The sequence below is a fragment of the Buteo buteo genome, chromosome 1 (genome assembly GCF_964188355.1).
Source record: "Buteo buteo chromosome 1, bButBut1.hap1.1, whole genome shotgun sequence".
Lineage (NCBI taxonomy): Eukaryota > Metazoa > Chordata > Aves > Accipitriformes > Accipitridae > Buteo > Buteo buteo.
In genome coordinates, this window is record NC_134171.1 from 9034933 (window position 1) to 9105719 (window position 70787).

The following is a 70787-nucleotide window of genomic DNA, read 5'->3' on the forward strand; positions in this document are numbered from 1 at the left end:
TGCTGCTATTGCTGCTTTTATTTTTATCGATTTTCTGGCACCTCCAGCACAGCAGTCGTGAGAGCAAGCGTCGTGCAGTTTGACACGCTGCCAAGCCATCCCTGTGACGGTGAAATAACCGCATTTTATTTCTACGTCTGCTTTTCCCCCCATTGTTTTCGTTTAAACTGACGGTGTCACCAGCGAGGGTCTCCGCTGACATGTAGGATTTCCTTGCCGCAGCCTCGTCTCAATGCTTCCCCACACAATGCGACAGTATTGAGATGTCAGAGTCGCTGTGCCTGATAAAGGTGTCAAGACAGAACCCGGCTGCAGCGACAACGGCGCGAACTCCGAGCCCTCCCCGGCGGCCGTACGCCCTCGCTGGAAGCCAAACCTCCACGCTGCCCCGGCTTTTTGCCCAATTTCTCTGACCCGAACAGCCTCGGCTTGACCGTTCCGCAGGTTGGGGTTTTTTGGGTCCCCTATGCAGAGCGGTTTTGGCGCTGATAGTATTTGGATCTATTTTTGGTGAATGAGCTGCTACGTCAAGGGGGATTAAAGCAGAGCTGTGACTTCTCTGTACGAAGCAGCTCGGATCGCTTGTCAGCAATAACTGATGCGTGTCACTTGGGCAACTCGGTCTAGTCGGGGGTCTCTGAGATGACCACGGTATCCCAAACCCTAACTATGATAGCGACTCGATCATCGTAATCATAACTAGACACAAGTGACCTTTAATCAGATCTCATTAAAGTAGCCGGTCCAGTTAGCGGCAGCAAACGTGCCGAGCCCGTGGAGGCTGTGACCGCTCCCGTCAGTAACACGCGGCGATTCTGGGCGTTCGGTGGGTGAAGCCAGGGTGCCCGAAGCCGGTTGCACGCTCGCGGCTTCGTTTTGGGGTACAGCGTGGCAACCCTGCCGGGGGAGCAGGCACGGCACCCACTTGCCGTGGGAGTCCTCGGGCTGAGCCCCGAACCGGGGTTTTCGCTCCAACTTTCCCCTCATCTATCCCGGCAACTCGGCGGGAGAGCGCCGCGGCAGAACGGCCGCCCGCCCCCTTCCCCCTCCGGACGGGGTCCTTCCCCCCCCCCCCCCTCCCCGTCCCCCCGCAGCCCCGGGGGCCGGGCGCGGAGCGGAGCGGGCGGCGGGCGCGGCCCCCCGCGGCGGACGGCGGCGGCGGCGGGGCGGGGCGGGGCGGCTGGGGCGGGCGGCCCGGCCCGGCGGGCGGGGACATCGCGGCCGCCCCGCTCCGCGCCCGCGCCGCGCCGAGCAGACGCAGGAGCGCCGCGGCGGCGGCGGGCGGGCGGGCGGCGGCGGCGGCTCCTGCGGGCTCGCTCGCTCCCTCTCTCCATGCGCGGTGCGCGGCCGGCCGCGGGGCTTGCGCAGGTAGGCGCCGCGGGCTGCGCGCGTCCCCTTGCGCTTTTTTTGCCTCCCCCTCCCCAACTTTTTCCCCCCCCTCCCTTTTTACTATTATTTTTCCTTTTTTTTTTTTTTTTTTTCCCCCCCTCCTCCGGGTCCCTCCTCCCCCCTGAGCGCCTCTTCTCCCTCTCCCCCGGCAGCGCGGCGGCGGAGCGGAGCGGTGAGCGGCGGCAGCATGCGACCGGGGGATGTCTGAGGCGGGCGGTGCGGCGGCCGCGCTGCCCCGGCGCCGCGCCGGAGGCATGAGGGCGGCCTGGGGTTCCGTCTGGTGCCTGTGCCTGGCGGCGGCCGTCGGCGGGATGCCGGCGGGGCGGCGGGGCGGCGGGACGGCGGCGGAGAGGAGCGGCGGGCAGCCGGCAGGTAAGGCTGCGCGGCCGCGCACATGGGCTGGGGGCCCGGGGCGGGGGGATGTCGGTCGCGGCGGGGTAGCCGGGTTTAGGAGACATCCCCCCCCCCCCCCCGTCCTCCTCCCTTCTCTCGGAGCGGGAGTTACAAACGGCGGGGCCGGGGAGGTGGTGGCAGGCGGGCCGGGGTGGTCTTACTCTCACCGCGGCTCGGGCAAGCGGCAGAGGAGCCCGGGAGGGGGGAAAAAAAACCCAACCTGCTTTTAAGACGATCCCCGTCTCGCAGGAGTCCCCTCCCAGCGGTAGCAGTACATGCAACACGCCGGGTTTGACCCGCGGCTGCCTCTATAACTGCAGTCGGGGAAGGGAAGATGCCCCCGCAGATGGGTAGCGCGCATCTTCGGCGCGCATCCGAAGGGCTCTGGCTGTGTGCGTTCGGGTGGGAAAAAGTACGGAAGGGTCGTTTGTATCCACATCTCGGGAGCAAAACCGGAGTTGCGACAGCCCCGGTAAGGCACAGGCTGGATCGCAGCTGAATAACTGCGGTCATGCTGAGAAGGGAACGGCGTTTCGGGGAAGCCAGTACAGATCTCCCCTCGAGTTGGAAGGGAAGAAAAGTTAACACGTCGGACAAAAGCTGTTGGGGTTTTTGTTTTTTTTTTTTGTTTTTTTTTTTTTCCCCCCCAAATAATATCTGGCGAGTTTGAAACGTCGTGTCTCTCTGATACGCCTCAGCTGCTACCTGAGTCCCTGTTTATTTTTCAAAGCTCTTTAATGGAAGGGAGCCCCCTCACAGCCCCCCGGCTTCGGGATTGCATGTACCCGGCAGAAAGTTTCCATTGTTCAGGAAAGGGTTTGAAGCCTGTTTGCCAAAAAAGTGACAGGGGAATAAATGGGCTTCGTGGAGGCTGGGGGGTGGGGGCATTACTTTCATACCCCTTTTGGTTACAGCTATAAATCACACCGGGGGTTGGTTTTGTTTTCGAGAAAGTCCTAATAAAACACCAGATTCTTGGTGTAACTCGTTTGGCTCATTTTTCACAGCCAAAAGAATTGATTTATGGGGCAACATCTCAGGGACTTGGTCAGAGCAGATGAGGTCGGTGCGCGGGAGCAAGCGAGCAGCCTGGGCTGGGCGCAGGGGTGGGAAGCGGCAGAAGCAAAGCGTCCCCAGCTTTCCCAGTTTCAGCCTGAAGTACGTATTGGCGCTGTCACTTCGGGCACAGTTGAACCCACGGGCGTTGGGAGCAACCTCGGTGGCTGCCACGGTGGTCCCCGGGGTTTCCACCCGCACCTTCAGCCGGTAGCTTGGGGTTGATGATGTGTTCGAGTAGTGCTAAACCTTTCCCTTGCTCTAAGACTTCTTTGCAAGTTAAGGCTTTGGGATGCTGTTTGAATCGTAACAAGTGGCGCACTCAGAGGTCACGCTGAGGGAAACATCCCTCCGGTGATGTCTGGGAGCTGAGCCGTAGGTTGGGATTTCCAGGGCCAATCCTCAGGACAGGCTCTCCAACCTCTCCGTCAGCTTTCTCCAAAGCAAAGATGTTGCTGTCAACGCCCCCCTCCGCAGCCCCGTGCTCCCTGGGAGCAGGATTCGGCCCTGAGCGAAGGGCTCCCGTTAACCCCGACCCCCAGCGATGTCTCCCAGGGTTGCCCCATCCCTGTGAGGTGCTGGAGGCTCCGATGTCTCCAAGGGTTGCCCCATCGCTGTGAGGTGCTGGAGGCTCAGGCGGACGGGGGGCTGCGAGGACGGGGGGAGCTTTGCCGTGCCGGTGGTTCTCCCACCACCGACCACGTGCGCGGGGAAGCGTGAAGCCGGAGCCGCTCGCCCAGCTCCGCGCCGAAGCCAGCGGCCCCACCAGTGCGGGGGCACCCGCTGCCCGTCCGACCTGGGGGGGAAAAGGTTGTGCAAAAGCAACTGTAAAGAATATAAACCTTCAGAGCCAAGTAAAAACACATTTTACTTTTTCAGTCTTTTTGAATTGAATGGTAAAAAGCAAATTCTTTCTCCTAGTCAAATGGGCCATGGGGTATTGGCTCATTACTGAGGGTTGTTGTTCGCTGGGCTTTGCATTTACAGTCTAAGGCCTTATTTTCCATAAAGGGGCTTGGAAGGATTTTTCCCCAGTGATCTAATTCTCCACACGGGGCTGTGAAGGCTATAACAGCTACTGCTTTGTGCCTATACTCAGCTACATAAAACACACATTGAAGGGAGGCATTCTCGAGGTATGTGTATGTTTGCTAATATGAATACTCGCTATTAGCGGAGGTGGAGGGGGTGCAGGTTTTAACATCTCCGCAGGGAGGTGTTCGGCTGTTGGCAGGAAGGAGGCAGATGGCGGGGCTGTTGCTGAATAGAAGCTAAACTAAAAACACCAGGGGCCTCATCTGGGCTGAGTTTCTCTTCTCTCCCTTTCGCGGGGCTGCTGGAGGAAGAACAATGTCAAATTTCCCCCCCTCTCTCTTTTTTTTTTTTTTTTTTTTTTATGAATGAAAGTAGAGAGGCGAGGCAGGATTGAATGTGTATGTCATTCAGGGGCTATGACAGAGATGATTAGGGAGGTCAGTGAACTCCTTTGCAGCCTTGAGCATGCGGTCACTCTATTCAGCAGCCACAGAATAGACATCAATATAAAAAAGCCCGTCCAATTTGCATTAGTATTCAGATAAAGATATTACTTCGTACGATTTGTGAATGTCAAGTAACGCTGGCTGTTTTCTTAGAGAGCAGACCCACTGAAACGGCAGAGTTTTGCTTTAAAAACTTCTGATAACTGGCCTGTCTCCTGTAGCTGGTGTGTATGTGTCTGTCTGCATAGGGTATACATGTAAAAGGGGATTTCTGGGCTTCTTAGGATTTGTGTTGCAGTAGTTAGCTGCTAAAGCTGTCTGTGTGCATTGAAAGAGTTGTATAGAGGGTTGCTAACATTTGAGCAGGTTTGTGCAGGGAGGGGAGAGTTCTCCCAATCTGTCAGGAGCAAGAACCGAAGTTTCCTTGTGCAGCAGCGGAGTCAAATTGTCATCCAGTTACCGCACAGGCGGTTTTCAAGGCAAAAGCGTGGAAAAGGGGCCGTTTCAGGATTTTGCTTAAGTTGAATGGGAGAGCATGTACCGATTCCTGTGACTTTTCTGCTTGGAAAGAACTGGTGATGCACTGGTTGAGATATTTTTCTTCATGCAGCTGATGGCAACAGGGCTCTTGTAGCCTTTCAGCATGCACCCAGTGAAGGGTCCAAGGCGTAGGGTGCAGCGATCCGTGTTGCTTTGCTTTGTGTATCTGAGCGTTTCAAAGTTCACCCTGAAATTATAAGGGTATTGAAGTGAGTGCCAAATGGCACTGACCATTCCTGGAGCTGGCCTCGGGCTTTACGTGTTAAAACCCTCTAAAAAGAGTCTCTTCTATATTGATGGTGCTTCCTACTTTGTGCCTGAGACCACAAACGCTTTAGATTCAGTGGGCAGCTCTGAGCGATACAGTTTTCAGATTAAAAGTTGATCCATTTGTTCTTATTAACAGCAACAGCTTAAAAAGCTAATTAAGTCTTTAATGTTGAGATGAGCATATTTCGCCGAGCAATAAAATAAGAGGACATGAGTAAAGGATGATGAAATATGGCTTCTTTTTTTTTTTTAAAATCTATTTCTTACCTAGCAAATAGTGAACTAGGAAGTTTGTTCCAGTGCAGAGACGGACTCATTAACGTATTCGATACTAGCTGTATAACATCACATCTTCTATGCATATTGACAAGGGTCACTCCAATTAAATCTGAGGGGTTTTTTTCTTTTAATTAAGACTTTATTAACAACCACTGAGTAGGGAACGTGATGAAAGTAAATCTGAAAATTGTGTAGTGAAGTGTTGATCTGCTAATTAAATCATGCAATTAAAGTAAGCCACTCTGACCAGCATGTTAACTTTTACGACTCCCTCCAACAAATCTTCAGTGCTGTTTGGGAAAGTGTACCTGTCCCGAAGCCTGCCTAAGCATGGTTTTTGGAGTTAGGTGAGCACTAAAGAAGTCTTGATCCCTGCTGCACCTGGACTGTTTCCGTCCAGTGGGACCCAGTCTGCTGCCTGGACAAAGCTGAAATTTTGCATGAAGCTGGAGGAGGGCTTTTTCCCCCCCATAAGGCTGGGAAACAAAATTTTTCCTCTTAAAATATGGTCGATGAAAGTGCACTATCATATCCAACTATATGCTTAGAAAGCTGTCGTCCCTGAAAACTTAATGTGTACGCCTGCTATTTCACTTAGAGACCCCAGAAAATAGGGAATCACCCCAGTTTCTCAGCAGTTAATAAAATGTCCAGTTTACAAAAGCATTTGACCAAGATGTTTCTGACAGTGATCTGTCAGCTGGCAAACAGAGCTGTGACTGAAAGCATTAACTGAACCTTAATTTCAGCTAAGGTTAGGGCATGGCCTGCTGCTAAGTTTTTCTGGCTGGTCATTGAAGTGTGCGGGATCCAGTGCAGGAGCCTGGGCACAAGCCCTCAGGCTTCAGAGTAGGTGGAGAAGTGGCTGTGTTTTCCTCACAGTTCAGCTTTTGGCAATTTTTAGTATATGTGGAGCAGAACTAACAGGAGTGTTACAAATTCATGTATTTCTACTAAAAATACAGGTGAAATTCCCTCCCCAGTTAGAAGACTTTTTCCCAGCTAGGCTGGACCTGGTACGCAGACGATCAATTAAACTGCCTTTATTCCGTTTCCCTGTTTGAACAGACTTTTCTCTTTTTCCTAGTGTGCTATATGCTTGTAGCTTTTCCTATGTCCTGGAGGTTTGTCTGGCTCTACATACCTGTTTTGTCTTTTTTCTGACCCTTCAAAAAAAAAAAGCAGCTTGAAGTCGCGAGGCTGACTCAGCACCCTCCAAGCCATTCAATAGTGTGGTTTGATGAAGCTGTTTCAGTGTTTGCCGTTTCGTCTCTTTTAATACTGGTTAGTTAATAAACTTTATTCTCCTCCATGTACCAGGCTGGATGCCAGAGAGGATGGTGGCTTGGTAAAAATTTGCCATACATCCTTTTTTTTGCAGCAAACGGGTCTGTGGTTCAGCAAAGCCATTCGTGGTATGTGAAAGCGGGCGGTCTGGGCTGTTAGGAGGAGTAAATCCGATAGCACCCCCTCTGCAAACTTTGGGCTAAAACCATGTCTGAAGACACGTACAATGCCAAAAGTGCCTTAAAATACCTTGTTACACCCTGACTTATTTTCCTGGGCCTCCTACATAGCTTATCGGTTTACTGTTTGCCCCTCTTTTGGCTGTTTATCTGGTGATCTTGTGAAAAAAAAAGTACTTTTTCTCTGAAGTGGAGCTGACTGTCCCCGTGCCCCCTTTCCAATATGCTCACAGCTCAGGTTGCCAAGTGCCGTAGGTATGATTTAAAGCCCTGGATGTGTGAAGAAGAGCTTTTATTCCTGCGGTGAATGCGGTATTCCTGGTGTGCTTAGTCCTAAAGTATCTGCTCCTTGGCTTGAATGACCAGGAAGTTTCTGTAATATCAAAAGCAAACAAAAACTGTGAGATATGAGAGGAGTAAAACCTTTGGTAAACTTAGTAGTTAAAATGTGAAAGGTAATCAGATGTAAACCTGCTCTATTATTGTGACAGGCTATCTGGGGGGTTGTCGTGTTCAGGTGGATAAGGACTAGCCAGGTAGTTACACCATTTTTTTTTTTCTGTGACACTCAGGTTACACAATGTAGCAAAGCTTTTTTTTTTTTTTTTTTTTTTTTTTAAGAATAGCAGCACAGTCAAGTAAGAAAACATTTCTCCAGTAACTTTCAGTTTCAGATGTATTCATCGAAAAAAAGGTGTGGTATTTATTGTGGAGGGGGAGGTAGGTCTTGTGTGCTGGCCTTGCTTTCTCAAATCCAAAAAGCAGGGGAAGATAAAGAGTTGGTTAAATAAAACGGTTATATTAAAACTTGGAAGGAGATTTCTTTATCACGCAGAAGTGTATGCAAAACAATTACCATGTGCTTACACGTTCAGCATCTGTGAGATTTTGGGGCTGTGCCATTTCTGCAGGTTGTGAGGGGTTAAAAGTATTAATGACTCAGAAGTGAGAAGGGTTCCAAGTTTTTGGGTGAGGAAAGGACGCAGTCTAGGATCGCTCTCTGCGAGCGAGCGAAGCTCCGCAGGCTGTGGTGCGTGCTGAAGGCACTCTTCCCCGGGAACGCCGCGGCACAAGGACCGCAGCATCGGTGCTTGCACCCAGGGGTTGTACTGGGAGCTATTGAACTACCTCCAGATGTCAAGCTGACACATGGCAGCACGTTGATTTGGTGGGGTTTTTTTTTCCCTCTTTTCCTTGTCACCCAAGGAGCCAAGCCATCGCTACGTCCCTTGCTTTGAGTATGAGGTTTTGGGGGGAAAGGAAATAACAGGCGATCGTGGTGCACCGTGGCATGTCAGAGACCCGCAAGGCTGGCTTCCCGACTCCTGCTGTTTGATAACTGATGAGCGTATTTGTCGGCTTAACTTCATTTAATGCTTTTGCCCTGGAAAGTGGAGTGTTTTGCAGTTGTGCCTTTATTGCACCAAACTGCCTTGTGCCATTCAGAAGGAATCTCGCCGAAGTATTTCAGCTGATGCAGTGAAATCAGTAAGGCTTTGGAGAGCAGATTGTGGGTAGGTTTCAAGGATTGGGCTAGTACCCAGTGATAAGGGAGTAAAGGGAGTTGAAGCATTTTGGAGTTGACCTGGGGCAAGTTGGGTGTAAGGGAGTCAGCAAAATAGCTGGGTATTGCTTAGGGGCCAAACCTTGTGGTTAGGCAGTGCGTAGGTGAGTTCTCACTGATGCCAAGAGAGAGGAGCGATGCGAAGTAACAGGCAAGAGGTGGAGAACTTGACTGTCACGGAGCTCCGAAGAGGGTGCCAAAGATCAGAGCGTCTCTGAGGCTCCTCTCACGAAATGCAGGTGGCACCTGGCCTCTGCTGAGACGGGGTGCGGACCTGGTCCCCGTAGCAGGACCCACGTCCCAGGAGCCATCTGGTCCCCTGCGTTGCTGGTGGTGGCTCTGTAGAGGGACTCACTGGGGGGGTTTCATCGTGGTGTGGTGCAGAGGAGATCGTGCGAAGTCCTGAAGGTGTTTCTGCTCTGGGCTCCACGGGGTACTGCAGAGTCACATGCATCACCCTGGACTGACAACTCATCCTCTCTTACTCAGTCCCCGTGAGGAAGGCAAAATATGCGTCTATGAAGGCTTTTCTTTTGAGGAAAAGGAAGCTACGGGAGATGTTCCTGGATCCAAATGATGAGACCACTCTTTATCAACCTTGCTCTTTCCCTGTCAAAAAACTGAAAAGCTCCCAAGAACTGGATTTTTAATTTTACTTTGATGCTTGGCAGAGCTTGTAAAGATCCTTCATGGCAAGTTTGCCTCCCGGTTCAGAGGGCTGTTGCTTTGTTTGGGGGTTTCGCCATTCTCTGCTGCTTGTAGTCCTGTAAAAATAATAATGAGGTCCTGATCTTGCGCCTATTGAATCCTAAGCAAAAAAGCCCCCATTGATTTCCAAGGGAGCAGGCTGAAGCCCTTCACAGATCATGGTGGGAGCAGCTATTTAGCATAAGCAGGGATTGTTTGGAAAGTTTTCTAATGACCCAAACATTTTAACAAGCAGAGGAAACTCCGGCTAGTAAAAGGGCTCCCCGGTTTGGGGGTGGGGAGATGCCTGGTGCCGCTTCGTCCCCGGAGCCAGCTCTCCGTGACCTCCCGTTCCTCTAAACCTGCTGCAATGCAGACCTTCGCTTCCCATCTTGGTTTTTGTAACTCCAGCTTTGACGGAAGCCGGCGGCAGCGTCGCAGCCCGAACGCGAGTGCCGGAGGCGACGGTGACGGCCACCGGCCAGGACCCCCGTGACTCTGGCGCGAGTCCCGCGTGGAGCCGAGCCCCGGCACCGGCCGCCATCGCCTCATGCCCCATCCTCGTCGCCATCGTATCAGTGTCAGCCGGCATTAGCCCCCAGCGCCGTGATCTTCGAGCTGCACAATGTGCTGGGGAAAGTGTTAATAATCCCCCGCGGGGGTCCGCAGGCGAGCCCGGGACCGAGGGCACGCTGGGGCTGCCGAGCTCCGTGGACCGCTCCAACGGAGACAGGAGCCAGCGAAGGAGATTTCCCGGCACTTCATGGGCAGGCAGAGCTAGGGGGAAAAAGAAAAAAGAGTTTTCTCAGAGGGTTTGTTGTTTTTTTTTTTTTGTATCCCCTCCTTTCATGTGCAAGACTCAAGCACAAGAAATTCCCTCCCAGCAAAATATTTCAGCAGCTTGTTTGGAGACTGTAGGTCTTGGAGTAGCTGGTGATTTGATTTTTGTTTAAAATTTTTTAACTTCTCTATATAGATTCCCCCAGGCAAGCATTTTGTTTCTAGCCGGTAGCAGGATCTGTGCGAGATGAGCGTGCCGATTCCCTGAGATGTGCTTTGGGAGATGGGGGTATCGGAGCTAAAAGTGAAGAGGAAAAACCAGTTGCAATGGGAAGATTAGGGAGTTAAGAGTGTGCCCTGACAACTAGCATGTGCAACCAAAGATAAATCCTCCATGAGCCTGTCTTTAATTAAAAGAATGATTGGAATTAGGCAGAGTACCATCTCTCCTGATCTGTATCATGTGTATCTGTACGAATAAAGCATTTTTGAGGAGGGAGAAGAGAAAAACACCAGATTTTAATCTTCCTTTGGTAGCCGATATGTCTGCCTTTTGAAAGGGCATATTTCTCCCTGTCTTAGAGTACCCAGGCTTGTTGACAGTAAACAACTGTCACTTGGCAGTTTATGAAAGAAGAAGAATGTTTGAGAAAACATGTCCAGTTTAAATAGTTATGTTAATAGGCTGGGGATTCATGCAGAAGTGGTGGTGGGGGCTGGTAAATGGAGGTGCATAAATTAGCTGGTATTTACTGCGTAAGAGATGAACTGTGAGTAAATGCAGTTGGGAAAAAAAAAAAAAAAAGAAAAAACCCCAACATTCATTTTTACAGCCGGTGTGTTATGCCTGATTTCGCAGCTTTCTGTGAAAGCATTATTTTATTTTTTTTTTTTTCCAGGGAAACCTCAGAAAGCCTCTCTCTTGCGGCGCGGTGCGGTGGGTTGAGCCCCGGGAGGCCCCTGGGTGGGACGAGCCGCAGGGCTGGGAGCCCAGCATTCCCCCTGCCCGGCCCTAATGCTGCTCCACGCTCCGCAGGCAGCGCTCAGACCTTGCAGCCGCCCTGACGTGTCCTCAGCCTCTGCTTCACGGGGGCGATCGGAAGAGGAGACTGCAAGGAAACTCTGCCTCCCCAGTTGCAAATTGATTAATTACAGAAAGGAAGGAAAATAAGAAAGGGCAGATGGTGTCCTCTCTGCATCCCTGCCCAAAGTTGCTACAAATCTATCACCCACCTTCTTCTGAGTTAAACACGGAGTGAGTGATGAGCAAGTGTAAAGCATTTATTCCGGCTCGGCCCAAAGGCATCGGTGTCAAAAGCGTAATGAGCGAGGGCCTGGTGTCAGGCACTTGGAATCTGTAATTAAGCATAAAACTAAGTTTCAGGCTTTCCAGGCTTCTGATTGCTCTGGCTTGGGAACAAGGGTATAAGCAGCTATTGGGGTATGCTGACATTAGTCTTGAAGGTACTGGGGAGAGGTTCTGCACCCCCAGCTCCCATCCTGGCTGGGACACAATGTGAATACTGTGGAGTTTAAATAAATACAGTGTAGATACTATGTTACAGATACTCCGCCTCTCTTTCAGCCCTGGGTATCTCGGAGGGGGCACCTTGGCAGCGGCACCTTCTCTTGCCCTCATTTCTGGCAGCGGAGAGAGCTGCAGGAGCAAATGGAACCCCCAAAGTATGGACAAAAGGTTCACACTTAATTTTCTTTTGGCCAGTGGTTGAATTAGTATTGCCATTATCTGGGCAAGGAGGCAAAGGAAACCCAAACCTGAAGCCTCCTGCTGCAGAAATGCTTTGAGGTCTGCCCAGACAAAAAGGAAAATAACTTTCAGAAAGTGTTCATTGAGTCATACTGGGACTCCAACCTGTGTATTATTTAGTGAAGGAATGACATTTCTGCCTCATTTTTATGCGTAGGCGTGCTGGCATCTTGGGATTTGAGAAGGCAGTGGGTTTCTCCATTGGGAAAATCTGTGGAGAGATGGGAACCACGGAGGTGGCTGGGGGGGACAGCGGGGTTTCTCCATTGCCCCGACTCCCGCAGTGCAGCGGCAAAAAGGGGCAGGTTTGTACCCGCTGCTCTGGTTTCGGTGGTGGGTCGCTGCCTGAGAAGCTGGGCTGCCTGCCTGGTCCTGGTGCCCCCATGCAATGTAAATCCTTTCTGCGAGGAGCCATCTGCACGCTCCAAACAAGGTCATCTTGTGGGTGGAATGTGTTAGTCCTGGCAAAAAGGACCTGAAACCTCCTCAGGTGCTTTTAAAATACGTGTAAATGCTTGATGTGGAGGTTTTCTCCCCCTCTGCCCCCCTCCTCCCAGTGCATAGCAAATGAGGTGCGGACAAGCAGGGCAGTCTTTGCAGGAATAAATTCACCCAGTGCTCAAGCCTGGCTGTTTTGGAGGTGAGAAGGAGCAAATGGAGGAGCAACATGTTGTGTCTCAGGGCAGGGAGGAAGAGGAGATGACCCTGAATTAGCCAGCCCCCCTCAAAAAGGGAGCAGAGGGGCCAGAATGCAGTGGGCAGCTCTTGCTCCATTTATAGGTGTATACGTCAACATGGATAAACAGGTATAAATATGTGGGGAGGTTGTCCAACATCACGTCTTCACTAGTGATACGAGGTGGTTGTTCATCCACCCGTCCCACGTAAGGAAGCACGGCAGGAGTTTAGCTTCGGTGCCTGACTTTGAGACAAATCCAGCCCTTGGGTGGCTACTGGGCTCAGTTTTGATCATCCCCATTTTCCATGTGCCAGAGAGAAGTGACCATTTTCTTTCTCCCTTGGCTTGCCTGTTGCAACGACCATCCCTGCTGTTGCAACGGCATCAATCTCACTTGGACACTTGTGTGCTCGTTCGCAGAGAGAAAGAGGTTTTAGAAGTGCTTCTGGTGGGGGAAGGAAGGGAAAACCTGGGAAAATCAGGCTGTGGAGGATGGGGCAGGTGTCCCAAAGTGCCTGTGGAAGGTCCCTGGCTCGTGTGGGTAGGATCAGCCGTGTTCTGCTGCAGGATACTGGAAACGGCCCTCGGCAGAGCGTTTCCTTACAGCAGCATTAAAATAGCTGTGTCTAGAGGTGTCTAACCTGCTTCTGGCATTACTGGAGCCTAACGGAGTACAGTCTGTACAAGATGATTATTTGGGGGCATTAGAACTGCTTGAAGGGAGTGGGAACCGAGACACGCATGACTTCCTTGAACTCTCTCTTAATTTATTACGTGCAGTCCAAAACCCGCCGTAATAGATACGGTTGCAGGAGACCATTAAAAGGTCCGTTCTGGTGAACCTGATGCCCTGCTGTTGCTGCTGGAAATGATAAACTGCCACGTTTGGGTCGGATGGTATGTGATGCCCTGTGTGTGTGCGTGTATGCATGGAAGCTGGTAAGTCCTGCTAATTTAGGGGTTGTTTTCCAAGTCTGTTTTCTATAACTCCGTAGACTTAATACAAATAAAGAACTGACTTAGTTTCCTGTGAGAAGCACAGAACAAACGCTAAGCGTGGGATTTGAATGCAGAAAGGTGAAAACACAAATGTATACAGAAACAGCAAGTCAAACAAGCTGAAAAAATATTGTAAGGTTGATTTAACAGAGCAGTGAACTCAAAGCTGTCTAATCCCTTTAGCAGCCTTCTTTAAAGAGGAGAAATAAAAGAATTTTTGACATGTACTTTTCTTTTGCCATCTCTCCCAACTCTTTCTAATAATGCTGAAGGATAAGACTTGAGTTTAGCACAAGGACAAAGTGTTGCAGCTTTACTTAGATGTGCTTTCTAAATAACAAAATCTTCGTTTGTCATTTGCGACTTTAGATTAAAGTGGATCAGACTTCCCGAAAGGAGATTACTGTTAAACTTCTTCAACTTGGGTACCTGGCACCTAAATCTCGCTTGAGGCACTGAAATAACAGGCTTGGTTTTGAACGATGCTGAGCCAGGTCAGGCTCTGCATTTAAATCGCTTAAGCACTCTCAAAATCTGGCTATTCATTTTGATGCCTAGATATGGATTTCTGGGCTTAATCACCGACCTTTGCATTTCAAATGTTTGACCTTTGTTTTCTTTACTAAGTATGCAGACAGAGTGGCCCCCAAATTATTTTTTTTTCCTTTTACGCAGCTGAAAACAGCTAGCAAAGAAGGCTTGAAGTTCTGTATTTTATTACTGAGAAATAGGGATCTTTGAAAAATGCCATTTTATGTAACTCAAGGGAAACTTGCAAGAAGGGGAATATTTACTTATTTTCATTCACGTGAACATGATCCGTCATATATCTAAAACCCACAATCAGTTGGAAAAAAACCCACCCAAACTACCCTAAACCTTTGCCCTCTCTTAATCCATGTACAAGAGGTTTTTTTTTTTTTAAGATGTGCTTCCCCCCCCCCCACCTCCGAAATAGAGGCAATTGATAGGCTCATAAACAAATACCAAACATTAAGTCCTAATCTCCATATAGAGGAGCCTGACCCTTTTTATGGAGAGAGAGCGTAGAGGGAGGAAACGGGGCCAGGAGTTTGAGGTTTAATGCTTATTAAAGTTTTAGTGGGTGGGAAAATGCAATCAATAAATTTTGTTTAATGCCTCGAAACTGGTGTTAGTTTTCACTAGCTACACTGGAGAGTAGTTTTCATTTTGAAACTAGGACACTCGTAGTTGGAATGACAATTAATGTGGAGTGAATATGGTCCCAGTTGGAAGCCGATTTTTTGAATAGCATGAAAACTCCCCCCACCTCCCCGCCTTGGCTCCGGAGTGGGGTAGCTTCCGTTTTTAATTAGCGAACCAGGCAAAATTCAGCTCGTTGTGTCTTTCTGCTCCTTTGGCCCAGTGGATAGCTTGGATTTCTCCATCTTGCTGTCATGAGGCTGTTCTTTTTATTTTTTTTTTCCTTCAGTTTTGATGCGGGGAGGAAGGGGGGGCTTCAGGATACTTAGGATTAAAGTCATTGTTCGGGGGTATTTGCAGCCAGCTGCCTGCATTAAATGAAGATTAGAGGAGCGCACATTAAAAGTGCAAGGGAAATGCAGAGGAGCTGGGATTTGGGAGCTGCATAGCTGTGAACCGAAGGGGAAAGGTTGGGGCTTTATGGCAAATTTTTTCTGATGCCATGTGATCTCAAAGCCCACTTCAGAAAAGCATCACAAACACCAGAAAAGCATCACAAGTAACTGCCAGGGCCAGGCCTGCCCGGGAATTGTAAAGGGACCATGAGTCTTTGCATCCCTAAAAAAGTTTCTCTGAGGTAAACCTAAACTTCTGGTCCTGGTGAATTTAGGTATTGCTTAAAAATTGACCTGCAAGAGACACTTAAGAGGTGGTGAACGTTTTGCTGGAATTCACTAAATAGCTGAAAACCCACCCTGGAGGTCAAAACTCCAAAAGTAATGAATTTTTGAAGGATTTTAGGAAGGAGATGAAGGTGTAGAGGAGGAGCCCAGAAAAAATAACTCAAAAGAATTATTCAGCAATGCATGCTTGTTCTTTTAAGCATTTATAAGAAAGTTTAAAAAATATTTCCAAAGATTCCATTTCTCTCTTTATGCTTTGTGGAGCACTCAAGTTGTGTAATCTGTCATTCTTGTTGCAAACTTTGCTAATTGCTTGGTGCGTGTCACCCACAAAACCCCGCCTGGTAGCGTGGTCCAGCGAAGCGGGAGGGAAGGCATGGTGCGCTGATGCTGAAGAGCGTAGGTTTGCTCAGGGCTTCCACAGTTTAGCGGGACCCAATCCTGCTCCGATGGAGGCTGCGGACAAGCTTTGCCCAGTCCGTTGGGATGCTGGGAAGCCTCAGTCTGTGCCTCAGTTTCCATAGGTGCCTCCGCTGACTTTGGAAAGGGGTTGTGGCGGTTGCTTCCTCGCTGCAACGACATGTTTTTTTGGGACTTCCTCAGGGATGAGGAGCAGAAATGTAAACCATCAGCCATTCTGTGGTGGGATCTGTCTGTCAAGATCAAGCCAGGATGGCCCTGCTGTGCCGTGCAAAACCTGGGGCCAAGTCGGCCACCGTTCCTCAAGAGGCAAGAAGAAGCATACACCAAAAGGACGACGACTTATCGGCACGGCGTCTTGTGCTCCACCTTGGATCAGCCCGACGGGTGTCCCGTCACTCTGCCTTGAGTGGAAAACGGTCTGGGTTGACCACCTTTGGCCAGCTTTTGGGGGAGATGTGCTGTGTGACGTGTGGGCAAACCAGCTGCACCCATGGGGTGCTGGCCATGTGAGTGTGGGCCGCTGAGATCTGACAGAGCTCGTTGCTGCCCTCCTCTTGATTAAAGCACAAAGGCTTCGGCACCTGGGGGAGCAGGAACCATCTGCATGGGCATCCTTGAGGTGCTTCGGCACGAGCCAGGAGCTTTCGTGGGACACACGGAGCAGCACGGCCTGGGGACCTCAGCACCCCCACTGCTCCCTGTCTTTAGGGGCCTTGACGAAGTGGAGGACGTTTCATATCAGTTCTTTTATTCCTGTTTTAAAAACGAAGGAGTGCAAACCTGTGAGATAGATAGATATGGGTGGTGGTTGCTTCCCTCTTTTGTGTTTTGAGTGGGGAACCAAGGAAAGTGTTTGATTGCCCAGTCTGGCCAGATTTTAAGGAAAACTCCCCATCACTGCCTGTTCCTTTAAGCCAGCAAAGCCCCAGCTGAACGCTGTCCTTGGGACAGGCTCTGGGCTCTCAGCAGCAACCAAAGCTTTGTGTCTCTTGGGGTCTACATTCCCATTTTTGTTAGGTGTAGCCAGGAGACCCCTTTGATTTGTTCTCTGTTTTTTTTCCTCCTCAGGGCTTTCCAAGTGCCACAGGGAAATCCTCCCGGCCAAAGTGTTTTTGTAACTGTTTTAGCTTTGTGATGATTTATTTCTTCTTCTAACTCTCAGCATCTGAATTGGGTGATCTGAGAAAACAGTCCATTAAAAGGAGGATACTGTAGAGTCCTGATGAATCCTGTTTTCTACTTGGCCGGTGGAACAGAAAGCTAATTGCGAGTAGTAAATCCATTCAAAGGAGGGCTGGAGGGAGGGAGAAAAGCTAATATTCCTCCTTGAATGCCATTTAATCTCTGAAACCTTTCATGCAGATGTAAATTAGGATTTGCACAACAGAGTCAACAGTTGCTCCGTAGATAAGGCAGATTTGCAACATCTGCTTTTCCATTCTAGAAGCTCTTCCAAAGACGCTGTCGGGGATAGCCAAGCTAAACACTAGAGATTTTTTTTTTTCTTTCCATAATCTCTTGTTTATGAAGAAAGCTGCATATGACAGAACTAAACCTGGTTATTGTTCTGCTAATTCTCTAGGAAAAAAATTTACTTTCCTCCTAACACAGATGTAAAAAAAAAACCCCACTGGGTGGTAATACAGTGCAGCACACTTGTTAACATCTTTGGAAGAAACATTGTCTGGTAACAATTGCATAGGCCACTGTGGTGGTAATACAGTATAAACAGTTTACTCTGCATTATTATTAGGAAAGCTATTTTAAGCTTTTCCAGGAGAACTGCCCCCCCAAGCAAACGCATGCAATAGGTCAAAGATAAAGTGGCACCTTCAAATGACAGAGGCAAACCCTTTTCAGACGTGCTTTCCTAAAGGCACATTTCTCCTTCACGGTTTAGGCTTTTGCAGAAGCAACCAGATTTTTGTATTTTTGCTGAGGTGTGAGCCCCACTGAGCAGGAGAGGTAACCCAGCTGAACACCACTTTGGGAAATGATGTTGCTTCGGCAAAGCATCCCGTGCTGCTGTGATTGCCAGAGCGAGCCCCTTCCTCCCAGGCTGGCTGCAGCCTGCCACTGGGAAATGTGCTCCGAGAGGGGTCTTGACCTTGGAGGGGGAAGAAAGGGGGGAAAGAGGGAAGACAGGATATATATTTTATATAATACTTTTTACTTTATATAATATTATAGAGAATATCTTATACATAAAGCACTATATATAATATTATGTACTTATTTTAGAAACTTTATTTTGTCGTGCCAGGGTGGTGGTATGCCCTTTGGGGTGGCAGGGCCATAGCCAGGCAGCGATGCTCCGCCACTGGCACCAGAAAGGAGTGGAAGCTTTGCCTTGCATAAAGCACCGCCAAAAATACATATATAAAAAAATACCCCGTGGCTCCCTGCGGTGCAGCGAGGGTATGTGGTGACTTTAGGTGAGCTCTCTCTGCTGCGGGGGCCGCTCCCTCGATCTTATCTGCTCTGAGAAGGCAGGTACTCGGGTAAACAGGTGATCCCACGGTTAAACAGCTGATCCCACGATCTTATCGTGCCCACCTCTTACAGGGGCTGCTGCTCGGTGCAGGGCCTGGGGCTGGTTTGGTGGTTTTCCATATTCCCCGGGGGCCCGTCTGCCTCTTTGGGGAGACGGAGGGAGCAGGGAGATGGCAGGGTGCTCGCGGGGAGGTGGTACTGCAGCCGCTTGTCATCCCTCGTGACTGCTTTTTAAATTAAAGTAGGTCCCAAATGAACAGTGTTCAGCAAGAAAAGTGTTTTATTTCCTTTCTGAGCAACAGGGTTTGCTCTGCCCGGTGCAGAAGTCCTGAGGTGAGGTGGGGAAGTAGCTCCGTCCCATGAGCAGCCACGCAGGTATTGGGAAAAACACTGTTGTGGGGGGTGAATAATAATATGGGCCCCTATTAACACCGGTGGTACACTTACTTAGAGTAACCCAGGGCTAAGCGGGCATAGAGGACAGGGCGCTGGTCTGAGCCTGAGATACTCTACGTGTTCTTTGCCATCGCAGCCTTGTTCATCCCACCAACGCTGGCAGTTTCCATATCCTTCCAGTTCGGGGGCTGTGACCATGATCCCCCTGGGAACGGGATACCAAACTCAATAGGAGAAAGGTCTGGCATGGTTGTTGCTCTGTGATCCTATAATATATCCTGTCACGGTGGATTTGGTGCAGTGAAATACATAGAACGGGAAACGTTTTCAAATTAACCTGAAGAGAGAAATGCGTGGAGTCCTGCTATCTTGCTGCTTGTTAACATGCCAAATACAGCTTGTCCAGCTTGAAAAGGGGAAAATATGATCCACTTACTTAGAAATCTTAGTCCATTCCACCACCGGGCTGTGAAGCAATCCCGAAAAGCCTCTCTGGGCTTGCCAGGGTTCAAGGTAGGGTGAGGAATATCTTGCTGATGGTACTGAAGGTCGTGAGCCTCGAGCCCTCTGCGGTGTCCCAGTGGGGTTTCAGTTGTGTGGTGGATATGCCCCAAGTGCAGGATGCTCGCTGAAGGGGGAGGATGATGATGATGATGGGGGAGGCGTGCACCCCATGTAAGCAGTCCCTCGGGAGGCTCCCAGACACTTTGATGTTTGGAAAAGCAGAAATGTGGGAAGCTATTCCAGGAGAAAAAACACAGGTGAAAAGAAATAACTGGATGGAGTGCCTTGGAGCCAGGACCCAGCACCCTGCAAGGTAGTACGGGGCCCCGTGTCTTCCCCCACCCCAGCGAGCCTCCTGTGGGCCTTCGCCATCCGGGAAGAGCCCCCATAATTTCTGCCACAGCACCTGGAAATAGTCCCTGACACCAAGGAGGGCACCAGCTAGGCTCTAGGTTCGCTTGAAGTTTTTTGGGGGCCACAAGCAGCCCAGGAATAACCCACCAACCTCCACCTCCTCGTCCTTTTGTGCCTGAAAAATAAATAACTGCATATCCTTCTGCAGTTCTCAAGAGCTGCCTGCATTAAAACCAAAATAAAACATTTCCAGGCTCAGCCAGAAACAAGTATTGATGTCAAAGAGGAGCAGACATCTGATGGAAATACTGACACACTTAAGCACTTGGAGCTGTGAACCACACAGAAAGTGAATTATTGCTGAGATGAGCCAAGCAGCTACAGAGATGAAGTGTCTTATCCTTATAAGTGAATGCATACAAAAGCATTTTAGCATTGCTGGGCCAGCTGCTCCTCATTGTGGAAGGTGCTTCCCGGCAAGTTGCTGCCTTTTTGCTCCTCTGAACAGCTTAAAAATTGCCTCTTTCTCTGTAGCATGTTTGCTACTAGCAGCAGTGATGATGCTGCAAGCGCTGATCTCCATCAGAAGCATCTCTTGGTGATTCTTGACTCATTACTGCTTTGGCTAAACTAATAAATGGTTGAATTTTAGTCATATCTTGGGAGCCCACAACCTAGATTGCCTCCTCCTCTCTAAGAACCCAATAAACCTGCAAACGCATTAATCCCTGCTCTGCTGGCAAGTGACGGAGTGGGCTCCTGTAACCCCTGCACGAGTTAACTCCCCAGTAATTTATACCTGTGTCTACTGTGGATTTTAAAAAGATGCTGTTAATGTCAGTTAGATCCCAAATGGGAATTTCCTTTGGGAGCAGGGGGGACCTTTGCAACCTGACTTGCAATAGAAACGCTTTAAGAAAGTTTTAAAGGATGCGTGGGGATAGCTGTTTGCTAGCAGCGAGGATGGTTTTGTTGGGACCCAGGACTGAGATCCAGGAGATGTGTGTTCAGCCCCAGTAAATCCAAAAACCTGCCTCCCTGCAGCCCTGCTTTGCAGTGGCAAGTTTTCTGCCTGCCTCAGTCAAAGGTGTGGAACCAGATGGAAGAAGCAAACGTGTCGGGAGAGCTCAGCACCTGCTCCCCTATACTGTTCCCTTATGATTTAGCAATGGGAGATGCAGACTGAAGAAGGTGGCCAAACCCTTGCCCAGGTCCCCAGGAGGGCTCAGCCGGTCTGTGTTAAACCCCTCTCAAGCACAGGCTGCACACACAGCTCCTGCCACTTCGTTCACGCCACGTGGTTGGAGATGTAGACTTCTGCAAGTCAGTCTGATGGCTGGATGCTTGGCCTCAGAGGGGGCAACTTCACGCCTCATACATGTCTTGGTGTCTCTTGTTGAGAAGGTGCTGGAAACACCAGGCACTTGCAGCTGGAAGGCAGGAAGGAGGTGCTGGGCTCTGGAAACCCAGTGGGAGACATGAGCTCTGGTTCCTCGCTTTAAACTCCAGCTGTTCTCAGCATGGACATGAGACTGTCTCCTCTTTTGGATTTATCATTGTATTTGAAAGGTATACAAGGAATTATAAGAGTAAAATTTCATTCTGCAAGGTCACAGTTGGGCAAAGTGCTTAAGAACTTAAGTGCACATTTACGTACTTTGTGGAGGTCTCCAATTTGGGTCCTGTTTATTTTTTTAAGCCATAAGCATACGAACTGAAATTTGAAAATCTGTTTAAAGAAGTGAGATTAAAACCATTAGTAACATGCTCCTTCTAATTCACCACTCCATCTTTCCAGACAGTATTCCCAGTCAATAGGAATAAAGTCACTAAAACTGAACTTTGCATTTAAGAGGCATCACAGTATCTGCTGGGGACTGGCTGGGGAGGTTGAGGGCAGAGATGCCAAAATAAAGTTGTCAGAAACAAGAGATGATGCTTCTTTCTACAGAAGAAGCTTCAGACCCCAATTATTCTGCTCTGAGTTGAAAGTGAATTTCCTCTTTCATTTCAGCATTCCCTCCTAATTGTGTTTTAAAAAAATAGTTTGTTGCTTTGTCATTAACCCAGGTTCATTATGGCTTTCAAAAAAGAGTGATTTCTTTTTAAATGGCTGAACAGTACAGTTTGGCTCGTGCTTAGTCTGGGCTTGTTCCTGTTTGGTAGGTTTATGATACAAAAGCCAAAATATACAAGTCTTGATCATTTGGCAAACAGCTTGGGTAAAACTGTGTATTTTGTATGGAGTGATTGTGCAGCTGCATGGAGTTTGTTTTCCAGTAGATTAAATTAGCAAGAGCTTCCATCAGAGTCAACAAACAAAGATCAGTATCCAGTCCTGCAAGTGCAAAGCTGTATAGAGGGCTTTTTAATTGGAAGCCAGAGTTGGTACCATTGAAAAAATCCTTACAGTCTAAAAGAAGGAAGAAAAAACCCTGAAAGGAACAGTTAAACCAGAATATTTCTCAACCGTATTTTCCCCAAGTATATATCCCAGTTGGGAAGAGACCATGGGTGAATACTCAATGTCACAACAGGTGCTGGTCTGATAGGAAGGAGATGCTGGAGTTCTGTCTTCTTTTTCTTCTTACTAAAAGTACATGCTTTCAGGGAAAATCTTTTCATTAAAAGAAAAAAAAAAACAAAACACCCTAAACCTTTGACTGTATGAATACCACAAAATTCTGGCCAAAACCTAAACTATTTGAGTCGAAATTGCTGCCAGGGTATCAGAGGAAAGGTTCTTTGTAACCCGAATGAGTGTGGGCTTTGCCTCCTGCAAGACGATACCTCCCATGAAATACCACATTTTCAGGCCCCCAGGATTCTATAGTTCTACGCTGCAAGGTTATTGACTGAAACATTTTTATATTTTTATTTTTTACATCTCCACAAGAATAAAAACTTGCATGACAAGAAGAGAAAAGCAATACATCTTTCTCTTATAACCTGCTCCAACTTTTTTGCTCAATGGCAAAAGAGCAGCTTGAAGCCAATGCCACATCCTCAGGTATTCAGAGCTGCTGTAATTGCATTGGTTTCACAGTCAAATTGTAATCTAGGAATATGCTTAAGATGCAAAATTAGGATCTCTGTCCCTATCTGATTACTATTGGAGATCAGCTCAAGCCACCTGGGTTTGCATCATAGGATTAGGTTCAGACTAATCTGTTTTGAATTACTTTTTACTTGCTAATTATGTAATCATAGCTCTGAAGTGTCTTCATCGTAGAATAGGATCCCCCATGATACATACTGTACAAACCCAAGAAGACTCTTTTGCCTGGTGGAGTGTACAGTCTCAGAGCCGGTGTAAGCCAGAAGATGGGGCAATGCCAAGGGAAAACGTTGGTTAGAGTAGACAAGGTGGGCAGAATAGTAGTGTTGCTGTTGATCTAACTGGGTTGAGGGCAGCTGTAGAGGGCCAATTCTTTATTGAACTGGTGTAAAAGATGGATAAACCATTCAGTGTCAAGAGTGAGTTTATATGTTACTAGCCTGAGGACCATCAGACCCAGGAACCACACTTTAAACATGCCCCACGTTCCTCCACGGGGGGACTTCTGAGCTTGAATCTTTCCTTGTGTCATTATCCCATGGTAAAACAAAATTCTCCAGCTTGTAGCAGGGTTCACTGCCATCACTCATGGAACAAACTGCTGCAGCTGGTAGAGACTGAAGAAATTGGGATTTCAGCTTTCATGCTCAGTCTTTGGTTCTGCACTTCTTTGTCGCACAGAGAGTAACTCCAGCAAGGACCTAGTGCTGGGTTCATTTATTTTAGGTATTCCAGCCTGTGTCTTCCCACCTGTTTCCTTCAGCCCGCAGAGGTTGCCTTTGGGCCACCCAGAGCCACTGGAGAACTTGGGTTTATCCCCATTTCTGCTCCATGTATCCTCTCCTTGCTGGGTCTCGCAGGGGTTGTGGACAGACTCACAGGAATAAAGAAACTGAGATCCAGAGACTGAACTGTGAACTTTTCAGCACACACTTATTTCTGCCAGATCACCCCCCCACGACACTGGGTGTTGCGATGACCCTACACAGAGGTCTCTGCTGTTTGTTAGGATGCATCTGGTGGGGTGGCTGTGTTTTGGTCGCTACAGGGTTGAAGCCGTCCTTGTAGATAAGCCAGAGACCTGACTGTAGTGTGCACAGCTGTCTTTCTGCATTGCTACCTGCCTGGGGCAGGCAAGGCTTACCCTTGGCAAGGAGGAGTTCTGGGTACATGGAAGCATCAGTAGGGAAAATATAAGATACGTTTCTTTTTTAAATGCTCTTTCGTTCTCCAACACCTGCTCTTGTTTACTCATTTCCATTTCTTTCTCCCTTTGCAGAATACTTGAGGAGCGAGACCGCCTTTCTGGAAGAGTTGGTGTTTGGAAGTGGAGATACCATTGAACTTTCCTGTAACACCCAAGGCTCTTCTGTGTCTGTTTTCTGGTTTAAAGATGGTATCGGGATTGCACCTACGAACAGAACTCATATTGGACAAAAATTGTTGAAGATAATCAATGTGTCATATGATGACTCGGGGCTGTACAGTTGCAGGCCAAGGCATTCCAACGAGGTCCTGGGAAACTTTACAGTCAGAGTTACAGGTACGTGCAGAAACACAGCTGTCTCTGTATTGTGGGGTTTGGTTTTTTTAAGTTTTTGCCCCTTCACATGTTCAGCACAGCTGGTGCTTTGCGGTGTTTGTCCGTACTTGGTAGGTCTCTACCTCCCTGGTAACTCCTGGCAGTGATTAGACTGACAAAACAAAGCAATCAAAGAATGCTTGCATGTCCACACCAAATGTTAAAGCTTGATATTAATACTGAGGGAGACTTAGAAATGGTGCTAGTTATATTAAACGCCCAATGTCCCTTAACGCTCAAAGAGATGCAATGCTACATGTGCCTTTAAAGTCTTTTGTGAGTGAGTGAACTGTGGCATCATTCACTTTTTCCACTTTATGTGGCAAATCAGTGGCAAAATTGCATGTAAAAGCAGGAGGTTCCTGAAAACTTTCCCTATTGTAGCTGATAAATCTCTTCCCTCCATCCCGGTTATCACAAATTACTAGTTTGCTTCGGAAATAGCTTATCTGTAAACTGTGTATGTCTCAAATACGTGCTTCATCAAACGCACTTACTGGGATTCATATATTGCAAACAAGTGCTGTGTGAGCAAAGCATGTGCTGTCATTTGCTTGGCCATATTTTCCATGATTAGGACAGTAGGACAGAACAGCTACAAGCTGTCCAAGCCTGGATCACTAAACAGACAGTGCCAGAAAAATCTGTTGTTCCCAGATAGCAAACTGCTAACACTAAGATCATCTCCATGATTTCAGGCTGCTGCGGTGGTAGGTGGTTACTCATCCCTGTGAGCAGATAGAAAGCCTCCTGATCACACAGATTAAAAGCCTGAATTTTCAGAAGAACTAACCCCTTATGGATCTAAGGTTTTGAAAACTTTCCTTTGCCCTTGTGCCGTTGGAGCTTTTTTAAGCATCCCCAAACAGTAGGTCCTTGCCTCCAAAAGTTGAGTTCCCTCAAAAAGTAAGGGTCTCTGTCTGAAAACCAAACACAGAGATGTTTGTGACTGTAAATCACATCCACTTGATAAAGGGCTTTCTCGTGCCAGAAATAGGATTTTGTGTAAGTGAGAGAATCAAACCATCGTAAGAATAAAAGCTCGTTTCAGCAAGCCTTCACCAACATCTGCTTTTCATTGAACGTTACTAGAGATTGCTGTGAATGCTTCAAGGTCATATCAATTAAATGGTTAAAAGAAGTATTTGGCCCTTGAAAGGCTTTCTTTAACTAGGTACGATTATTGGAACTATCCAAGGAACTGCAGGTTGTTAGAAACGTTACTCTCTCTTTTTTTTTTTTTTAAGTGACATTAAAATGCTTTTGAGTTCAAGGGGCAGCAGGGAGGCAGAAGAGGGCAGCTGGTTACACGCTCAAATGAAACAGCTGCCAGCCCCAAAAGTTCGTAAAGTGAGAAATTGTTTTTAATAGTGGAAGGACTGATAATCCTCTGCTTTTAAAAAGTTTAAGCCCCTGTGTTTTTCCTCTTCACTAATAATAGCTAATAACAGCTTAAGAACAAGCGAGTAACCTGAACCTGCTTTCTGACAGCATTATGAGTCTTTGATTCTATTAGCCCACTGTCATTACCACCAAAGTGATGGTAATGTGGGAGTCTCCGTTTTAGCTGTCAGCAGCACTTGTTTTAAACTTTGAAGCCCTGCTTTATGTGGCGATAGTGGTGCCTCTCGTATGCTCGGATTTTTCTTCATAATTAGTATTGATCGCTCAGTGTGGCACTGCGGAGATGCGATTGTTATCGGAGGTTGGTGATTTGTGTTGCCACTTCTTAAAGGTAATGCCAGCGATTAGTTCGGGTATCTGGTCGGGTGTTTATGTGGATATCTAATGTTCAGGGCTGGCATTGTTTTCTGCGTTAAACTGGTTTAAATCTGTACTCACAAACTGGAATTGCTCTGATCTGTATTCTTAAGTGAGCAAAACTAGGCTAGGTATGCTCAGAATAGCTAATATACATGTAAGTCCCATTTTGAGAGATGCTTCCAGATTCTAGGAGCGTATCAGGATTTTCCTACATGGGGCCATGAGTTCTGAGTCTGCAACAAATTGGCTTTTCTGCAGCGACTGTCTTTTTCTGTCAGTGTGCACAGTGAGATTCTTGATGCTGAAGACAGAGCAAGGAGATGCTGGTGCTCACATTTCAGGGTTGAAAACCAGGTTGATTAATAGCAGGGTTTGATCTCTTTCAAATACCTCCCTTGACAGACATGGGCTTGAGTCTTTTGCTAGTTTACAAAAAGAAACATACTGTTCTCTTAAAACCTGAGCACTTGAAGAGGATCACAAATAGAGGCTGCATGCCCAAACTGATCTCCAGCCCTGCTGGCAGAAGCTCCATTTCTGTAATCGTTTCACACACAGAACAGCCTTTGGATTTAGTGGCCGAGCAGCACCCCTGTGATGTGTACGGGCTGCAGGCTGGCACCAGCGAAAAGAGCTTTCAAAATACCCAAGACTAAGCTCCTCAAAGCAGGTGACTAAAAAAATTAAGTCCCTTTCCATTCATAATTAAAGCTCTTTTGAGAATAGCATCTAGCAGTTCTTGTTGATGCCGATACTTGTCAACTTCTGTAAAGGATTGCTCTTTTAGTAAATGATTAACAAATAGCTTACAAATTTTTAGTCGCCTTTTGAAAAAGGTGATGTTTTAGTAACCTGAATAGGACAGTAGCTCTGAACATGGGATATTTGGTCTTAAAACCTAAGCTGCATCTCTTATCTGAAACACAAGCAAGGTGAAAGACTCTTCCCTCAGTCTTGTGGAAATGTTTTTGAATTGGGTTAAAAATTGATTCTGCTCCTCTGGTCACAATTGGGTCGTTGGAAACCCAAAGTAAACTATAATCACATGTTAATATATGGGTAACCAAATCTGAGAGTGCAAGGCTGAGAATGTGCTGGTTTCTCTGTCGATGCTGGTGGGGATTTGGCTCAGTGTCTGCCTTCGCCGGGACTTGAATAAACCTGCTGGTTCAGCCAAAACACCTAAACATCCACTTCACTTTCAGCAAGCCCCGTGGCATTTCCCTAGTTCTGCTGCCAGCAGGACCTCAGTTGTGGATTTGCAGTTAGATACGTGCTTGAAGTCTTCCTTGAGACTTTGCCAAAGAAAAGGTGCAAAGCACGATGCGCCACTGCAGTCTAAAGCAGGGAGATGATTCCTGTGTTACTTGCTCCTATATGTGGTAAATATATCTGGAAAGTCCATCCAGATTCTGCAGAGAGGTAGTATTTGTTGTTACCTTTCCCCTACCTTTTTTTTTCTTTTATTTTCCTTTCTTTTCTTTTTTCGCCCCTCCCTCCCCCCAATTTTTACCTCCACTGAGCTGGTCAGAGAACAGCAGAAAACTTGAGTGCATCTTGAAATGAAGGAGGTTCTGCCTGGCTTGGTCTAAAGTAGTGCTTTACATATCTGGCCACGTGTTGAACACTCATAAAGTTTCCTATTTTCTAGTGTTTAAGGCCAAGTTCTTTTACCGCTGTCTCAGAATATAAAGGCTGCTGCGTTGTTAGCGTTTTGCCTTTATTTAAAAAAGGAATTCCTGGAGATTATATGAAGTCAGTGATGCTAAATCTTCCAGACACTGAATTATACTAAATCATGTAAACTAAATCAAACACTAAGCTGCTATTTTATAATGGGATTTACATTTACAGTAGTTGCTTGGTAGGGAGAAGAGGGACTGAGACTTCATTGTGGACAGCTTGGAGAAGGTGAGATGTTAGACCACATTAAGAGAAACAGTTCAGGATGTTTTGGAGAGATACAGATGGAGAATTCCCACCTGTTAACCTGTATTCAGTTACAGCCTTGAGGTGCCTCTGTAGGAGGACTAAAACCAAAGGGAACTGGTTCACGGAGTAGCCATCAAAATGTCAATCGAGAGAGAGGTTTGATTGCAAGGGGAAGTTCTAAAAGCTTTGGGGTGAGTGATTGAGCAAGGAATTAATGAGGGGAGATGTGGCAGGGGTGTATTGAGTTAAAAGAAAAATGCAGGGAAAGTGAATTAGAAATGCTGACCTGTCATTTTGAGACTTGGTGAAATAAAAAGTCTTCAGAGTGAATGCTAGAGGGGAAAAAAAAGGGGAGAGCTTGTTCTGCAAAAAGAAACTTGCCCTTTGAGAATTGCTTTTGTATTTATGAGGAGAAGAGCACTTCACACAGCGAGAAGTATTTCACGTCAAATCCCAGTCTCTGGTGGCAGAGCACTGGCAAACTCATGACACCTCTCTCCCAGTTCAGAAAGCTCCTGGCCAGTTGTCCCTTGGCCAGCAGAGTGGGAGGGACGGGCTGGTGGAGCTGCAGGGAAGGGTGACCCATCACTTGGGTGTCCTCCCTCGCTGGAGCCCACCGTGGCACCAACAGCCTCATCCAACATGGTGTCCCCACGTGCCGTCCTTTTTCTGCTTCACTACTTTCTCCTTCTCCTCCTAGATTCCCCTTCGTCAGGCGACGATGAAGATGACGACGATGAGTCAGAAGATACAGGTAATTTGTTTTTCTGGGATACAGAGGTCTTTTCTTTCAAAGAGATGTGGCTCCCAAGTGGAGCAGCTCATCCGGGTGTTCGCCTGGGTGGACAGCAGCTCTTTCTCCGTGTTGAAATCGGTGACCTTAGGATGGTATCGTGATGATATTTATCTAAAAACTTAGAAATAGCTGCCAGAGTGGTATCGCTGCTATAATAACCTACAGCAGGCGTGGCAGGTTTGTTGGGGGTTTTTTTGAGACTTGATTTTGCGGATTTGATTTGATGAACTAGAGTTATAAATTCTCCTTGCATGTAAATCCAGACAAACCCACTTACCATATTTCTTTTTTACTACACTGACGTTACACCAGTTTTACACCATTGCAAACCTTGGCCCGCTTTATTTTCAGCTGTTTTGATCCTGGTTCTTACCAGCATCTTGGCTGGAGTCAGAGCACAAAATTTACACTAGCCAAGGGCCAAATTTACTCATGCTGTAAGTGGGAGCACCCCTTTGGCTTTACTGGCTTTTCCTTTAACTCACGTGGGGAAGGGAGCCCCAGGATGGAGCCTCTCGGTGCTTTTACTCTGAATCTCTTTCAATCCCAGTGCTTGTTTCTTTAAGTGCAATAGCATTAATCAGGATCATTACATGCTTCAGAGGCGTTAGTGTTGTGTTTTATTATGCTCTTTATATTTCTGCAAAGCAAGCTGCCTGTGTGTATGTGTTTTTAATAAATAAATGTCTTGCATTTGAACTCCCAATCAGCTATGTACATTGGCAGAAGTTCAACATGACTGGAAAATTTCGCCTGTCCGTAGCGTTGGACATGCAGGACTCTTTAAAGCAGGTCTCCCACTGTAATAAATTCGTGCTGCTGTGTCATGCAGTATGCGGACAGTAATGGTGAGTTACGGTGCCAGGCGACGCATCAGCAGCAGTTAGTGGTTTTCTGATAGCTTCTAATTAAGGGCCAGATCCTGTGAGGTAGCAGGCACCTTTGCAGAGGTGCTCAAGAGCTCCTGATGCCTGCTGAAGCCTGGTAGAGGCATAGGGAGTGTCAGGTTTGGTCAGGATTTGTTCCTGCTGCAGAGCAGCTTCTGATGAGCACAATTAATCGTTCTGTGTTTTTTTTTTAATGTGGTTTGTAGTAAACTCCATCTCTTAGCAACAGGTATCACAAAACATCAGTCGGTTTATGGTACAGAAAGACATGTTGTTCTTCACTGAAAAGGAAAACACACGTTTCACCGCATGTATTTATAGCCTGTATTCTGGGTCTTCTTGACTTCAAGGCTGTCTCTTTTTTTAGACCAGAAGGTAATGACTGGCTTTCCTTAAAGGTCTCGTTATAAAAAGTTGGATTCTCTTCTGCTTTAAAAACGGTTGATTAGCTTAACATGCCAGCATGGTGAAACTTCATGGCGTGTCGTGACGTGGATGTGCTTCACGTTGCTTTGTTTGATGTCAGACCCTCCGCTTAACCTTCACAGATCGTCTCTTGAGTCTGGGGGAGCCACGTTGTTAACCCTGGCAACACCATCGCTGGGACATCCCACTGGGGACAGGGACTACAGGACCATCCCAGACAGGGGGATACGTGGGTGTAGCCATTGCCATGTCCTATGGCAGGCCCAAAGACCTGTGTCCTCCATCTCTTGTGACAAAAAGATACCCTACTAATGAGGTGTATGAGCCCCTGCTTGGCCATCAGACATAGCCATGGTCAGTAGTTAGAGGAGTGAAGGCAATAAACACACTTTCATGCAAAAGAAAAATATAACCAATAGTTATTTATATTTAGGGGGAGGTAATCCATCCAGGACTGGCTCACTGTGTGGTCCCATATTGCACATCACTGAATAAGACCCTTGTCTCTTGGCCCCTTGCGATGATAAAGGAAATTTTCTGGCATAATTGAGGTGTTCAAGGGAGTTTCTTATCCTCACATTTATAGAGAAGAGCTTGTAGAGCTGATTCCAATAGCATCATGAGTTTGAAGCCAATCTTGTTAATTTGGGGGTTTTGACTCAAAATTGCTGAACGATGGGAGCTGGAAATACCAAAGCAAGAGAACGAGAGGAAGTCTGTCCTAAAATAAATGAATATTTGGTGCAAAAATCCTTGGAGAGCAGGGAAACAGGCCCTCCACGTGGAGAGCTCTCCTCTGCTCACCCTCCTTTAAGCATCCTCTCCGAAGGGCATACAGAAACAGGGCATGCCTTAGGGATGGGCAGTGGAAAAGAAGAAAGAGGAACTTCAGCAGCTTCAAATCATTGGCCCGTTTGTTGCAGCCTTGTCACAAACCGCGATCCGCCTTTGCAAAAAGAGGCTTTCCAATACCTCTGTTCTCTACAGCTGTTTTTCCTGGCCCTGAAACAAAAACAAAACTCCCTTTTCACACACTGCTCTTCTGCCCCAATGCTCCCTACCCCTCTGTATCTGTTTGTTTGGAGACCCTGCTGCGTAGCCCCAGCACCTTCAAAGAGCCCCTATAATGTCCAATTAAATCTGGCTGTGTACTCAGAGGCGTCAGCTGGGGAAATTACACAATTAGGGTTGATTCTGTCTGCCGCAGAATTTTGTGGCAGCTCCTAATTGCTAAATGAGCGCTTGGCCGTATTAATTATTCCAAGTATCGCTCTCGGGTTTTTTTAATTGGTCATTCCAGTCCAATGGGTGGCCGGTGTCTTTGACAAACAAAACGGACCATCGGGCCTAGCGTTTGATGATGGGAAAGGGCTGGTGATAATGTTTGCGGGTCCCTGGGTTTTTTTTTCACACCTGCACATGCAAAACCATTGCTCGTAATTAGAGAGAGTGGGTCTAGAATTTTTTCCTGTCTTTCATCCTTCCTCCTTTCTCGTTCCCGAAACTCTCTGGATCTTTGCAAGCTTTGCTTGAAAAGAAGAGTTAGCAACATTTTCACCCCCTTAAAAAGCAGTAATGAAAGGACTCTGGGGGCACGGCAAACCGAAAGCAGTGAGGTTTTGTTCGCTGCTCCTGCGAGTGAGAACAAAGGCACCGTTTTCAATGCGTAGACACTTTCTTCCAGTTCCAGTTTGACTTGAGAGCGATGCCCTGTTTGTTTGAATCTTGGCGCATTAATCCAGCGATGCCCAGCCCTGGCAAGCCCCGAATCGCATGGAAGAGCACCCAAATGGAAGGAAGGCACTCGGGGGAGAAGCCGTGTCTAATTGCAGGAGGGAGGAGCGGATCCTGCCTTTGCTCGATATGGAGAATATCCCCAGCTTGAAACTTTCCTGGGCCCCATCTTGCTCCTCTCTGACGTCCGATGGCAAAATCCCCTTGGCTTCAGTGGCAAAATTTGCAGCCTGTGAGATTCAAACTCATCTTTTGAGTGAGAAAATGTGGTGAAACGTCTCCCTGCAGGAAGCCCAGCCAGTGTGGAAAGGTGAACCCCCCCCAAAAATCACAGCACAAGAAGGAGCCCAGTCCTGGGGGGGCAGCCGGGAGAGCATCACCAATGCCACAAAATGGGATTTATTGTAGGCAGATATGTTAATCAAACAACAAACAGCAGGTTATTCAGCTGCCCTTCTTAAGTGGTAGTGAAGGAGGACTTCTCCATCTGCGGTTAGCCTTTCCCTGAACTTTCGCCCGTAGCCCCGTTAACCCTCTGTAAAGTCTCCGGGAAGTCAGGGTGCATTGCCAAAAGGAAGCGTTCAGCCAGAAAATAGCCTGTGCTTCGGAAACCAAGGACCAGATGTCTCCCAACATGGTTTCTGCAGCTCTGTCCTCTTCAGCCTTCCCAACACCACCCCAACTGTCCTCCTCCAGACTCACCCCGCTGCTGCTGCCTGGGCTTTTGCCCGGCCTTTGCTTGGTTTCTGCCCTTCCCAATGCATGTGCTAGCAGCATCTTCCTTTACCATCAAGGCCTACACTGCCTTTAGGGGTTGCATGCACTTTTCTAACAGTTTTTGGAATATTTCCCTTTTTTGTGCAGTTCTACCATTTTTCTAAGCTCGCATGTTGGAAGGTGGATGGCTACATGATGTCCCGCTTTAGCCCATGTTATCATGTAGCATTCTAGGCCTCTCCGGGATGTGCCTTGTGTTTACAGCCAAGTTTGTAGCTGGGATTTTGCAGGAGCATGGGAATTGCAGGGATTCCTCCTTTTGCTTTTGTTTGTGCCAGCTGTACTCCTGCTCCGGTGCCATCCTGGCAAGAAAAGGGCCTTAAGCAGTTTCGTTATTGAAAAAATCGAGGCGTGCGTGGCAGGGGTGAGCACCAGATCCCTCTGATACGTGGAGCTGACTGTGATAGGCATCACAGTGCGTTGTGCAAGGCAGTCTGAGGGCAGATGCAAGCCCTCAGTACTGGATTTCCCTCCCTGGTACGGCATTACGGAGGCACCTACATCCAGCTGCTGGGCTGCAGAGGTGTGAAAGCAGATGAGACATGAGAGCAATGTGCCTGGGGGGAACGGAGGAATCTGGGAATCTCCAGCGAATGGAGGGCGTCCTGGATGTACCTCCTCATATCCAATTCCTCACGGCCAGGTGGGCTTCGCAAGGAGCCATGGAGAGAGGGGACCATGTGGAAAGTGTTATCAGGTGGGTTCACGGATTGCCTTGGCTGGGCTATGTGACCCTGCCTGCAAAATTGTTGGAGCCGAAATGCAGCAGGGAGCCTGCGTGGGGGACACTGGGGACTTAGACCGAGGTGGGGTCATCACTGACTTCCCTGGAATTGCAACGGGATGGGTCTCGTGGAGCCAAACACATCAGGGCTAAGTACATTGGGGAGCACTGGAGGAAGGGAGCAGCTCGGGTGCATCTCAGAGAGATGCAACGAAACCAGAAACTTTGTACGCCCTTTTCAATATGGGGGAGGTGATGCAGAGGCTTCAGAGTAGCCCTGAGGTGGGGCTGTGATGCTGGGTGGTGTTTCTGAGCATCGTCACCGCTGCAGGAGAGGCCAGCAGCGATGCTTTCCCAACAGCTTTGCCAGCCATCGTGTCGTCCAAGGCAGTTCTTGAAGGACCAGCACCTCCAGTTTGGGTTGGCCAGAAGCACACAGGTCCCTGCGACCGGTGGGTTTGGGTACTCTGTGTCTCTGGGTGCTTCCTTCCCATCCGGAGAAGGTGCCGGTTACACTCCTTGGCCCTTTCTTGGCTGTTTTGCAGCCCAAACACGGTCTGCCCCCATCTCCCTTTGGCCTCGGTGTGGAGCACGGACCTGGGGGGCTGGATGTGGCCCCCAGCGTGGTGGGGGGAGCACCCCACATGCAGCTCTGCAGTGTTTCTTTAAGCAGAAATGAAAGCTTGGGAAGCTTTTTTTAAAAACTTTCTCTTTCTTTCTTCCCAGTATAATGAGTTTGCTGGTGCTGCTGCCTTAATTTGGAGTTAATATGTAATGTTTGTAACACAGCCAAGAAACATCGCTGTACTTGAGGCAGATTATAAAAAGTATCTCATGCTAACACTGGTGTTTTAAAACTTATCCCTGTTCAAAGGTAACATGAATCTTTAAAACTAAAATCACTTGTACTTAAAGAACATAAACATGATAAACCAGTTTGGCACTGGCTTTTTTTTTTCTTTCCTTCCCTTAAGGAGGCTACACTACATTTGTGCTCGCTGAGAAGCAAAATTTTCCAGTGCACTCAGCTAACACTTTTTCTCTGCTCCCTTGCTGGCCCATCAACATTTTTTTACAGTTCCAACATCTTTCTTCTGTTCGTGCTTCCTGGCTACTATTGTCCCAAAGATACATCTGTATCATTTTACACGCCGAGGCCAGATTCTCATCCTGATCTGGGATAACTCTCCCTGTTGATTTAAAAGCAGCTACTCTAGATTTATACTGGCATTACCCGGACAAGAACCTGGTCGTGAACCTTTCATCACAAACCTAAAATGCAAACACCCTGTCTACGTCTATGAGAGTCATTTAGCTGGAAAGCATTTCTGTGTCATTTATCTTAACTGCAGCAGGTAGCAATTTAACTGTCACTCCGCACATGCCAAAGCCTCTTCAAATGCATCTGCTCGCCAGCTGATATCCTCCGTGGCAGAAATGGGCCTGTTCAACTTGGCCTTTCCTTTCTCAGGTGTCCCCTTCTGGACCCGGCCAGATAAGATGGAGAAGAAGCTGCTGGCTGTTCCTGCCGCCAACACCGTTCGCTTCCGATGTCCGGCGGGTGGAAACCCAACTCCTTCCATCTACTGGCTGAAAAACGGCAAGGAGTTCAAGGGAGAGCATAGGATTGGGGGCATCAAGGTAAGGCCTTGGTTTGGATCTCTGTTTTTATCAGTTTTCTACTGACTGTAGACAATTGTATTTCACAGTGATTGACATCGGTGCGTGTAAGAGCACAGTCCCGACTGCGTGGGAATGGGGGTGTTTCTCGCAGCCGTAGCAGTTGCTCAACACCAAAGTGTTAAAAAGGGCTGCTGTCCCTTGGGATCGAGGGCTAATTCCCTCTGGCTTTGTCTACAGTGGTCTTTCAGGGAGTAGGTAAAAATGAGGCTGGGTTTATGGTTACGTTGCGGACAGCAATGAGAAAACAGGAGCAGAAACGTCTGTCCTAATTTCTGGAGCTCAGCCCAGTGCATTGAGATGTGTTAGACTGAGCCATAGCTACTCCCAGCTTTCAAGGAAAACCGACTCGGCATCCTTTGAAGGTGTAGCAAAGACCTCACCAAAGAGCTGGATCGTCATGCTGGTGGTCATTAACATTCTTGTGGTATAAATCACTGACCCTTGGTCAAGCGTTGGATTCCCTTGTAGCCAGAGTAATAGCATCTGCTCCTTGGCTGCTTTCTTCTCCCTCCTTCCTTTCTACCATGAGGTGTTCTGGAAAATGCTCTGGTTTGTGTTTGTAGATAGAGCTAAGGGACACAAACCCCCACTGCACTCAAAGGATTTAATTAGCTAGAATTTTCTTCGCTACTGTATATGACGAATTATGGCAGGATTTTAACAGGAAAATCGGCTGCTCTGATTTTGTTGTTATTGCTTTGTCCCCTTAAGGTCACAGTCAGACTCCTTCTGTGGTTTTATTTGGGGAGAATAAAACTGGCAGCAGCCGATTATAACAAAATCAGTGTAACAAGAAGGACTCCTGAGCAACAATTTTTGCCTGCACTCTGCCAGCCCTGGCATATCCCTGGGCTACTGCTAAGGAGAGAAGGTGATTTTTAGGAAGGCACCTTCATCAGTACTCTGAATAGCTCTGTGCCGGTGCCTACCACATCTGTAGCATCTTGAAAGGGGGCTAGGCATGCAAAGCGTGCTGGGCTCCAGAAACCAGAAAAAGATTCAAAAAAGTCTTCCCTTCCTGCAGTTTTGGGCTGTTTCTTTCCTGTTAGCTCAGACCCGTTCCTGAAAGAGCCTTTTGTGATTGCTTCAGTGAAGCCTTTGAAGCTCCCTCCTCAGTCCTGTCCCTGCTCCAGCCTCGACAAGGCTGAGGACACGCTTAGGTTTGGATTTTCTGAAAAATGAAGGAGGGAAAAGAAGTGGGGAAGCAACTCCTGTGGGTAAACAGCCTTTTGGCAGATAAAATTCACAAAGCACAAGCATCTTTTACTAATTGCAGGCTGTAAGGATCATCATGAAGTGTTTTCAGGCTTGCGTGCGCCGTTCGAATGGCTTTTTACAAAACTATGTGACATCAGCTGCACTAAATTATGCTTGCAGAATAAAATCTGAAGCTGAAGGCAATTCCCCTACCCACTTCCCAGTGGTTTTAATCTATCCTTGAGTTTAAATTGACACGTTTCATCCTCTGCAACACAGTAGTGAGTCTTTGGCATCACTGTGCTTTGTTTCTCTAGGGGCACCTTCAGCAACAAGCCGATGCTTAAAAGAGCTATTGAAGGCAATGTCAGGCCAATTACAGCAAGATTGGTTTAAGCTCTCTATCTGTCTAGGTGTAGTTCTTTGTCCCTTTCTTGATATAAAGACATCTTTCTGTCTCTGTAATTTTCCTTCCCTTATTTGCTTGCTTTTGCTCTTGAGCTGCGGTTAGATGTAAGTAGTCTAATGTAAATCTCATCCAGTATAAATATACTGATAGATATCAGCTGAGATTTGAACCAGAAAAAGAGATTGAAAACCTACTCAGTATCTCATGTATTTAAGATTTAAATTCCCTGTTACAACTTAACTTCATAACAGGATTAAGCAGCTTGAAAAGAATGGGCAAGATCCAGATCTGGCAGAGTTTGGTTGGCTTACTTCACCTCGAGATCTGGTCTTAACCCAGAAATCCTTGAGCTGGGAATGTTCTCATTTGTTTTCAGTGTGTGGAAGAGTTTAGATGTTGATAGTGAAAGGTCTGTGGTCAGCAGATGAAAGCTGACCACTCTTCCACTCCTGCCGTTTGTAAATGGTGTTTAGATCCCGTGTGATTGCCCGATGTAAAGCCTGCATGAGAGAAGGGCAAGTGTTGAAAAGAGGAAGCGCAGGCTAACCTCGTTTTGTTACAGTTCATCCTTAACTGAAGGAAAAGAAAAGAAATTCATATGACTTATCATATGAAATTTCCCAAAGAGCATTAATGGTTAAATCCTTGTTGGAATCTCTAATATCGTAAGCCTGTGTGTGTTAAATGACCCTAGAAGGGAAGATTGAGGGGAGGGGAGATAGAGGATTATCCCTTCCCCAGACCATTGCACTGACTTGCATACCAGTCTGGCAAACACGGGCTGAGGTTCCAAGTGTGTCTGCAAATGTTTGTTTCACAAAGAGCCAAGAATGACAACACCAAATAAACAGGAGGGCTTTCCAGGATCTCACCCACTTGATTAATGCCTGCACTAAGTCACTTCGTGTTTCTAGTGTTTTATGGAGTGCAGCGACTATCCTAACTTGAGAATGTCCCTTTTTATTGTATCTAGATGCCAGTCTCAACCTAAAAAAAAATAATCGTGTTTCTTCTAGAAGAGTTTCCAGACAAGTTCTGCCACATGAATTTGTGCCCCCAGGTTATCCTCTCTGTTCAGAGTCCAAAGTCCCCGACACAAACCTGATGAAGAGAAGTTCTTTGAAAGTGTCATAAAAGTGTCTTTGAAAGTGCATCCTAAGTAAAACACCTAATTTGGACCTGATTTTATAATACAGGTCAAACTAGGGAGTCCATGTAACTGGAGCCCCATTTCCTTGGAGTAGCTCTGAGGGCTTCCAGACGCAAATGCTTTGCAATGCTGAAAAGTGGATTAAAAGAAGTCTTTAGACACAACTATGAGACAAGCCAGCATGGAAACGAGCCACTGAGCAGCCACAAATTTGCATTGAAACTTCCTTGACGGTCTGGTATGTTCAGCTGCGAACTCAGGGTCCAGGCTCTCTGTTCTCAGAGCTCCTCTTACAGTGTAGTTGCCGCGATCTTACAGAGATGCACCAAGTAGGATGTTGCTTTACAAAAGGTGTGATATTGGTTCCGCCTTGAGCTCCATCTGTGCTGTCCTGGGTGGGCAGAGGGTGTAGTCAGACCTGACCAGACATCTGCGACGACCAAGATTTCTGTACAGACTCTTTAGTCACAGCCTTCCATTACCTATAGCCCGCAATGAAAGGAATTTCAGTGGTCTCTGAAAAGCAGGGTGCTCAGCAGTGCTGTTCTCGGGGATGCAGAGATCTACAAAGCTTTGACTTTTGCTTGCTTATCTTGTAACTAAGCTGTCTAGCCCTATGACTTTAAATCTTCTCTTTGCAAAATTCTGGCTTTAATTGTAACTTGGCCCTTTAAAGGAAAGCATGTGGATGCAATTTATGTGTAGCAAAAGAGGTTAAATGACTTCATATTTGAGTTCACCTGCTGCAGCAAGAAACCTCCAGGAGCAATTACACCCTTGTTTTTTCCATCAGCCCTTGACATTCTGTAGCGCAGCGTTATTGTAATCTCCTGCTTCTGTGTCCTTGGAGTCACGTTCAAAATGTTTAATAAAGTTAAATGTTCTGCTCTGAGCGGCAGAAGGCATCAAATTAATACCCAGAGATTTGGAGAGCTTTCATACAATATGCATCCTGAAGTCATCTTTGTTACCGTCAGTTGCTTTCTGTATTAATTCAAGATTTGCTTTCCATATCCGTTATTTCCTTTATACTCATTAGAAACAAACGTTTTAGCTGGGATCACGGGGCAACAGGTCAGGGTGGAGACACGGGTTGTGCTTTGCCTTTTGCTACTGAACAGCCAACAACTCTGGACATGAGCCACATCCAGAAAACCAACTAGTATAAAACTTGGTGCCAAAAGAGAGGGGCTGACCAAGCATCCTAGGCACCAGACTTTAGGCTAGGCATATTTTCTCCTGTTTTTTACAGGGAATTTAGGGGACTAACTCTGTTGTAGACACCCATTTCTGTTCAGACAGATGCCATGACCTGTTGCCTCCATAGCACACATCTTTAATGTATGTTATAGATGGCGTGAGAAATACAATTTTTATTGTTTATAGTCATCTTAGGGGTTATATGTAGCAGTTGGTAAAGGTCTGCAGATAAGAGTACAATATTTTGAGCTGACAGAGTCTCTGGACCAGAGTGGTCTGGCAGAGGGGACCAGTGGTTTGGAGTTATCTTAGCTGATGCCTTCTGAAGTCGTTATTCTAATGAGAGGTGCCACACTCACCTGTCAGCTGGTTTCATTATTGTTATTATTGTGGAAGCATCCAAGTCCCCATTGCAATCTCAGTGTGTTAAATTGTGTTGCACTGTTCCTGCATTGGTCTTAATTCCTTTTCACATTAAGCCTTTAATGACCCTTGAAATGGGTCCTTGTGATGTTCAGGCCTGCTTTGGGGTCCATTATGCTGGCCAAGCGTGTAGAAGCTCGCTCATTGCTGATTTGAATAGTCTGGTGATGATGGTACTTGACCAAGAGCTTGACGGTTTGATTTCTTCCTCTAGTTGCGACACCAGCAGTGGAGCTTGGTGATGGAGAGTGTTGTGCCGTCAGATCGAGGAAATTACACCTGTGTTGTGGAGAACAAATATGGCAACATTAGGCACACGTACCAGCTTGATGTATTAGGTGAGATTTCACTGTTTTCCCTCAACAGCTGATCTGTGGTGATGCTGAACAGGCATGTGATGGGATATGGGAAGCAGAAGCTTGGTTTCTTTCCCAAAGTGCTGGATCATGTGTCTTCTAAAACCAACAACAAGCTTCCTTTTGGCTAACAATTCAGCCTCAGATCTGTGATCAATAAATCACTTAGCTGGTCTGCAGAGGGGCCAGAGAAGGAATGGCAGGGCTGAGATGCTTCCTCTATTCCCAGGTGGTTCTTGCCTGTTTGGCTTGAGAAGCACTGGGTAGAACGGTGGCCAGGACACGTAGAGGGGACAATCCCAGTCTGCACCCTTTCTGCTGAAAAGCCAGGAGATGAAGGGTTCAGAGGACAATCCTTGCTGGAAGAAGGACAAGTAAATTAGGATTTCCCTCTCTTCTGTTTTTCAGAAAGGTCACCCCACCGACCTATCCTGCAAGCAGGGCTCCCTGCCAACCAGACTGTGGTGGTAGGGAGCAACGTGGAGTTTCACTGCAAGGTCTACAGCGATGCCCAGCCTCACATCCAGTGGCTAAAACACGTGGAAGTCAACGGCAGCAAATATGGGCCCGATGGGACACCCTATGTCACGGTGTTGAAGGTTGGTACACGCTCCTTCTTCTTACCCTTGGGGCAGTCCTTCCTCTGCCTTGGTCTCAGGGTCACAGAGGTGGCAGCTGTATTGTGGGGATGCTCCTCAAAGAAACCCACTGCCATAGACACGGCAAGAGAGATCAGCACTGAGTAAAGGTGTTTGCCATCAATGGAAGCCATTAACTTCATTTACATGTTTAAAAATAAGCCCTAGACTAGCAGTTCAATGTGAACCAGAAACTCGCCACAGAATATGTTCAATGCCACAGTTCCTGGAAGGGTAATCATTATTTAAATCAGATTTTTGGGAGCTCGAGGTCTCATTTTCTGTAGTTGTTTTGTGTCTGTAAGAAAAAAAATCATGAGAATAAGCCAAGGACAGCTGTTGGGATTGTTCTTTCTTTCAAGCCTGTGCAGTGGAATACTCTGCTTTTTGGAGGGGGTACAGCAAAAATGTCCTAAAAGTCGATGTTGTGGACTCTTCTGTTTGCCAGAGATAACACAACTACTGTAGTGGCATGAATAAGCAAAGTAATTGTAAGAGCTGAGGCAACTGTGAGAAATGCAGCATAATAAAAGAAAAGCTGTCAGATTGCATTTGACCTAAATTGTAAAAACAACCTTTTTTTACAGCTTCAATAGCAGTATTTTTGGGGCTTATTAAAATAAAAGGCTCCCAACTAAAACACATTCTTTCCTTTCCCAAGTAAACATACTGCAGCGTGCACATACTAAATAATGCTGAACTACCAGCACCTGAGAGCAAAGATAGTCTTGTTCCAGCCACTAACATTTGTGAACATTGCTATTATCCATGCTCAGGAAAGCCTTTTTTTTTATTGAACAAAAACTCACTAAGTAAAACTTTACTTTGCTAAAATGCTTTCTTGAAAGGGAACTTCCAGATTACAGCCAGAACAAAGCCAGCAGGTCTGGTTTCCCCTCAACCTATGTAAATATAAAAAGTAGAGAATAGAGAGTGAAAAGTAAATTGGGCTTTTAAAATATCTTTTTTTTAATTTTTTTAATAATAAAGGCATCCTGTGCTGATGTTTATTAGAATATATAGGGCCAAATGGAGTTTTTCTGGCTCTGCAGTTATAGCTGAAAGTAGATTTTGTCCCTGCAGTTTCACGCTGAAGTTGTCCTGTACATGGACATTCCCTGTGCCCATCCTGCTGCACACATCCTACTTCTCCTTGTATGAAGTTTTTTAAAAAAAAACACTTACCAGACAGCATCAACAAAACTGTAACTCAGCCAGATACATGATAATAAAAGCCAGAGACCCTGGAAATAATTACACAGATTGAAATAACAGATTGGTTGGAAGAAATGGTTGGAGACAGTTCTTCAGGATTGGCAACACGCGCTTCTTGCGAGTTGATAAAACTTTTTATTTTCTCGCTCTCTGTCCAAATGTGTTTGAATTATGCATATTTGAATTTCCCCCTGGTTTCACAGCCCAGTACCAAACTCTGAATAGCTGGCTGTGTCACATGCCATCTAGTATAGTCTCCGTGCTCCGTGTGTGGTCCCCGTGGGATAAAGTGCTACCTTTTGGAAGTTTGCAGAGCCGCTGCGAACAGTGCCTTGTGTCACAAGCACAAGCTCCCATTTTGCTGTGGCAAAGAACATATAAATAGTCCGTATAAATAGTGTTTTAAAATTAAGTTGAAGCGGCACCGGGGTGGCTAGGTAATTAGAATTGCCAAATACCTTCTCTTCTGTGGACGGCAAAGGCTCCGCATTCCTCGAAGGGGAGCACAGGCAGGCGTTTGAAAGCACAAGTTTTGTTTGGTTTTATTTTTTTGCTGAATAGGACCAGCACACGTCTATTTACTACTTCTGGTTAATCAGGAATGCTTTGAATTGTATTAATGCCGGCATCAGCGCTGGGGCACGGAGCATTTCCATTTTGGGATGCATCTTTTGTGCGCCAGTATGGGGCTCCGTGGAGCTGTGTCAGGCCCAGCTTTGCAGGGATATATTTTTTTTTTAACGTGTGTTTGCTTATTTTTTAAAAATAAAGATCTGATAAAATGATCTCACTGTCATCTTGGGGCCACTCCGTTGGCTTTAGGGACTCGTTCCACGCAGTGCTGTTGCTTTGACCCACCATCCTGGCCGTGCTGCTGGAGCAGGGTGCTGTTAACAGCCCTTCCCTGCCCACAGCTGCTTTAGAAAAGGCGCTCTCCTGCCCAGTGCTGTGGTGCCTGCAGGGAGATAAGGCTTTTTTATCAGCCTGCCCTTCCCTCCTGCTTTCAGGAGATTTTTGTGGAGCATAGGAGCTGCTATGGGGCAGTTTATATATGGGGGAGTATCCCGGTCTCCATCGGAGCGAGGGGGACAGAGAGGTGCTCAGCACATGGAATTCCCCCCTCACATCTAAATGGGTGGGGGGAATGTCCAGATGGATAAATTGAATGCCATACTTTCAACCCATTTTTTAAACAGCTTGACAAAACCAAGCCATCACCTGCATCAGTTCCTCAAAGCCTGGGCTAATTTGTGATCAAAGGAAACCCCTTTTTCTTTGCAGAAGAGCACTAAATGCATTCCAGTTACGGAGCGGAGAGGGGGGTAGCAACACTCTGCCCAAGCTTTGTTAAAGCCTAAATTGTATGTTCTGCATTGAAACATGCCCGGTTTAATTATAAACAAGGCAGCAACAGCAGGCAGGCATGTTTCCCCACTAGTCGGGACAGACAAATTTGCCAGCACGTAAGCCGTAGAGATGAGATCAGGTCAAAACCGGTGGTGTTTGTCATCAGACATGGACAGAGGGGCTCCTCTCTGATGCCACCTCTGGGTTCAGTTCCTAATAACCTATCAGATCCGGCAGTCCTGTTGATTTTAATGGGCTGCAAGTCATATTGACAGGATCAGGCCTTGAAATTGAAGGCACTGAGACTGGGCTGGAGAGCCTAAGACAAAAAACGAGAGGAGCAATTGTTTTATTTTCATTTCCAGAACCGAAGCTGATATTTTTTCTAGACTTTCCCTAGGCTACTTCTGAGGCCACCCAAAACAGTTGTGCATTTTCAACCAAAATAAAAACAACTGTTTAGGGAAAAAGCTGATGTGCTGCTGTGGCAGCATGGAAGAAGAGATATAAGAGATTGCTTAAGAGTCTGAAGTTTGTTTGATTTATATGCACCACTTTATTTAGTAAAGAAGAGGCTCCTATAAGCAGTGGAAAAAATTACAGCTAATTTCTGAAAGGCAAAGTCAGCAGCGAGTTTCAGACCGCCACTGCTTATATTTTGTTTCCAAATTCTATTTTGGAATCTGATAATTGAAACAGTATTTGCTGAGCCGGGTTGCAAACACAAATATCTGCTTAAGCCCTTTCTCTGGTGCTCCTGTCTGCAGAGTTGTTAAGAAACCGTAGGGCCTTTGACTGCTGTCAGATGGAGAAGTGGGAAATTGGTCTGTTTTAAAAAAAGAATCGCATGTGTGCCGCTAGTGAAGGGAAGGGAGTTCACTTGCATGTGGTTTGGGGGCCAAACGCGACTTCTCTTCTTCACCCAGGTCCTGGGTTAGGTCTCTCACCGCAGGGTGAGCCGGGGATGTTGCCACAGCCAAAAAGAAAATAGCCGTGAACAGTCAATCCTAGCTAATGTAGGTGTGATGGAGGTATTGTTTGGTTTACTGAAGTTCAGGTTTCTGTCTATTCCTGCAGTCTTGGATCAGTAAAAACGCTGAAGCCGATGCTAACCTAAATCTGTTCAATGTGACAGAACAAGATGAAGGAGAATATCTGTGTAGAGCCAACAATTTCGTAGGCATAGCCGAAAAACCATTTTGGCTCCACATTCGCAAACCAAAACCAGGTAAACCACAGACTCTGTCCCAAGGCCCTGGCAACTGCAAGAATGAGCTATAACATTTTTAAGAAGCTAGTGATTAAAATTACTATTCATTTTGTATTATACCCTGTCAACTGACGCTGAATGGCTTTATCTTATTTTCTTGCTAATTTTTTTTTTTTTTACAAGAATGTAACGCCTATACAGCAATTGCCATGGAAAAATTCCCACAATAAAATGACTGTCAAATTTTGCTATCAACTCTTCATGCTTTTATTCCTTTCCCTTCCTTACAATTGAGTGCTGATAACAGAATTGCATGTTAATGACCTGTGACGTTCAAAGCTCTGGAAAACCAAGCTGTTTCAAGATTTTCACCCGTAAAACTGATATAATCAGTTCTGTCCCTCGGAGAAGTAATGGAGAAATAAATATCAACATTGGCTCATACGAGCAGACACGTTAAATAGAGAGAGCAGCAATCTCGTGGGCTCTGGGGTTTGACTCCAGCCTGGAGGGTTTGGCTGCTGTGTTGCTCAGTGCCGCTGCAGGAAAGTTCCTTACAGGTACCTTCTTGTTATCGGCCAGTTATACTACAGTATCAAGGGCTGTGTAATCAATACATGGCTTTGAGATGCCCAGTCTGAAAAAATTCTAAAAAATCCTAAAATTCTATATTTTTCGATGACCTAATGAACCAAAATGTTTGTATGTTCCTCTGATCAGCACTTGAGTCTTACCCCACTACATCTCCCCTCCTTTCTCCTTTCTTTCTGTCCTTCCTCTCCCCTTTTACCATCTTTCTTTCCCCACCCCTGTACTCACCCTACTAACCCACAGTCAGTCATATTGTGGGGGCAATTTTTCATTTGGATGCTTTTGCTTGCATGCTTCCTTAGTGGGACAGAGTAAGAACCTGGTGAAGGGAACTTTTTTGCTTTTGACTACAGGTTGCAGAGGGGAATGAATAAATAAATGTGGAAGATGGGCCATTGGAAAAAAAACCCAAACAACCCACCTTAATTGCTTTTGAAATTTGCCTGTGGTGTCCTCACACTTGCTGGGAATGTGGCTTATTCTCTGTTTTCCCTCTTTCTATATGTGTGTGTTTTTTTTCCCGTAGACGGCAGGTGTTAACACAACGGATAAGGAGCTAGAGATTCTGTACTTGCGAAATGTTACTTTTGAGGATGCTGGGGAATATACTTGTCTCGCAGGGAATTCTATTGGGTTCTCACATCACTCTGCTTGGCTGACGGTGCTACCAGGTATTTCCTTCTGTGCTGGCCTCTCTTTCCCTCTCCAGGGTGCCTTGACGTTTTGCTTTAGAAATGCCAAGTTCCTGCAGACCGACCCTTGCTTGGAAGAGGGGGTGTTATCCAGGGAGGGGTCTCCTCTGGAATTCGCTGCAGACCCCTGTTGCATACTCACAGCTGACACTTTTTGCATTGCATCTCAAGATTTAAATTATTATTGCAGTAGTAATGTAAAATGCCCAGTATCTTTTTTGACCTAGTTAACAGGGAGGTGTTCACAGCCTCTTTGTTAGGAGACTGTTAAGTGCCAAGTTAGGACCTTTGTCTTCTTACACTGCCAGTGGGAGAAGGAAAACTCCCCATCAGATGGTCCAGGGCACCTAAATTGGACACGGACTGTGGATCATCTTATGAAGGAACCTTCCTGTCTAACCTCGTATCTTAACCTAAAATTGGATGCATAAGTGGTTGGTGTGACTACACCCTTCCCTGCCTGTAGCATTATTTCCACTTCACGGATGAACAGGCCAAGATAGCAATCTCAAACAGAAGGTCGAGGAGAGTCATCTGTAGAGAGAGCCCAGGAGTCCTGGCTCCCAGGGGCATGGCATGCTGCCTGCTCCAGCTGGGATCGATGAAAGCTGCAGTGGGCTTGAAACCCGAGGCCAGAGCGACCTCCATTTTGTGGTCCTTTCCCGTGCAAAGCTCTCACTGACAATGAAGCCAGCGCAGAATATGCAACAGAGGAGCCTGCTCTCCAAAAGAGGGGAATGAGGCTGTGCTGTCCCTTCACCTGCAGAATCTGCCTGCGGCTATGGGGCAGGCTTGAGCATGGTCCACAAAAGCACCAGCAATATTCATGTTGAATCTCATGGGTGCTGTGCCTTGCAGAGAGTGCTGGAACAGACCTGGAGTATGTTCAGCAGACCCTTACTGAAAGGGCACCCAAAATCCTGTACACCCCACTTTGGCTCACCCCATCATAGACCACATTGGGGTCCATCTCACAACACATCCATCCCGAGATGTGTTTAGGAACCAGAAACTTTGGCATTTCTAATCTTGACTTTATCTGTGCGGATGATTCGGATGTAATTGCTTTTACTGGGGCTCAAGGTCTCCTCCGTGCCCGACCCTGCTGCTGGTAGGATCTGCTGGTCTTTTCTCTGTTTATTTGCCAGCTCTATAATAGCTGATCTGATCCTGTTTCTGCTTCTGCCATCCACTGGATGAGAAATTGTTCCCTTTGGTTAGAAGACTAATGTCTCTGTTATTTTGAGAATCTTCTGATACTGTCTCATCCGGCTGTTACGCTGGTTTTACAATGTCTCTCGCCTCTTATTTAAGCAAAGAATAAGCAGGAGAAAACCCACCAAAAAACCTGAAGCGGAACTTTATATTGAAGTCAGACGCAGTGAAGGGCAGCCGTCCGTGCAGCAGCAGGCCCCGAAGTGCTACCCGCAGAGAGGGTGCAGGATACAGCCTGCCTGGGGAACCTCTCCTTGTAAAACCCTGGCCACGCTACGGGAGGAGAGACGTGGAGCGGAGGGCGAGACGGTGTGAGCCAAGGCAGCAGAGCTGCGGCACCGACCGTAGTGCCTGATCCTGGGAGATCTGGTAACCCTTTGTCGCAGGAGGAGATTGCCGCTTGGCAGGATCAGACCCTGCCCAGCTGGCACAGAGGCTGGTGCAGCCCCCGACGTCACCGACAGCCCTTTCCCCATGTCCCCCTGGACCCAGCCACCGAAGACCTGACACGGAGCCTGCTGCTGCCAGGGGAAGGCTCCCGCTGCTTTGGGGCAGCAGTGATGTACACGAGCCGTTAGCCAGCTAACCGCGCTGGCATGACTTCATTATAAAGTTTCCCACTGCTGACTGTTCCTCTGATGCCAGCACGCCTTTGGGGGACAGAAAACCAGTCCCACAGTGGCTCCTTCCTCTGGTCTATGTGCCTGTCCTGAAAGGAACAAGGGGAAAAACACAGCTGAGCTTTGCTGGTCCCAAAAATGTCTTGCTAGCACGTAGCCACTGCTGATGGGCTCATGCCATCACCCTCCCGGCTCAGCCACCTCTCTGGGACGGGCCTTCCAGCCTCTTCCCAGCAGAACTAAGTTTTTATGAAAAAGTTGTGCAGATTGCTCTCATGAGGCTTTTTCCCTGTGTGATGCCTTAACCCTGGGTGCCCTTTGAGCCCCTTGGTCCCTCAGGGCAGGCACTGGTCCAGTGGAAATCTTTGCTGGAGAAGCCAAATGGGCAAAGTGCAGCAAACCCACACATCCAAGGCATCCAGCTATGTGGTGTGGATGTGCAGGGAAAGCAAGGTTTGGGTCAGAGGGACAGCACAGACACGTGAAGATGCCTTCAGCCTAGAGCAGTGGTTTTCAGCCTGTGGGCTGAAGGCTCTTAGAAACCCCGGGATTGCATCAAAGGGCAGTAAAATGACCCCAAAACAGGCAAACCAAACTAATGTTTTAGCAACAGCCACAGGTGGAAAACCACTGGCCTAGGAGAGTTCCCTCACTGAAGTGACTCAGCAAATTGGCGTAGATGAGCAAGTCCTCCCCAAATTCTTCGTGCTGCATGTGTGTAGTTGCGTGCGGGCAGCTGCCCGCCCCGTCCTCACTGCCGTCTCTTGTCACCCCGCAGCGGAGGAGCTCATGGAGATGGATGATTCGGGCTCAGTGTACGCTGGCATTCTCAGTTACGGCACTGGCTTTGTTCTCTTCATCCTGGTGCTGGTCATTGTGATTATCTGCAGGATGAAAATGCCAAACAAAAAGGCCATGAACACCCCCACTGTGCAGAAAGTCTCCAAATTTCCACTTAAGAGACAGGTAACAGAAAGTAGATACAAGATTCCTATTCCCCCCTATGGTCATCCCTCTTTTTTTTTCTCCCCTCCTTGAAATTTTCTCTCTGGGTGAGAAGCTCTCCCAGAAAAACATTGCCCAAGAGGGACATAGCTGGCTGCAGTCTATGAGTTTAACCCCTTTTATTCATTTGTTTCTGTTCCAGTGGAGCAGTAGCTGGTGGCAGCTGACTCTGGTTCATGAGCAGCTCCCAAGCAGCCGTGTTTCTGTCGCCCTTGTCCAAGAGGGGCTGGCAGTGCAGCCGTGGATGCCACAAAAAGCACATCTTGGAACAGTTTAGTCCAGGCTCCCTGGTGGAGCGGGGATTTGGGGAGCAAGAGCACGTTCAGTTGTGCTCGGTCCTGCTTTTGCAGAGGTCACTGGTGACTTGACCCAATTTTCATTGAGGTGGGAGAGGGTCCTCTTTCTCCTTGCAGTTAGAGATGCTTTGCCACGTGTCATTGCAGAGGGGCAGGAGCAAAAGGCACCGTTTAAAACCACGTAGTGATGGATACGGATTTCACGGCTTTGGCTGCAAGCTCATGGTGGGCATTTACAGTGCCAGAACAGAAGTCACTCCATAGCTAGTATGTGCTATGGAGATGCAGGCAGAAAAAATGAACAGAATATACCTCCTGCCTGCTGGAGGGCACTGGCTGACCTGTCCCTCCTTTCCACCAGCTAAAAACCTGACCGCAGGTGCCTAGATCAGTGCATTTCTGCAAGGATGGAGGGAGAAGCAGAGGGTGGGGGTGAGGATTTCCCATTTAGAAATTACCAGAAAGCTGCCAGTGGGCAAAGATAGCTCAAACCCCCTCAATGATCCATCTCAGGCACTGCCTTCCCTAGGAATACAGTTGGCAATAACACTTCATTTGCTCTACCCAAGCAGGTGTCGTTGGAGTCCAACTCTTCCATGAATTCCAACACGCCCCTGGTCCGGATCACGCGTCTCTCCTCCAGCGACGGGCCGATGCTGGCCAACGTCTCTGAGCTGGAACTGCCTCCCGATCCCAAGTGGGAATTGGCACGCTCTCGGTCAGTCAACCCACGGGTCGGGGTCCCTGTGCCTGCTGGTAGTGTCACCACGCCGGTACCCACTAATGTGCCTGCTTGTCCCTCTCTCCAGCCTGACCTTGGGGAAGCCGCTCGGCGAGGGGTGTTTTGGCCAAGTGGTGATGGCAGAAGCAATTGGGATCGATAAGGACAAGCCAAACAAGGCCATCACGGTTGCTGTCAAGATGCTAAAAGGTATGGGGAGCCCACGAAGGGCAGAACAGCATATTGCACTGGGGTTTCCTCTCGTTCCCTGTCTTTTAAGTCTTTTATACAAACAGACACAATAGAAGAAAGCAAGAACAGCCTTTCTTCCCCTTCACCCACACAGCCTGCGGGTGAGGGCTGTCTCCTTGGAGAGCAAGTAAAAGTGCAAATCCCATGAGGAAGAGGGACTGAGAATTAACCCAGTTCTCTGCCAAGGGGTGATAACATCCCTGAGAAGAAGGGGAACCCCCTTCCCTTCTAGCCAGCTCTGTGAATCAGCCCACTCCTTCCTTACTCCTTCCATAACCAGCGCTGCCTGTTCTAGCAAAAGCTTATGCAACAAGCTCAGGTGGAGTTTGCAGAAATTCAGTTGACAAACCCCTTCTTGAGGAGTTTCTTTATTGAAGAAACTTGATCCCAAACTCCTGAGAGGTTAAATGGAGGCCAAAAATGGGGAAGTCACTGGGCGTCTCCAGGTGAGTCTCTGTTCCCATACTTCCCCCGTGCATGGTAACCACAGACAACACACAGACAAACTCACCCTGAGAAGTTCAGCAGGAGCAAACAGGGCAGGTGCTCCAGCAGTGAGCAGCCTGGGGCTGAGGTTACATGGGGTGACATCTTTAAAAAGAAAAAAAAATTTCGTATCAGAAAAGGATTTGTTTAATTTACATTTCCTTCAGTCCATTCTGAAGTTGGTTTTGGAAGCAGGAACATTTCCATCTTTCCAAACTAAAACATTCATCTGGGGAGGTTTCCCCCCATTTTTCTACTTCTGTAGAAAAACTGCAGCTTTCCACGCAAAAAAACCATTCCTTCCTGTAGCCTGTCTCCCAGCTCTGACCTTCCACCATCCTTAATGTTTTGCCCCTGGAGATGAGGGAGGGAAACAAATAAGAAAAGCAAAATGATCCCAGGTACCAAAACTGACTTTTTTCTTTAATACTTACCAGGATGAAACAGAAGAGGAAAGGCTTTATTGATTTCTGTATGAACATTTATCTCCATTTGTTTTTTTATCTTTTTGTTGTAGTAGGTTTTCATTCTGATTCTTCCTAGAGTAGAATAAAAACAAATACTGCCATATTTTGAGTACTGTTTCCCCATCAAAGCCCTACATGGCTACGCAGCAGTTGTATTAACTGCTTCCAAAAACACTTATTTTCTTCCTGACATTTTTTTGCTTTCCTCTCTTGCTTTCTCCAGATGATGCCACAGACAAGGACCTTTCTGACCTGGTCTCTGAGATGGAAATGATGAAAATGATTGGGAAGCATAAAAACATTATTAACCTCCTTGGTGCCTGCACGCAGGATGGTACGTAGCAAAGCAGCCCGGTGCTCCCAGGGCCATGGGAGCCTCAGGTTTGACAGTCCCTTCTGTGCAATTATTCACTGGCTGCCCAAAATGTCCCAGATGAGATTTCAGTGGTCAGCTGTTCCTCTGCTGGATGCTGATGCGCTCTTGCTTGCAGGACCGCTCTACGTGTTGGTGGAATATGCGTCAAAGGGGAACTTGCGGGAATACCTCAGGGCACGTCGCCCACCTGGCATGGACTATTCCTTCGACACCTGCAAGCTGCCCGAGGAGCAGTTGACATTTAAAGACCTGGTTTCCTGTGCCTACCAGGTGGCCCGAGGCATGGAGTACTTGGCATCTCAGAAAGTGAGTTGAGAAACCTCATTTGGTAGAAGCGTCGGTCAGACCCAAGTGGTCAAAGGCATGCAGTGCTGTGTGTGTAGGACAATCTCAGGCAAAGCATGGCAGGCTTCTCTCTTTAGAGATCAGATTTTTCCCTATGAAGTACCTTGGGTTTTTTGCTGGAGGCTTCATCCGTATGCAGAAGTTCCCATATGCTGGCTGCATCCATGAACCATGCAGCTGCCCAGCCCTCACTGCAGGCCCGTTAGCATCCCCCAAATGCATAGAAAAGCACAAGCAACCCGGACCTCGGTGCCTGTCCATAACTGTCTTTCAGACGGGCAGTCCTGAGGCTTGGGCAGCAGCGGTCAGGTCGTGAGCATCACACCGAGTTGTGAGCTTCCACTGTGGGAGACGTTACGTTAGGCAGCAGTCGGGAGCCGTGTTCACCCCTGTCCCCCCATCTCCCTTCTGAGATCACTAAAGATGCAGAGCACTCACGAGGAACCTGGGATCCTGGGTGTAGCTCCATGCTTGCGGCTGTCACCAGCACGCGTAGGCTCGGTGGGAGTGGAGCTGACAGCGGATTTGGCTCGACGCATGGCTGTGCCCAGGATGCTCCCTGGGGGAGCACTTTGCTGGCACTGCGCCGGCTGCTGCTTCCACTTCCATCATACCCTGGGATTAGTCCTGATTTACCCTGACATCAGCAAGTGGAGAATCAGGCTTCGGGTTCACGAAGCTGTGCACCAGCCGGCGTGACCTCTTTTTGCAGGCAGGGAGCACTACGGCAAGAGCCAGTTCAGCTTCAGATGTCAGATGTGTTCATCCTGTGACTGCGGTTCAGGGTGGATGGTTCGTGGTGGCTTTGAACTCCCTTTCTGCACAGTGCAGGCTAATTTAGCTTCTTTCTCAGCTAACAGCTATGATGTTGGGGGTTGGACTAGGTGACCTTTAAAGGTCCCTTCCAACCCAAACCAGTGTAGGAGTCTATGTATTTTGGATGTATTTGGGTATGTCTTAATCTGAGGGTTTTTTTCCTTCAAACATCAACCTGCACTCCTCTTCCTGGAAAAAGCAGGGCAGAAAGACAGTTTCACATCCCAGTAAGCACCCGCAGAAGAGAAGGGTTGGCTTTCTCATCTGTGCATCCCCTTTGGAGAGAAAAGCTGTGTGGCTGTGTCCGATTAGGTGTTGCTAAGAGGTGGCTCCCACTGAGCATGCATGATGGAGCAGTGACACAGAAAGCGAGGAGTTAAGCAGCGCCCACAGCTTTATGAGCTTGGGAGTCAATGAAACGGCAGCTCATAAACTACACGGTGCTGTTGGTTCCAGGCACGAGCGACTAACAAGCCCTTATTTATTGACTTGCTCACCTTTCACAGTGCATTCATCGTGACTTGGCAGCCAGGAATGTGTTAGTCACTGAAGACAATGTGATGAAAATAGCTGATTTTGGCCTCGCTAGAGACGTTCACAACATCGACTATTACAAGAAAACCACCAATGTAAGTACAGAGCGGCCAAGCACATGCAGTTCTCCTTCTGGCAGGGAATTCGGCCATCCCTACAGCAAGTGGCTGTTGTGCCATATCTCCCTTTCTAGAAGGGCTTAGGAGGAAGAAATCTGCTGGTGGCCTCACCTAGTGAAGGACTGTAGTTAGGTTGGTCCCAGGAGTCCACCCACCATCTGTTTTCTTCCTCACAGATACTGCTGCTGCTAGCAGCCGTCGTGAGGTCTCAGCTCTGGCCAGAAGGCTTTAGACTAAGAGAAACCCAGGGTTTTACCAAAGGGGAATGGAGCCCTTTCCAGTCTGCTCCACTATGGTTCATAAAGTTCCCAAGGAGCCAACCTCTGGTCCCACCAGAGCCCTTCACAGAGGAATGTCACTATGTGTATTCCTGGAGCTACCTGGCTTTCATGCCTTTCTCTCTTTTTTACAACTGAGCTCCTTGACTCTACTGCCAAGGGTAAGAAGAGGGTCCCAGCCAACGGCTGAGTCCTGGAGCCATTTATATTTTCTGTAGAGATTAATTTAGGAAAGAAGGGCTAGAGACACAACTTGTATCATGATTCAAAGCCCTGCAGCAGATGCTGAGCTCTGAGCAGTCCATGGGACATCCTCCCCATCGCCACCACACTGCAGAGAACAAAGCACGTCCCAGTGCTCTGCAGCAGGAGAGCAAAAGCCACAACTACAACATCGTGTGGAGATGGCAGTGGAAGAGGTTGAGGGTATTACAGAACCTGACGGTCTTGAAAGAGCAAGGGGTCTAAATGTCCAAGCAGTCCTACAAAGCCTACCATGCCCATACTGAGCCTTTCCAATATCATGTCAGAAATCTCTCTTAATTGCCAGGATTTCCTAATCATAAATTAATAAAAATTCTTGGGAATTTTAATTGTAAATCATATGGATTTTCCCTGTTTGAGCTGTGTTGGACAGCTGAGAGCATAATCCCATTTATGCATCCTGCCTATGTCCCATCTCTAGTTGTCTCCCCCAGTGAGGCAGTGGGTCAGAAGAGGACAAAGCCCTCCCATAGCCAAATTATGCCTCAAAGACGAAACAGTCCTTTCTCACTCCCTCCAGGGGCCAAGCAAAGCCCAAAAGAATTACGACTAATCTAGTCTTTCTAATCTCATATTTCTCATATGTGACAGCCCGTGTTTATGACCCTGATGTAGGATGTTCCCCTGGAAACCTGGGATGAGGCCTCCTCCTTTAGCCTCCAGCAGGATAAGGATTTGTTTCTTACAGGATTTGGCCCTTGCTGCCTTCACTCTTGGAACTTGCCCTTCAAGTTCAGCCTGAGCCAGGTTTGGACTTGAAGTCAACCTGCTTCTTCCAACCAAAGAGACGGAAAGAGTTGTCCCATGCTCTGCTGCAGAGCTCGCTGCATTTATGAGCAATGGATACTGTTCCCATGCAAAGATTTAGATGCTCTGATACGTTAAACCTGCCTTGGCATTGAAGTACAGTCCTCGACAGAGAGCATTTACTGCAAAGATTGTCAGCAAAGATCCAGGGATCAAATGCTCTAATCTGTTTATATGTGGCCACTACTGCTTTGCCCAGTGACCGGGAAGGCAGATGCGGTTGTTAATGAAAATGTTTCAAACTGGATTAGAAAAGAAGATTCAGATGGTGCCGTTGTGGCTGGGGGAATATGCTGATGGGATGTTCCCATTGTCTTCCTAATTACAGGGTCGGCTGCCTGTGAAATGGATGGCTCCAGAAGCGTTGTTTGACCGGGTCTATACTCACCAGAGCGATGTGTAAGCATACCCACACTTTTTAACAAAATAAAATGACAGGGAAATCAACACCTATAATATCTTAAAGACAAACGTACTGCTAAGCACGTGCAGGGTTCATTCATTGCTGGGGTGCCTGGGGATGCAAAAGCAAAGGAATCGATTCCAAGCTGAAGCTTTGCACACGCGGTTTTATTTTACGGTTATCTAGTTGCTTTCATCCGAGGATCTCTAGTGAGCTGCTGAGAAGTTATTGGAAGGCAGGCAGGTATTTCTTGTCCAATTTATAGATGAGGTGATTCATGCTGCAGTGAAACAACTTTGTGCAAAAAAAACTCCACGCAAAAAAAAAATTACTCTCAGCTTCCTCCACGCTTTGCCCCAGACAGTTACGCTTCAGTTGAGTATATGGGATGAGCTTGAAATATTCCGTCCACCATTAGTAGCTGATCAGAGACTATTCAACAAATATATTCACGGATTAATTTTGCCACTTCATTTATTTGCCTTTATTTTTCTTTATCCTGTCTTGTCAGTTTTGGTGCCTCTGCATGGTAAGCAAAGAGCAGAGCCCGCATTACGTGGTAAATCTGTATCCCGTCTGAACTTTGCAAGGGCTGAAGTAGCCCAGCATGCACACCGGCTTTTTTATTTCAATATTTGGTTGATAATGGCATTTTTACAGTAATTCAGCAGCCAGCCTGCCTGCTCCCCAAGGCTTGCCGCTTGCAATTGGACAAATTAATCTTTTCTATTTCTGTATTTTTCACATACTTTGGCTTTTATTGATCTTAAATCATAGTTTCCATGCTTAGGTAATGCTGCAGCAGGCATGACAGATAAATCAAAGCTAGAGAACGGGAGGGCGAGCGTGCATGAAAGCAAAACAGAGACAGATAATCCCTGTTTTTAAAAAGAAAATGAAGAAGGCAAAAGATATTTTTGAAAAAGAGGACTTTTAACCAGAGCACAGCTGTGGGACTGGAGCGTGTAACATTAGTGCTCTGCTGATTTTTGTTGGGGTATTTTTCTCCCAGCTTGGCCAGTGAAATGAGTGTTGTAACAAGCAAGTTTTGGTATCAGCTTGCACAATTAGTGGCCTGTGGTTCCAAGCCTGCAATTCAGTGAAGCTGTGCATGAATAATTTGATTTGTTCCATTCAGTGGAGCTGGTGGAAGACCTAACAAAGAGCTGGGGGTGATAGATGGGCTGTCACCTATCTGATTAAATGCTCATTTCAATTTCAGACTTGGTGCCTGGGATTTCTTTGCTATTGAGTTGGATCAGCAGAGATCTCCAAGTAACTAGTAAAAATGGCCTAGGCAATTAGTCATGCTATTGATGACTTTGTTAGCTATGCATGGCTGCACAGAAATAAAGCCGAGCGGGGTGGGGAGGGGATATGGGGGGGGCTTGGAAAAAAACCTCATTGAATTTTAAAGATCTTTCTTTGGTTTCCAGCTGGTCTTTTGGAGTGCTACTATGGGAGATCTTCACTTTGGGAGGGTCTCCATACCCGGGAATTCCCGTTGAGGAACTCTTCAAACTCTTGAAGGAAGGCCATCGGATGGACAAACCCGCAAACTGCACCCACGATCTGTGAGTGTGTGGCGGGGGGTGACCTCCTCACCCCGCTCCCCCTTCCTTCTGCGGCCGAATACCACCCCAGGCCGTGGGTTGGGCTCTTGGGGCATCCCCGCTGTGAGATTGTGTGGCCATCTCCAGGTAGGCTCACCCACCCCAACTCGTGTCGGCTCAGCTCCTGACTGCCGAGCGACGCAACGTGCCTGCCCTCGTTTGGTGGGCGGCAGTTGGGGGGTGTAGCTCTAGTGTGTCACCTTTAGGACAGGGCCTCCCCCTGCTTTGAGGGCTCAGACACACGTGAGATGATCAGTAACGCATGAGATGATCGGTAACGAGGAGCGTGGCTCTACAAAACCCTCCTCCTCCTGCCCCCCGCAGCTGGCCACGCACCAAGGCCACCATGGCTGATGTTGCGTTGGCCAGAGCTGTTCTCTCAGGCGATTTGGGGGTGGGTGGGCAGGTGGGTGGGCGCCGCTTAGCCCCCCACCACGGGTGACGGTCCCCTCTCCCCTCACGCAGGTACATGATCATGCGGGAGTGCTGGCACGCCGTCCCCTCGCAGCGGCCGACCTTCAAGCAGCTGGTGGAAGACCTGGACAGGGTCCTCACCGTGACGTCCACCGACGTGAGCGTGGCGGGGTGGTGGGCGCGGGGAGGGGTGACTCGGTCCCCGGCGGGTGGCACCCAACGTTGATGGGTCTGTCGCCCTGGCAGGAGTACCTGGACCTCTCGGTGCCCTTCGAGCAGTACTCGCCGGCCGGCCAGGACACCCACAGCACCTGCTCCTCGGGGGACGACTCGGTCTTTGCACATGACCTGCTGCCTGACGAGCCCTGCCTGCCCAAGCACCCGCCCTGCAATGGCGTCATCCGGACGTGAGGACCACCCCCCCGGACGGACGGACGGACGGACGGGCGGGCAGCATGCCCATGGAGGCGCGGATGTGGGGCACCAAGGACGAAACCGTAGTGAAGGATCTTCCAGTGGAACTGCGTGGTGGTGCCTGGAGATTTGTGTTGTCGAGCTGTTCAGGGTAAAAAGAAAAAAAAAGAAATTTTAACTTTTTTTTTTTTTTTTGGTTGTTTTTTTTGGTTGGTTATTTTTCCAGTTTGCTGTATAAAAAGTCAAGAAGCACTGTTTGGCCTGAAGGAACTAATCTCTTGCCAAGATGATCTATCATATATGATTTTTTTTTTGGTTTATTTTTCATTTTTTTGTTTGTTTGTTGTTTTTTTTTACTAAGCAGAATGTTGAACCTGGGGGGTGCTGACCTCCCAGCCTCCGCGCTTGCATTTCGAGTGCCAGAGTAGCCGTTCTGTGCCTGCAATACGAAGAAGAGAAAAAAAAAAATCTTCCTTTTTTTAAAAAAAAAACACAAACAAAAAAAAAGTGTAAAGAATGTAGAAATTCTTTGCTTATGCAATCTGTACATGAACCTTTTTGGTGGAGCTGAAAAGCCACGTTGCCTGCAGGGATTCATATATTTATAAAAATATCTATATTTTTGTTGTCGTCATTTTTATAACTTCATGATCATACTACCCAGCTACATAGAAGGAATCCTTTTTGGAAGAAGAAAAATAAAAATTACGTAAAATGCAAATCGTCATGGAGAAAGGAGAAAAAAAAATGAGAAAAAGAGACAGTCAAGTCATCTGAAATGGCGGTGCTTTGGCCGGGCTCGGCAGCCACCGGCCCTTGCACTGGGCTGGGAGCGATGGGGCCGTGCCGAGGTGGGAGCAGACCCCAGGGACAGGCAGAGACCCAGCGGTGGCCGTGGGGGACCCCCAGGGAAAAGAGCATCACCCACCCGAGGGCGGCGGGGGACCTGGCTCCTGCGTGCCCACACAGCATCTCAAGCCACATCCCGGCCTTTGGGAACAGCCGTTTGGGAGAAAACAAAAAAAAAATCTTGCTTTTTGGGGTTTGCATATTTTTTGCTTGCCAAGGGTGAGTGGGAGGGGAGGAGCTCCTCTATCCACCCCTCGACGCCAGCGGTTTGGCTCCATCAACGTGCAGTGACTCGGAGAAAGAAGTTACGGGTACCTGTAGGCAAGAGCCTTTAACTTATATCAAAAAGGTTTATTCCAGAGAATCTGTGTATATATCTATAAATATATCCTGTATATATATAAATAAATATATTAAAAAAAAAAAGAATGTATAATACTAATGCAACCTAAAGCAGTACTGAGAGAGTCTCAAAATACGAGCATTGCAATCTAGGATATACTGATCTGGGCAAAAGAAAAGATTTTTTTGTTTGTTTGTTTTATATCTTCACAGTTTTGTTTTAAAAATTGTACCTTAACATGTATATTTGTAAAGTTATTTATAGACATTAACATATCTGTTCATTGGTTTAAATAGCGTAGCGTTACTGTAAACTTTAAATTTCACCGAGCTTAAGGGTGTTTTTTTAACTTATTAAAAATGGAGAAAAAATATATTAATCAAGTTTTTCTTTTGTGTTTATGGGAAATATTGAAAGAATGTATAGATGTACAGTCCTTTAACAAATTACATTTAATGTTATAAATATATATATATATATGTATTCATTAAAAATTATTAGTTTATCCTGGATTGCAGTGAGCAAAGGTAAGTTTATTTTTCAATACATCACCAGTGGTTAAACCAAACAAATAGCAGCAGAGAGATGATTTTTACATATTTCAGAAAAACAGGGCCAAGAATTCTTCCATCAGTTTAACCACTGTGCATTAAGGGGGCGTGGGTGTTTATTTTTCTATTTTCAAATGAAGGTATTCTTTGTGGTCAATTTAATAACAAGTATGCAGCAAAGCAAAATGTTGACTTTGGATGATGTGGGGTAATTTTTTTTTCCCCTTTGCCAGTACCGTTGTATTTTGGGCTTCAGAAATGCCATGTGAGCAAAATAGGAAGAAGAGTGACACTGTTTGCAGGAGAGGTGCAACGACTGCGTCTTTCTTTTGCATCTAACACATTGGAAAATGCCAGTGATGCCTGATTTTCTGTGTTCAAAATGCTGTGCTGTTTTGTTCCTCGATGTCAGACAGCTGTTTAAAAGCACAGGAATGAACTGGGGAATTTTAGAGTGGATCAAGCTGACAAGGGGGGAGATTTGGGCTGGGGGGTTTTTTGTGGGTGGGTTGTTGGTTTTGGGGTTGGGTTTTTTTTTTGTCCGGAAGACTTTATCTATTACCACGAAGAGGAAAGGCAAATTTCATCCTGAATTCTTTCTTTCCATTTTTCTCTGGTGCATATTACATATCAATGTTTCAGAATAACAGGATGACAGCATCTCATTTTAAGACTTTTTTTTTTCTTTTTAGAGCCACAAAATCCTTATCCTAAAATAAATAATTTATAGTTTGAGGTTACTTCAATGGAAGTTTGAGAAGGTAGATTTCTATAGATTTTTTGTTTTGTTTTGTTGGAATAAAAAAGAATTTTTTGGTATTTTCTTACAAATGTCTGCTAATTGTGTACATTCCAAGTACTCGAAGCATTGAGTTTTCCTGTACTGAAAAAAGAAAATGTACAAAACTGTGCATGATTTCAAATGTTACTAGATATTATAAATATATATATAATTTATTGAGTTTTTACAAGATGTATCTGTTGTAGACTTGTTGACTTTAACATTTCTTATTCAATGCTTATATAGTTTTATAGCCTGGACTATTATCTTTAAAAGCTTAAAAAAATTAAAAATTCCAATTTTGTTACATTTTATACTGTTGATGTTACAATCCACAGGTTTGCATAGTGTGATTTTTTTTCAATGAGCAACTCTGTTCAGTTTATTTTAATACTGTATTTCTGTGCCTGACAGCTGCAGCTGTCGAAGGTGTGAGATGAACACTAAATAAAACTATTCTGCTTTTGTTAACATGGCAAACTTACTTTTACCAAAAAAAAAAAAAAAAAAAGAAATAAACAAGTTGTTAAATTTTGGGATTTATTCCCAGTTGTGAGGGTCCTTTGCAAAAATAAGTCTTCTAGTCTCTGGGATTTGTAGTGCCAGGAGGGGGTATTTTTTACAGTGCTGCTTTGTGAGTCCTGGCCAGCACAGGTTTTATATGCATAATAAATTTATAACAATTTTGGATTAAGAGCAGTATTATTTCTTTCTTAGCGGGTATGTTTATATCCACACAAGCCGTTGTGTGCATGCAGGTATTTAACCCCCGCTCTCATACGGGATTAAGCGTACAGCAACAGCACAAGGGCAGGAATTGCTCATTAAACCCGTGTTACGGATTTCATCCAGACCAGGATGTCTCCCGTTGCCTTCAGCCCTGCCGATGCTGCTGGAGGGGCAAGGTCCGTGAGAGGACCCCACCGCTAGGAAAGGGAGAAGGTGGGTGCGTGAGAGTGGGCACCCAGCGCCAGGTGGGATGGGCACGAGGGACCTCATCCTGCCCGGCTCCCAAGGAGCAAGGGGAACCCAACTTTGGCTTTGGGGAGGCTGAGCAAGGGAGCTCAGGAAATCCTTGCTTTGCTGGTAGCAGATGATGCAGCTTGGGAAACATTGGGCTAATCCTACCAGCACTTCCATATAATATTAATGGATTCTTCCAAGTGATCCTGTTGAACTGGATCGCAGACACCTCGATTTCTGCATGCACGTTTATCTACCTACATGCAGCCTGCCTACAGTAGCGAGCATTTGTAGTTTTAAGTAGCTGGGCATGGGAGTGCATGCGTCTGAGCAGGTTACATCTGCAACGCTGGGACTGGCACCACCACTGTTAGAATTAAAAAAAAAAAATAAAATTACAGGGTTTAGGTAATTTCCTGTGGTTGGAAGAAAAGAACATTCTTTGAGCACTACTGAGATGCATCGCATTGTGGGAGGAGAAGTCTTGCTACCTGGAATTAATTGTTTCATGCTTTAAGGATGCACTTTGATGGCCAGCCCCAAACCCTGTCCCAGCAGGAGTGGGGGGACAAGGGGACAATCCCTGGCCCTCCAGGGCTGCAGTCGGAGCGCAGCTAAATGGCCTCTTGCTGGCTCAGGTGGAAATGGCTTCATCATGGCAGGGTGGTGAGGATGTCGTGCACCATTTGCCACCGGGACTTGAAAAGCAGGAGAGGGATTGATCGTTCTGCAGTTAGCTGTGGGGTGTAGCATACCTGTGCTTTACAGCTGCCCAAAAAAAAAGGTTTTCCAAGCACAGAGAGAGCACAGAAGTCAAAGTCACAAAGAGGCAAGTCTCTGTCCCGGCGCCGTGGCTGACCCGCGCATGGAGCTGGCGTGATGTTTGCTTTCCCTCTTGGGTTTCATGATGTCATTCTTCCTCTGCTGGCCTTCACCTGCAGCAGTGTTTGCTTGTGGGTTAGGGAGGAGGGGGTAATATTTTACTTTAATTGCTCTACAATGCAGCCAGTTCTTAGCCGAGGATGGATATTTGGCTGCAGCGTGTGATGTGCATTAAGCAACGGGCAAAACAATCTTGAGGAACATTTGCCAAGCTGCTCAGTTGGGCTGCGGCGCTGAGTGAACGTCCCACCACAGCTCATCCCCCCCTTCAGTGGCCACAGCCTTCCACCCAAACCGTACGCCCTTTCCACATGAAAGAGGTATTTTTCAAAGCAGAACAAATATCTTTTTTCCTCTGTGAGTGACTACACAAATAGGGCCTCGCACTGGCCACCGTGGCCTGTTTCATGGCAACATTCAAACAAATTACTAAAATTGTGATTTATTCCCATTGGTCATAGCTTCATGGTGAGACAGGGAGGATTTGGCAAAAGGAAGAAAGTCTGAAGCCCTGCAGGTGTCAGTAAGAGATGGCAACTAGAACTAGCAAAGTTTCCTTGAGGCCAGTGCCATTTAAAACTCTTGAAGGTGTCTCCTGCTGGTGGACTCCTCTGAGAAGTTCATCCCTCCCAGAGGCTACATAACCTGCAGAAAGGGAATACAGAGACATGAGTTGTGTTGATATGAAAAAGGAATCTAAAAGGTGGATGATGGATTTGCTCACCACTGCAGAACTACTAACAATGGGAGGACACGAGGGAATGGCCAGAGGAGATGCCAGGTGCTGAAGTGCTTTTTAGGGCTTCATGGCCCAGGACCATGGGCTCACCAAGAGACAGGGATTTGTCACTCTTGCTTGTACGCCCTTCTTCCTCCACTTTCTCAGCCCCATTAGCTTTGATTTATTTTCTCTGTTTCATCACCATCGTGTTGTTTTTCACAAGCAACATCTTGAGTGTAGGCAACATGTCAAGCAGAAGAAGCATCATGCCCTGTCCCAACAAGCTTATTATCTAAAACCAGGAAAGAAATCAGTGCCTTAGCATGCAGTGATACAATTGGCTCTGAGCCCTGCAGGGACATTTGTGCCCACACACACCACTGTGTGATCAGCTCTCCTGGCTGGTGCCCACCAAAGACCAGACCATAACCATTGCACTTGTCCCAGGCCCTTTGCGGGGGGGTCTGGCAACATGCAGGAGCAGAGGATGGGAAAGGAGAGTATGCAAGCAGAACAAAGGTACCTTTCCAAATGTGCCAGTGGGATTTGCCCAGGAATGATTTTGCTAAAGGCCAAAGTCTGCATGCATCACCCAGCAACCTTGACTTGCTCCAGGTTCCTCACTGGTGCATGGCTTTGCCATCAAGGAGGAAGGACACCAGCTGGGAGGGGAGAGAAGGGAGATGGGACAGAGACGGGTGCATCTTCCAACCAAGGGCTACATCCAAATAGGCATTGGGCACCAAACTTGACCAGTGAAAGCAAGGGAAAGTCTGGCACCAGCAGAGCTAGGTACTTCCACACCTCCATGGCGCTGGGATGCACTCCCTACGCATTTGGCCAGAAAATCAGGCAGCACAAACTAAAACTGATGCTGGGCAGAACAAGATAACGCCGTGGGCAATTAACACACGGCCTCTCTGGTGAAAACACACCTTGTCTAGCTGTTATTACTAGCATTTAGCTATATGCCACGCACACTCGCCTCTGGGGCTGCCTCACCACCCTCTGCGTGCTCTCGGAGCACGCTAGACTGAGACGGGGGTGGAAGGTGGTACCACTGCCTTACATCAGAGGTAGGCACTGCGTTTGGGTTCGGTTCACCCTGAGCCAAAGTCAGTGTGGATGTTAAGGTAATCAGAGACTTCCAGATGTTAGAGACTGTATTAAAGAGCAGGCTGCAAGCAGGGGTAGTGAAACTTGTTACCTTTTGACTCACACTGACAAGACCTGTTGATAGGAGAGGAGCAAAACTTGAAGTATTGATGGCAGAAAATCAAGGCTGAGAAAGGCAATATAAAACATAGCGCATCCTCTGAAGACTCTGCCAGACTGATAGAACTGGGCAAAAACCCCAGACAAATTCCTACAAGCCCTCACTGAAGCTGCCTCAAGGAACTCTCCACTCTGGAGAGTAACTTTGCAAACGCAAAGTTGTCACAGCCTGCACAGCCATTGCACAAAGCTCTGTGGAGAAGTGCTGTCGTGCACTCCTGACATGCTCGTGCACACCCGAAATGGCTGCCTGGACAACGAGGATCCAGCTGGCAGCTTCCCACTTTCCCAGAAGCCAGCGTGTTTGCTCTATGAGATAGCTCTGGTCCTACTAAAAAAGCCTGAACCCAACCCAAGAGAAATCATTTCATGTCTTTCCTGCGTAGCACCACAGCTATCTTTTTTCCCAATACAGCAAATAACTTGTTCAGGAAGTGATTCTTTGTGCTGACCTTCCATCAGACACTTATCTAGTCTGCTCAGCAAGGCAGAAAAAACATTTATTGGCTCTAGCAGTCAATGTCAATTCTTCCACTTCCACACCAGTAATACGGAGGAGGCAGATAAAAACAATATTCTCCCAAAGTAAAAATCAGCTAGACTTTGCAGAAGTTGTTTTCAAGCAGACCCTGGAATTAAACCTGCTTCAGTAGTACTGGCAGGTAATCTCTTGTTATTACAGGAGAGAGAGATCTGTTTTCATCCTTTTGTGCCTCCCTGCAGCGTTTAGCTCCCTCAGCCATTTCTGTCCTGCAGAAGACGGCAGACTCACAGGTGATGCTGCTTGAGGCCATTGTGGAAGAACAAACTCAATGAGCACTGATAGGGCCTCATTGCACACCTCCATTACAGGGTCCCAAAACAATCATCTTCCTGTCCTGGAGTGACATGTACACATCTTCCGCATGGGAAGAACACGCAGTCAACTGCTGATGTTACATGGGTGATGCCCACCACACCTTCATTGTGCACCACCATGAGGGATGAGCAGCTGGACAGGATCAGCTCTTGAATGTGTCTAATTGATTCAGTTTGGCCAGTGGCTTCATAGAACTCCTAGTTCTCTGTCTGTCTTAAGTTTTTGCCTAATACAGTCCTAGGGATGTCTTCTCTTATTTGATGTCAGTGAGGAGTTTGTCTTGTCTTAGCAGACAGCAGTCTGGCTTCCACTGCACACCACCTGGTCCAGCCAAGGGAACTACAGCAGAACGTTAACTACGTGACCGTGGACCTTGAGCCCTTAGGAAATCACTGCATAGGCACTGCTGAACACGTCAGCAAAAAGGCATTGAGATATTTGGCTGGTGAGGGCAGTATGGAAACCAAAGGAGAAGAGCAAAGACAGGCATGTGGATGGTGAAAACTGAGTCATCTACATAAGAGGAGGAAAAGGACCAAGATGCCAGATGGTTGCCTAAGAAAGATGCAATTCCTTTCCAGGTACTTATGAGTTCACATGCTGGGGTTGTGCTGCTGTCACAAAGGGGCACTCATTTACAGCCTGCATGTGAGAATTTCAAAGTTGTGGCAGTCTGGATGTCATCTCAGAGCTCTTGTTATACAAGTAATTCAGAATTCTGCTGATTATTCTTCCTTGGACAGAAACCATGCAGCCAACTCCAACCTACAAAAGAGATGGAGGAGGTAAATTTGGGGACTGATTGATCTGGGCATTGTAAAATGTGTTTGTGGAAACACCCTCGTCAGTATATACATTCCTACCTAATGCTTCTGCTGGAGGTTTATGGCTTGCACATGAAAAACTTCTGCAAATACCTCCCAAAGGCATTTATGGTCAAACTCTTGGAGAACACCAGGAAAATCCAGAATTGGACCATCTTAATGAGACCCTGCAGAGTCTTCCACTTCAAAAAAGCCATTCCACTCAGAATAACCCATTGTCTCATCCTGGGGTGTATAAACACCCGACTAATAAAAATCATCTGCCAAGCAACCCTTCACAAACTACCCAAGGAAATATTCATACCCCAACAGGAGAAATGACAGAAATACCTGAAAATTAGGTAATGCCTTTGCAAATATTACCACCTTCCACATAGCCCAGGAGAGAGAAGGAGAGGCTGTGCAGTATACCCCTGATGACCAGGGACTTTCATCTGGCAAAGCAATGACCAATGTCTGGAACCATCATACTTGGCTCCTGAGCAGCACAGTGACTGCTAGATAAAATTGCAGATAAATGCAGCACACATTGTGAGGCCGATGCTAAACAAACACCGAGATCCAGACAGGGGTGTGGGTCCCAGGCTGCAAGTGAGGAAGGCAAAGGAGCTTCCAGATCTCCTTGTACAGGCTAGGCAAAGATGTTTATGGTGGGTGAGTGGAGCTGACCAAGCTCTGGACCTCCTCCAGCCCAATAATAGCAAAAAATTGGTATTTCTGCTAAGATGAATGTCTGTGGAGAGGGCAGGCCGGTGTATCTGGGGCTGTGCCAGGTGGGCATCACTACCCTTTTCTCTGCAAGTGTTTTTTTCTGCTAGTTAACAAATATATAGTTATTAATATATAGTTGCATGTGTATGCTTGCTAGTTACAATTTCACCATATGAAGAGTTCTGCTGTTAGGCAAATATTCTGGGAAAATGGATGCTTTTAATTTTGCTTACCAGTTTTATCGACGTTTACTACTAAGATTGTAACTCTGCCTTAAACTGAAGGATGTCTCATCTGGGCTGAAACATTTTGGATACACCTCTTCTACCTCCACCTATGCCCCCTCTAATTAGCTTGTGATGAGATTTTTCATTGAAAGGATCTCGGACCATAGGAGATATGTGCACACTCGTGCCACATTTTATTTTTATTCTGAATTATTATTTATTTGTGAGGTTCACTTTTTTTTCTTTTTTTAAAAATAAAGACCAATTAAGAAACCTGAGCCAGTGGGAGCCTTTGGATAGCAAGTCCATTTCACGCAAAGCCCCACTATCAGCTTTCAGTCTTTGAGAGTGATTTTAATGACATTTTCAGGAATTAGGTTTGCAAAAGCAAGGCTGTTATTAGATATTCAGAACAGAAAACAGAAAGGTAAGTGCTGTATTCATTACAACATTCCAACGCTATGTTGGCACAGAAATAGTCAAGACTTTTCCATCAGCCTTGTACTTAAATATAGAATTTAAGAAATTTTTACAAGGTAGAGAAAGGGCAAGAAATTATTGGCAAAAAGGGGTGGTTCTGAGGTTACAGAATCCAAAATAATTTTGGTTGGCTGACCAAAAGCTAGTTAATTTTTCTGAATGTGCCACAATCCTCGTGTAGGTGGTACTAACTTGTATTTGCCTTGCCCAGATCAGTGTATCAATCACATAGATTTTATGAACAGGGAAGAATGTAACAGCAGTATGAGCCCAAGGACCGCGGGCAGCTCTCCAAAAGGGAGACACTCATCCTCACCATTAAAGTCAATCTTAAGAAACCATGTAAAAGGCCATCACCTTAGTTGTTAGGCAAAATCAGTAGCAAAGCCAAGGGAGGTTTGCTTGTGTGGGAGGGACTGGAGAAGTAAAGCCTCTGTGCATGTGTGAGCGTGTAGAACAGGGCAGAAAAACAGTTGTTTATGCAACATTGGAGTTGAGAAACGAAGCAGTCAAGCAATGCAGCGTCAGGGTTGAATGCTCAGCTGTAATATTGCCTCCCAGTATTTAAGTGTCAGCAACAGTGGGTTTTGCACCTTGCTATGACTCCATTCAACAGGCAAGAGCTATGAAATACGCTGTAGTTGGGGTTGTTCGGTGACAAGTCAACCTGTGATCATCCTGCAAGGGGGAAATGAAAAAGCAACACTTTAACTGGAGACCTCACCATCCTTATGACCCCACGCTTTGTCCTCAATCTCCAGGTCTGTGTAGGCTGTGCCTTGGTGCAGGGGTCACATCGCACTCTCAGCAGCAGAGAATTGTGCCTAAAATAACACTGTCACTTAGCTGACCGCAAAGTGTTTCAATCTGGATGCTGGCCTCCAAAAAAGAGTCTAAAACTCTCACTGCTGGTTTTAGCTCCTGCCTGCTCTGTGGATGGGCACCGGGGAGCTGAGTGTCCCTCACTGCCCCTGCAGCCGCACACACAGCACATCGCAGGAGCAGCCTTTCCTACTCACCATCTCCTAGGGAAGCTGTGTCTGCACTGCAGTACCTGTTTTTTCGTTATTCACTCAGTAATCAGCTGTTTTGTGGCTCTCGATCTAGGATGCTCCTCATAGCTGACACATATCAAGCCAACTGCCCCTTCCTGCAAGCACAGGAGCACCTGAAAATGGTGCTGCAGATGATAACTCCCTTACAAAGTCCACATCATCTCTTAGGATTCAGCTGTGCAAGACAGCCAGGGCAAGCAGGGTGCCATGGCTTATGATGAGACCTTTTATCTCCCTTTGAGAAATGAGAATCTGTGGCTACAAAGGGACAGATCTTCCACGTCCCTGTGCCTTTCAAACTTTCCAGCTTATTTTGCATATAATTCCAAATGATCAAATCTAAGGGTGATATGACTTTTGTTTATTTTTCTTTCCTCAGTGTCTGAGTGATTCTTTTGACTCAGAAAATGGATTGAACTATCATTTCAAACAATCGCTAATTACAGGGCCTGAAACTTAATACTTAATTCCAGCCTCAAAGGAGCCAATGGTTCACATTAAATATCAGATGAGGCGAAACATCTCAATTTAGTCTGGCTATACATTTGTCAGATTTCTGTGCGGAATGCACTCATGAGCAAGATACAACCAAGACAGAGGAAATCAGATATCACGAAGCTCTCAGTAACACTCAAGGAGCATAACCCATGCCATTCGTCTTGGGTACCTTGAAGTTCAGGCACCGATGAAGCAGATTTTGGGTGGGACATCTAATATGCAGAGAGTGAGAATTTCAGCAGCGAAACAAATTATTAATCATCGATCTCTCTATTTTCATGTCTTAAAGACGCTGAAGCAAGAATTTTGCAAATTTAGGAGAGCAAAAGCAATGGAAGCTCAAGGAATGGGGTGAGTCGGTGGCACGTCTCCCAGGTACACAGAGGTAGACAAGGTCCAGTGACAAGTGGGGGCACAAGAAGGGCTTTTCAGATCTTCATGTCATCGTCTAGGATGTTGCCAAAGCTGCCAAACTGGAGAGATGAGTTCCTACAGCTAATTACCACAATTTACAGACACTGAAGCTAAGGTGCATATTTTCAGAAGGGCTGAAAGCACAGGCTCCCAGTATGGTGCAAATTAAAGCAATAGCTTCGTTAACTATCGGATCCAACATGCAACACATTGCAGCAGTAGCCCTAGGAACCAGGGACCACACTGGCATGCAGTGGAGGATTAGCTTCTGGGCTCCTCAACCTTGCCTGGGTGAGGTGGCAGATGTATTTCATAGGTTTTGACCATGCCCTTAAAAAAATAAAAGAATTACAAGCCAAAAAAATGGCATTTTACTATTGCCAACTAACATGTGGATTTAGCTGGCTCATCTTCAAATTCTCCGGTTTGAAACTTCTTGCCTTTTCTTTTTACAGGCATTTTTCTGCCTGACATTAAACCTCACATTACTCTGTGTTTGCTTCAGAAAGCCAAACACTGTTGTTTGAGAGAGGTTACAAACTGGACACAGATTATCCCAGTAATCCCATGCACAACCATCCCAATCATCTCCCTCAGCGGGAAACCTCCATACACAGCATTTCAAGGGTTCGGGCACATCCCAGCAGTTATTTTTCCTGCAGTCCTGCCGCATCTGTGACTCTTATGCTGGAGTATGCCTAACACATCCAGCTGCCCTGGAGCCAGGGCTTTACCTCTGCTCATTCACCATAAAACCCTGTTGTTCTGTGGGAACATCTGCTCCTTTGTGCTCCACCCAAACACCCCACACATTCCTCAGAAATTTCTCTTTCTACAGGTCTGGTTGCTTTTTGCCAGCAGCAATGTATACATTTGACATGCTAAGAAAAAGTATTTAACAGAAGGGAAAGTGTGTTCCCCATAAATTATTCTCACTGCAGGATGAAAAGGAGCAAAGTAACACTGCTGTACTTTAGGAAACCCATTCGCAAAAGGAAAGGAGCTTAACTGAGTCAGTTAAAGTGAAATACCTGCCATTCCCTCTCCATAATGTGCTTCAAAAAGCGTTTATGGTAATTTACCCAGATCGCTACTGGACTAAATGACCGACTGGCTGTACAACACCCTGGGAACCGCAGTCCTCCCATGTGAATCCATGCTCGGTGAGAAACCAGGAATGGATTTCTACCTGTGCTTCCACCTTGGCTTCTGTGAAGTGGGCTGTGAATTTGGGGCTGGTTTCTGGCCAACTAGGACAACTATCTTTCCTTACCTCCCTGGTGGTGATCCATACCTGACACCAAAGACTGAATTTGCATGGAAGAGCAAGAGTCCTGCTCTGGTGGGCATGGGAGAAGACACTGTGTTGTGCCAGACAAATGCAGGATATGGGGTTTATAGCAGTTTTCTACACTAATAGACCCCCCCATTCACAATTCCAGCCCAAAGAAGCAGGACTTTTAATTCTTATTACTTTTCAGTCTAAGGCACCAGCTGGAGCTCTTTTTATTTGACTTTTCATTGTTGAATTTGGAAGGTACTTTCAAAGGACTGTTTACAGCTTTTCTTTGCAACTATAAAATCTAAATGTCATTTAGTATCATGACCGCAACATCTGAGGTTTCAAAGAAAGGAAGCAAATATAACAGTTACCAACTCTGTTTTTCACTCGCATTTTAGATAGTGTCATTTTTTTTTAAAGACAATTTTCAGACATGAGAATATCTATAAGTTTTGCAAAACCAGCCCATGGTTCCATTCTGACTGCACTTTCCCCCCTTTCCCTCACTCTAAGGCAGGCGTTGCCTGGAGTAGAACAGCCTTTTAGATGTGTGGTGGTGACTGGCCACTAAAACCTCTGTGAGAGCTTGTATTTCAGTCACGCCTGTGCTTCGCACTTGATCTTCAGCCATATGAAAGCAAGTGAGTAATACTTTAATATTTTATGGCTAGTTGTGCTGATTTGTTGCTAGAACTTCTTCTCTCAGATAAGCCAGTGTTCTTCTCTGGTGCTTCATTCTGAGTTTGCAGTTTCTGTGCATTTTTCTCATCAGGTTGCAAACAACAGTCTCTGAGCAGACATGGCCAGAAAACCTTTCCTGGGTTTCTTGGGTTTAGTCTCACTATTGTATTTAAGTGGCACAAGACTGAGATCTCATGGCATTGGGCAGGGCACAAATGCATGGCACCTGACACCTGCCCTCCAAACGGCTGCTCTGGCAGGGGTTGAGATGGAAAACCAAGCTGTACTCAGCACCAAAGAAAGTCAGGCAAAGAGCATAGAGCCTCCAGCGCCCAAAAAGCCCAGCTCTGAACTCCAGGAAACCTCTGCTTACATCCCTGCAAACCCCTTTACTTAGTCCTTTGCAAAGTTACCCAGTTGGTCCGAGTGTTAAGCAAAAGGGGTCACTTTTGGGAGCTACCTTCAAGCCAGCTGGTTACTCAAGAGTTGCCTCTGGTTGGATGCTCAATGGCCAGGGATTTTTGGTGGACAAAGGTTCTGTAAAACCTGTTCAAACTGCAGCAGCGCGCTTCTTCCCTTCGCTTCTGCAGTTTCAATTAATCCAACTTGATTTAATCTCTCATAATTGTGCAGTGTGTTTTTATTTAAATTTGCCTCCAGTCTCCTACCAATTAGTACATCCACGCATAAGTGATGTCGGTACCTCAGATCTCACTGGACTGCCTTACTCACTGTTTCATCATCTTCAGCTCCTAAAACACTCCAGGTGGCTGCCAGAAGCTGAGTG

General features: G+C 46.9%; 1 protein-coding gene across 2 annotated transcripts; it reads left to right on the forward strand.

Annotated features, from left to right (window-relative positions):
* Nucleotides 1-1265: 1265 nt before the first annotated feature.
* On the forward strand, nucleotides 1266-59794 carry FGFR3 (fibroblast growth factor receptor 3). 2 transcript variants are annotated; one of them, XM_075058662.1, is made up of 18 exons: nucleotides 1266-1368; nucleotides 1542-1761; nucleotides 23706-23969; nucleotides 28405-28458; nucleotides 34520-34689; nucleotides 39325-39448; nucleotides 39875-40065; nucleotides 44994-45138; nucleotides 47773-47960; nucleotides 48865-49013; nucleotides 49105-49226; nucleotides 50445-50555; nucleotides 50713-50903; nucleotides 52265-52387; nucleotides 54089-54159; nucleotides 55600-55737; nucleotides 56242-56347; nucleotides 56437-59794. In XM_075058662.1, the coding sequence occupies exons 2-18, from the start codon at nucleotides 1590-1592 to the stop codon at nucleotides 56599-56601; spliced, it is 2484 nt and encodes an 827-aa protein (XP_074914763.1). In that variant the 5' UTR covers nucleotides 1266-1368; nucleotides 1542-1589; the 3' UTR covers nucleotides 56602-59794. The 2 variants fall into 2 exon arrangements, with proteins under 2 accessions (XP_074914763.1, XP_074914852.1); XM_075058751.1 differs by having other exon boundaries at nucleotides 48868-49013.
* Nucleotides 59795-70787: the final 10993 nt, after the last annotated feature.

Excerpts from the sequence above, each read along its gene's own strand:
- FGFR3 (XM_075058662.1), top strand. The coding sequence starts at position 1,590 with ATGTCTGAGGCGGGCGGTGCGGCGGCCGCGCTGCCCCGGCGCCGCGCC. Across the intron at positions 23,970-28,404 it reads CTTTACAGTCAGAGTTACAG|ATTCCCCTTCGTCAGGCGAC; the intron begins GTACGTGCAGAA and ends TTCTCCTCCTAG. Across the intron at positions 55,738-56,241 it reads GCAAACTGCACCCACGATCT|GTACATGATCATGCGGGAGT; the intron begins GTGAGTGTGTGG and ends CCCCTCACGCAG.